The sequence below is a fragment of the Populus nigra genome, chromosome 16 (assembly GCF_951802175.1).
Source record: "Populus nigra chromosome 16, ddPopNigr1.1, whole genome shotgun sequence".
Classification (NCBI taxonomy): Eukaryota; Viridiplantae; Streptophyta; class Magnoliopsida; order Malpighiales; family Salicaceae; genus Populus; species Populus nigra.
In genome coordinates, this window is record NC_084867.1 from 846617 (window position 1) to 916045 (window position 69429).

The following is a 69429-nucleotide window of genomic DNA, read 5'->3' on the forward strand; positions in this document are numbered from 1 at the left end:
TGATCATGCTTTATCAAAATAAGGATAATAATCAACATATATATTATCAAGAAGCATGATCCAATTCATATTAACAAATCAAATATTTATAATATTTTTCATGCATATGGAAAATTATACACTCACCTGACTCGAAAGCAACAAAACTCAAAGCTGATATCGAAGAAAATCCTACTGACGTCCCGCCGATTGAATATCAGGATTATCTAAATATAAATCAAAAATTTATTTTTTACATTAATCTGTTAAAATAATTTAAAAATAAAAATGAAAAAAAAATCCTCACCATCTTGTGACCTCCGTTGGATTTCATCTGTCTGGACTGAAGAAGATGATCAGGAATGGAAGCGAAAAGCAGCCAGACAGCTACACGTCATTTTCTTGCTGGAAATTAATGATTGCCGGAACCCCATTCTTTGTCCCCCCCCCCCCCCCCCCCATACGGTCCATGCCCATGGCTACAGATTCTATACATGGGGTTGACTCCATGATCATAGCCATACATGCCTATGGGTAATTAAGGGCAAAAGAATCTTGATTATTATATTTTCGTGCTCAATCATGAAGTATCCGATGATCAAAACTTACACCAAATATCATTTCATTTTATTATTATTGAATTCTTTAATGTTAATTTGGTTAGGTTTGAATAAGCTAACTAGATTATAATTAATTTATAAGACGACAAGCCATTTAAATTGAAATAAAATCTAAATTTAATTAAAAATTATAAGTTTCTCGTATCAATTCATTTGGTTTTTATTATTGATTGAGTGTAATGTTTTTTATATGAATTTTTTTTAGTCAATTCTAAAGTCTTTATCATCAACCAAATCGTGTCAACCATTTACATAATTTATTCATAGTCATGCTTTCCCACTCTCATAGTCTATTTATTTATCTTTAGGGTGGAATGAAAAAAAAATATAGAAATAATATAAATATATTTGACAGAAATAAAAATATAAAAATAAATTTAGTTGTATAACAATTTGAAATCAATTTATATTATTTTAAAATAAAAAAAATAAAAGAATATATCTTCTTTTTTTCTTTTTCTTTTTATCTCGAGTATCTCTCTCTTTTTTTATTATAAAATTGTGATGCCCTAGATTATGCTATTACCATGAATAATAAATGAGCAACAAGACAAGATCGTACATGGTGGGTCCAATATTATAGAAACGAACCCAGAATCAAGCATTAAAAGATGGGACCTGGCAACCCTTCATTGGCCAATTCAAGATATACTCACCACACATCGAGGGATTTGATTGAGGATTTAACATCAATGGAGGTCCTAATCTACACCATCAGGCAACAAAAAGAGCTCCATGGCTTTTAAGAAAAATACACGTGGAGCGTGGACAGTGAACCAGCGCTTTTCACTTTGGTTGTAGACTTGTAGGAATCTGTCGTGTCTTTATTTCTTTTCCTTTTATAAACCTTAATTTTGGTCCGTAAGTTATTGCCCAGCTCCCAATTTCGTCCTAATACAAGAACTTTTCTCAAATCGATCCTTCTCTATCCATACCCGTTAATACAGGACAGCCTTCGAGGGATTTTAATGAAAAATATTGACGTGTATGGACAAAAGTAGGACTCCGTCTATAAAATATCTCAAAAATAAGGAATTCAATTGATATATTATATTTTAGAAGAAAATGGAAAAAAATTAATATATTATGAATTCGCTCGAAAATATATTAAAAAGTAAAAAAAATAAAATTAATTAATAGTTTTTGAAGAATTTTTGAAAAAGAGGTGAACGGAAAATGTTTTCTAATTAAAAGAAAGTGTTTTTATTTCTTAAAATTGTGGAAATATTTCACATTTCCAGTAAATAAATAGAAATTATTTATTTAGGGTTACATTTTTTTTTCTTTTTCGTCACCTGTGAGCATCTTTTAGAATAAAACTCTTTTTGCCCAAATTACCTCAATTCTGTCGTATTTGGTTTCACGCGCATGTATCTCGTGTGAGAAAACTCACGGACATTCATTATTGGCTTTTGTTTAATTCTCTGCAGCTAGAACACCGTACCTGGATGTTCTCCCTGGCCAGAGACAGGCAAGGTGTTCAACTTAAATTATTTTTTTTATATGTTTTTTTTAACTGTTTTTTAAATGAAAAACAATTATGAATAATATTGTATTTTTATTTTATACACAAAATTTTTTAGAAATGCAAAACATTAAAACTATTTTTTATATATGTTTATATTTGATTAGTGTCATAAACTCATTTGTCTTGTTAAAAATCCAATATAAAATATTTTTCTGGATTTATAAATGTTTAGTGTCATTGATTTATTTGTTTTATTAGTAATATATAATTTTAATTTTTAATTGATAAAATTTTCAAGATAATTTTTATACTTAGAATGAAATAAAATTAATATTTTATACTTAGATTATCACAATGCAAATGATTGTTGAAAATTACGGTTTCAATTTCTTATGAAAAATCATTGTAATCTTGACATATTTTTTTTATTTTTTGGGTGGAAAAATTATTCTTCATTTTCTATAAATAAACATATTTTTTTATTTTTTATTCAAACAGAAAAATAATTTTATATTACTGAATAAACCATAATTTTATCCCTTTTTTTCAATAACTTTAATTTAATTACAAATCCAACTTTAAATCACATGTTTTATTTATAATCAAGTGGATATTGGTTAGCTATTTCGCTCATAGTTAAGCTAGAGGTTTCTTTTTTTTTTTTTTATCAGTTCATAAGTTTTTTAGACTAATACTAGTTTACATGTATGTCCTACACTGTATGTTGAGTTTTTTTTTTAATATAATAAAAAATATCAAGGTCTTAGAAAATTATTTAATATTTTTATTAAATCTGATCTAATGAATTAATCTTGAAATTTTTTGATTTGATCATTTATCTAGTTTAGATTTAAAATTACTCAGTGGTGATATTATCCATACAGGACCTAACTACTTAATCGGATCAAAAGCATTTTTATTTATTGATAAAAAAAATACAAAGATAAGATTGAAAAAAAAAAAGATGATGAAATTGACATAAAGACTTTTAGACTCAACTTCTTATCTAGCCAAGTTTTAAAATTAAATCGTATGAAAGTTATTCTGACATGATCAAATTGATTTGACCGGTTTAAAAACAACCTAGTTAACTGTAAAAAAAAATCTAGAAAAAAATTTGAGAAAAAAAAGTCAAAATTAGTAGGAAAAAAACCTTTTACTTAACTTTGATTTGAAATTAAATCGTGTGAGAGTTGTATTGATATGATTCGGTTGATTTGGCTAATCCAAAAATAACTTGAGAGTTTTTTAATTAAAAAAGAAACAAAGTTAAAATAAAAGAAGAAATTAAAAAAAAAGATATAATTAAAAAATAAAAAAAGGAGTTCATGTAAAACTCTCTCTACCCCTATTTTTTTCCACCTTGTTTCCTAACAATGGATTGTGTGAATTCATCTGAATTTTTATTTTACCCTAGTTCCTTTGTAGTCAATTCATCTTTTTAAAGAGTGTGTTGATAAAATTCATGAATTTACCTTCCCATGAGATTAATATGGCAAATCATGTTTTATTCATCATTCAAAACATTATTACAATCATTTCCATGCACAAGATCTAACAATTTCCCCCACCTCCATTGTGATTCATTGAAATATAAGTTATAAATCGCAATCTCATCTCGATTTAATGAATTGATTAAATAACTAAAATATATTTGATTTGAACTTATTTTTATTTTAAATTATTTTAAATATAATTCTAATTAAAATTAGATGATTCAATAAACTGATTAATAATTCAGTTGATCCGATCAAACTCAAATATAACTCGATTATGTAAATTTTAAGAAATTTAAGAAATAAAAAAATATTATTATAAATAAAAATAATTGATTCAAGTTGACCCAATAATCTAATAACTCAGATTATTAAAAAAAATGAGGAATTTTATAATGTCAAGGTAGTACATAATAACATTTCATTAATTGTTTTTGAGATTTATTTTTAAAAAATAGATAAAATTATGTGAAAAAAACTCTTAATAAAAAAACTCTTATTATTTTGTTTTCTCGGAACACTCATGCTTTGATCACTCACTAAACACAACGCGCTTTCATTAACGCGTGTAATAAACAAAAAATTTAAAACCATGTTTCACCATAATTTATATCCATATAGAGAATTCAACTGAATGGATTTCAGGTTCCAAATTTCCTCAAGAAAAAAAAAAGAAGGAATTTCCCTTTTTAATAGATCTCTTCTTCTCTGTAACTTAAAAAGAGAGAATCCAATTCCGCTAGGAATTCAAGATTCACAATCTAAGTAGCACTTTGATGTTTCCCAGGAATCAGAATCTTTAAAATCTCTCTTTTGGGTTCACTTTCATGGCTGATGAAATCATTTCTCTTTTGAGGTAAATATTATAATTCGATTCCTCTTTTTGAAAAGTTTTTCTTAGCTGAAAAGTTTTTATTTTGATGATGGTGATCGAGGCAGTTTAGTAGCATGTGATTGGATCCACTTGATTGTTGCTCTTGATAGTGAAGTAATCAGTGAAGTTTCTTAGCAGGTAATTGTCATTTGGATTAATGATTTTTATTTGTCTTTTAATTATTTTTGTTTTTTTTTCTCTGTTTGTGGCTGCTGAGAAATTCAAGAAAAAATAAGTGGGAAATGAGAAAAAAAATTGGAACTTTGACTAATGCTGATTAATTCTAAACTGGGTTTTGCTTTATTTTTCACTTTGATTAGTGAGAAAATGAGGGTAAAGATTAAGAGGTGATGAAGTTTGCTACTTTACAGTTGATGCTGTTTTGTTTGAATAAAAAAGTTTCACCTTTTAATCTCAGTTAATTTGTTTCAGAAACTTGATTGATGTTAGCCAGTTCATTTTTTTTCTTTTAAATTTTGAAGTAACAAAAAAAATATTTAATTGGTTTTTTGAATTTTTTTTGGGTGGTTTAGGTTCATGCTGCCTTGCCATTTAGTAGATAGAAGTGGAGTTCGTTTGTAATGCAATCAGTTGATGAGAACGAGAGCGAGAACAAGAAATTGAAGCGTTTGAGATCATTAAGTAACAATATGCCTTTGACTGACAACACCACCCCACAAAATGTTGAGGACAGCATTCTTTTTCCTATTGAAGAGATAGTGCAATCACCGTTGCCTGGATATGTGGCGCCGACTTCGATAGGTTTTAGTGCTGATGATAGTTTAGTTACTTGCTTATTTAGTCCTGATCACACCTTGAGTAGGAAGGTTTTTGCTTTTGATCTCAAGAATGGCAAGCAAGAATTGTTTTTTGGTCCCCCTGATGGTGGACTCGATGAGAGTAATATATCAGCGGAAGAGAAGCTGCGGAGGGAGAGGTTGAGAGAACGTGGGCTGGGAGTGACACGGTATGAATGGGTGAAGACAGGCTTGAAGAAGAAAGCAATTATGGTGCCATTGCCTGCAGGGGTTTGTTCGCTCACTTCTTTTACTTATCACTGTATATGATTCCCAGTAATTATTTTTTATAGTTTAAACAGTTAATGTCACTGTCCGCTTTCTAATCCTTGCAGTTTGGTAGCTGGGTACCTTTTATTTTAATCTGTTTACTGTAAAGTACATTGTACATAGATTTTCCTTTAGGTTTGAATTTTGAAGTAATGGAGAAGTGTTCTAATTGAACTTGTGGAGTTGATAAATTGCTCTATGATTTTTGAATTCAAGAAAAATAATTTCTTTTATGGGGTCCCACTTTAAATCCCTGGGATCACATAACACTGCAATTTCTTATTTGATTGGGAAACCTCGTATGATCATATTACTCTCATACTATCAGAATTCTCTTGTTTCTACTTCAAACACATTTGTGCTTTTTGCTAGGTTGTCTAATTCATGTTTATATAGTTGCCAGAAGTATCTCTTATGTTACTTTTGCAATATGGTGGAATCGAATGCAGTTAAGTCAGTTCAATTAACTTGATTTTTTAAACTGCATGATAATTTTTAGTGCTTTGTACATATGGATCAGGAGCAATTTGTAAATATAATAGCCTAATAAATTTACATGCAAAGCCACAAGTTGAAATCAGTCAGCTCTGCTGATGATATTACCTTTTCTGTATTTACAGATTTATTTACAGGAACTCTACTCTCCCAAACCCGAGCTCAAGCTTCCTAGCTCCTCATTATCACCTATTATCGATCCGCATATCTCTCCTGACGGTACCATGCTTTCTTATGTACGGGACAATGAGCTGCATGTTCTAAATTTCTTGTTCAATGAGTCCAAACAATTAACACATGGTGCTCAGGGAAATACAGTGGTAAGTTTCAAATTATTGGTATCTGCTGGAGGTTGGATAATTTATGATTTTATCGATGACGTGCGTTAAATATTGGAACTATGGATCCTGTCCATAGAGTAATATCTGATGTTATGAGCTATCAATATCATTATGATTACATATATCCATCAGTCTTTATTTACTGAATCATCGATCTATCTAAATCCTATTGATTAACTTCTCTTCAACTGTGTGGCATATATTTGATACTAATTACACAATAATTATCACTCATTGTACCCTATGAATTTGAATTTCCAACATGTAGGATCTGCTCCATGCATTTTCCCCTACATCACTATCCAGTGCTGTATCCGCCACTAAACCATTGTTAATTCCTTTGTTTCCAATTTGACCCATCAGATATTTGGACAGAATAGAAACTGTCAGTTTTCTCAGTATTGGTTTGCTTGACTTTCATTCTACAGCAGAATTAAAAATGCACAGGAATTGAGAGAGTTTTAATTGTACTCTTTTTACCTGGCTTTGTTCATAGATTTTCACTTACCCAAAATCGTCTATTTTAAATGCTACATTTATGGTGTATTATTTTGACAGCTTTTATCAAACTCAAAACAAGGCCACCATCATAAGCTAGAAATGTTGATAAGTTAACCTGTGAAATAATACAATAATATTTGGTTTTGGTAATCGATAATTATTTGATTGTTTTATTTTCATTTGTTCTGCATCATTTTTCTGAACTGAATATGACATTGTTTTTTTTTTTTTTTACTTCACAGACTCATGGCGTTGCTGAATATATAGCTCAGGTGAGAACTTCATCCTTACTCTTGGCTTGTCATCTCCACACATATGTTAACTTAGACAATGCTGGTTTGCAAATACTTTTACTTTTCAGCAGAACTTAAATTACTTATTTTCAGCTGCTAGGTTGATTTTACAATGGTATTGGATTCTGTGGGTTCTATTTCTAAGTGAGTACACTTGAACTTTTTACCTGAGGTTTTTAATTTATTGATTGCAGGAGGAAATGGACCGAAAGAATGGTTACTGGTGGTCACTTGACAGCCAATTTATTGCATTTACACAAGTTGATTCATCTGAGATACCTCTTTTTAGAATTATGCACCAAGGCAAAAGCTCTGTTGGTTCAGAAGCACAGGAAGACCATCCTTATCCCTTTGCAGGAGCTTCAAATGTCAAAGTTCACCTCGGGGTAGTTTCTGTTCATGGTGGTTCTGTAACTTGGTTGGATCTTCTCTGTGGAGGAACAGAAAAACCAGATAACGAGGATGAATATTTGGCCAGAATCAATTGGATGCATGGAAATATTCTCATAGCTCAAGTTTTGAACAGGTCTCATTCAAAATTAAAACTTATTAAGTTTGATATCAAGGCGGGGAAAAAAGAAGTCATATATGTGGAAGAACAATTCCCATGGATTAATTTACATGACTGCTTCACTCCTCTGGACAAAGGAATCACTAAATATTCTGAAGGATTCATTTGGGCGAGTGAAAAGACAGGATTTAGACATTTGTATCTGCATGATGCAAATGGGACATGCTTGGGACCAATTACTGAAGGTGACTGGATGGTTGAGCAAATTGCTGGTGTAAATGAGGCTGCTGGAATGATATATTTTACTGCAACTCGAGATGGGCCATTGGAATCGCATCTTTATCGTGCTAAACTGTTCCCAGATGAAAAAAACGCCTTGCAGGCTCCAGTGAGATTAACAAATGGTAAGGGGAAACACTCGGTTGTGCTTGATCACCACTTGCAGAATTTTGTTGATATCCACGATTCCCTCGATTGTCCCCCTAGAGTTTCGCTCTGCTCCTTGATCGATGGAAGAGAAATTATGCCTCTGTTTGAACAGGCTTTCACCATTCCAAGATTTAAAAGGCTGGAACTTGAGCCTCCAAAGATAGTTCAGATACAGGCAAACGATGGGACCATATTGTATGGGGCTTTATATGAGCCTGACCCAACTAGATTTGGACCGCCACCATACAAAACCTTGATCAGTGTGTATGGTGGCCCCAGTGTACAGTATGTATGTGATTCTTGGATAAGTACAGTTGACATGAGAGCACAATATCTTCGGAGCAAAGGCATCTTAGTGTGGAAGGTTAGTGTTTTAAACATAGATGTATTGGTTGTGTACTTGATTTGATTTTGATTTTATTGTTTTTGACTCCTCATCTAGTCAGACTAATTAGAATATTTGTTACTTTCTTACCTAAAATCACATAAATGGTTCAATTCTGCTGTTTGTATCCATAGATAGTTGCCTGTTCGAATCCCCAGCTTAAGCATGCTCCCAATTTGTAATATTTGCTGCTCGTTTTGCTGAATGGAAGCTCACATTTTTGTAATGCATGTGCTTAAGATAGATGCTAGTTAGATGTTGAATTCATTCAGTCACCAAAATTTAGGAGATGGAATGTTGTCAAATCTGAAACTGTTGGTGGTTAATGTTTCAATATCCATGCACAGAAACTTAACTAGTCTGGAAGTTGAGCTTGAAAAAGACTGGGAACTGTCATTTTATTGGTGTGGATACTTGTTAACTTGGAGACATCTCGTAGGTCAACATTTTACACCCACTAGCTTATAGATTAGTTGCTTAATGGGTGATAACAAAAACAAAAAAAGTTTATGCCTCACATTAACATCTTAAATATTTCTTAAGTGAAGAAAGTTTGTTACCTGAATCGTCTCTTTCTTTCACCCTTGACAGTTGGATAACAGAGGAAGTGCTCGTCGTGGGCTAAAGTTTGAAGGTGCTCTGAAAGGAAATCCTGGCCGCTTTGATGCTGAGGATCAGCTTACTGGAGCTGAATGGCTCATTAAACAAGGACTGGCAAAAGCTGGTCATATTGGGTTGTATGGATGGAGTTATGGGGGATATATGTCAGCTATGATCTTGGCAAGGTTCCCTGATGTCTTCTGTTGTGCAGTCTCTGGTGCACCTGTAACCTCCTGGGATGGATATGACACATTTTATACTGAGAAATACATGGGATTGCCTTATGAGAATCCAACAGGCTATGAGTACGGCTCTGTGATGCATCATGTGCACAAGTTAAAAGGGAGGTTGTTACTGGTGCATGGGATGATTGATGAAAATGTGCATTTTAGACACACTGCAAGGCTTGTCAATGCACTCGTGGCAGCTGGAAAACCCTATGAACTATTAATTTTTCCGGACGAACGACACATGCCCCGTCGGCATACGGACCGAATTTACATGGAAGAGAGAATTTGGGAGTTCTTCGAGAGAAATCTGTGAAGTAATTTTTGTTTATAGATTCATGTTGCCGCAGAGAAAATTCTGCATCTTTTTTCTTCAATATTTCTTGCATATCATAAAATCAAGGAATCCTTCCCTTCTCAACGTCAACTCTCATTGCATAATGTTTTGATATTGCCTTCTGTACTGTGCATTTTCTTTTTATTCAATTACCCTCGTTTCAAATTGATTACTATCTGCATATTCAGCTGACTTGAAGTCATGGATAGCAATATCTGCTTCCCTAGCTGTTTACACTAAAATTCGAGCCCTTTGTTCTCCTTCGTGCCAAGATGCAACACATTAGCTCCATTGATGCAAGGAGACCGAATAATCTCTTAACCTTGAATTTTCTTAGCTTGTACAAAAATCGAAGGAGTAATTAAGTTCTTATTGTATGAAAAATGGATGGCTCGGCCTTTCTTCACTGCGGCAGCCTCTGAAACAACGGATTTTCAACAACAGATTAAATCTAAAAATTAAGGTGACACATCCAAAGTCGAACAGGCAAGCCCAGATGCTATCCTTTGTCTACCAGGCAGATAGTGAAATAGCAAAAATCAAGTTTTCACAGCATTGTCCCGGGATAGTGTATTTTAAGCATCTTCATGGAGATCCATGCAATTGCTCGCCCAATTCCATAAATCCCCCGAAAGCCCTTCTCTCATCTCTACTGATTCCAACCGTTGGTCCAACACCATATCGTTGCTCCAACAGACAGAAGCAGCAACGTTTCCCCTTCGTTGTGCAAACATGCCACGATCCATCAAGGATTCTGCTCCTGCATTTCAAAGAAATTTGATGAGGAATCCATTTCGATTGGGACATGTAATCAATTCCACTATAGGTTCTCGCGGCGGTTTGCATTGCATTAAACTTGATCGTCTCTGCTGTGACAGAGTATGTTTTGTGGATCCTGCTACTAGAGAGTTCAACTACGTCAGCTGGCTATGGACATTCATTCTGAACCGTTTCGATATAACAGTACGATAAAGGCTTCTTTTCCTTGCAATTGATACAGGATCCAAGTGATTAATTGTTTTCTATTTTTTATTATCTTTATTTTTTATTATTATTAACAAATCACGTATAATTAAATGTAAGATACTACAACATCATCGACAGTTCAAAGACGAATCCATTTTTAGAAATCATTAAATCCCATCATTATTGTTATTATGATATATTATAATTTTCTTGAAATATAAAAATTAATAACTCTTTGTGGTATCTCTCATTCCTCCTCAAATAAATTCTTCGTTTTGGTTCTTGATAAAGGAAGGATCTTATGTTGCCTTGAGTGGCACGCTAATCCTTTGAATCCCACCAGTGATCAGATATGGCGAATGATATAGGTTTGTACTCTCCTAATGATCAGTGTTTCGATGTTACAGGGATTAAGGACTTCGTGCTTGTTTTGTATCACGGTTAAAACTATTTGAGAGTATTTGATTTGAAATATATTAAATTAATATTTTTTTGGGGTTTTTAATAAATTTAATATGTTAATATCAAAAATAAAAAAATTATTTTAATATATTTTAAAACAAGAGATATATTTAAAAAAAATATTAAAAATCATGATAAAAAACACAAATTACTTATTCCGATTTATCCTTTTTTGATTTGTGGGCTATTAATGAGGATGGAAGCACATCATTTGTTTAAGAGTGTGGTTGTGATTACTTTTCAAAATATTTTTTATTTAGAAATGTATTAAAATAATATTGATTTATTTTTTAAAAATTATTTTTAATATCAACACATCAAAATAATCTGAAAACACCAAAAAATATATATATTGATTTGAAATAAAGACAAAAATAAAAAAAAATTAAATTTTTTTAAAAATACTTTTGAAACACAAAAACAAATAAAAAGAATATACAAAACTGTTTACTATGCTACAAATGATGAAGATTAGAAGGTTGGTTTTATGGGTTTTTTGATGCATGAATCGGTTTACAAATTGCTTAGAATATTTTCTAAATATTTTGAATTAAAAATTAGTTAAAAAATCGGTTTTCAAGTCAAAGAAACTTCTACCTCTCGATTTGTTATTTTTTAATTCTTAATACCTAGCATAGAATGATAGTAGGACGACTAGCTTACATAAAAATATCAACTGATAAACTCAATAAATAGCTTGGAGGAAAAAAGAAATATTATTTTTGAGATTCATTTAAGGAGAAAATAAATGCATGAACAAGGCGGTTATAAATCTTAAAGGGTTAGGTCTGGCGATTAAAATTTTTTTTTGAGAGTGTATTTGTTTTTGAGTTTTAATTTATTTTTTAAAGTATTTTTTATTTAAAAATATTAAATTAATGTTTTTATATATTTTTAATATGCTGATATTAACAATAAAAAAATCTAAAAAATATTATTTTTATTTTTCTTTCTTGATAAATAAAACCCACATTCTCTTCTAAATATGGATTTTCCGTGTTTCCAATGACCGGAAAAAAGGAAAAATATTAGAGTAGAATTTGTTTTTTATTTTTTAAAAAAAAGATAGCTCCAAATCCCGAAGATTTGTCAACAAAATCATTAAAATATAATAAAATCCTGCTTTTAATCCTGCTTCTCTATTATAAAACCCTAGGCCTCTTGCCCTCCCTATATTTTTCCCTTGAGCGATTGTTCCCACCGGCTCTAACTCCAAAACCATGGCGGCTAGCATCTGCTCCTCCTTCAACAATGACATGGTCATAGATATTCTTGCCAGACTACCGGTCAAAACCCTCCTTCGTTTCAAATCTGTTTCTAAACCCATGCTCTCCGTCATCACCAACCCTAGATTTATCACCTCCCATCTACACCAATCCACCAAAAACTCCTCCCTCGTATTTCATTTTTCTCACGATGAGTTCCCCATATCAATGCTCTACTACACTGAACCTACCACTCTCCGTGTCGTGCATATACCACCATCTATGAAGGATCATTCTCTCAAACCACGTATACGTATTAAGGGTTCCTGTGGCGGTTTGCTATTCATGGAAATCTACTTTGGTTGCTGTATGTTTCATTATGGTTTTTGGAATCCTGCTACCAGACAGTTCAAGAAAGTTACAGGGCCCCAGCAGTGTATAAATCTTCTTGCTGAAGGGTTTGGCTATGGCAGCAAGATTAATGACTATAAGTTAGTCAGAATTGGGTATTTCTTGCACCCTCGCACTCTAATAACTCGTTACGATAGAAGGCGAGTGGATTCTGTTGTTCGAGCTTTGGTGTTCTCTTGGAAAACAGATTCTTGGAGAACAGTTGAAGACGGTGCGCTGCTTGGCGGTCGCTTTAGCGATGCTGTTGCTGTGAAGGGTGAATTGTGTTGGAAGGTAAGTGGAGTAGAAAATTTGGCCAACGAAGTAGTCCTTGCATTTGATTCTGACACTGATACGTTTAGAAGGATAGAGCTGCCGGGTTTGAATCAATCGAGTCCGAACTATTCGATGACTATCACTGGATTCAAGGATTCTCTCGGACTCTTTGTATTTCTCGAAGGTAGTTCAAACTCAAGTTTTGATCTATGGGTGCTGAATGAGAGTAGAATGGGTGGTAATAACAAGAGCTGGAGTAAGTTGCTTACTGTTGGGCCAATGTCAAGAATTGGATGGCCAATATCGGCATGGAGAGGCAAAATAATCCTGAAGAGCCCGAATGAAAAAGATGGTTTTTTCTTGTATGATCCAATTAGCCAAGAAGTCATTGATGTTCCAATATCAAGTTCTGGAGCTTATGATTATGCGGAGACTCTAGCTTCAGTTGATGGAACATCCAATCTTATGCTGGAGGATGCCCCTCTCTGAGTTTGTGATGCAGATTACGATATTTTGTGATGCAGCTAGCCTTCCTATAAGGGGAAGGTAGGTCAAGGGCCTAGCCTTGCATGCATCAACGCTAAGGTATCTCTCTTTTTCTATATTTTCCCTCGATTTTTCCTAGAAAGAAAAACCCTCCATCTGTAGAGATTAATTCTGCTGATATCTGTGATCAGTGGAAATTGATAATTCCACTTGGAATTCGTAGCCAATATGATGGATTCTGCACTATTTTCTTGGTTAGCTAAAGTACTTTTAAATCTTAAATTTCAACTACAATGTTTTTCTCTCAATAAAAGTCATTTTTGAATGAGTTTATATATGTGTGAATTGAGACACCGTCCTCTATCAAGATTAACTCTTGACACGCAAGCAATTCTTTTGAGATTTTACCTAATGATATCATGCATGGCATGCCTATAAAGAAAGAACTTTAATATTTTTCCAAAAATAAGATAACTAAATATGAAATAAATGATTATAACAATATTATTTCATTTAGAAACATAATTAAGATTAATTAAACAAATTTAAATAGCTAATAACGGAATTAGGGGAAATTTTTTACCTTAAGCCTCTTCTTTTCCTTTCGAACTACAAGGAAAAAATAAAAACAAAATCATCTTAATCAACCCTTTAATCTTTATATATATATATATAAAGAAACTTGAAGTCGGTTCCTGATCATTAGCTAGGTCGGCAAATATAGCATTTAGAAAATCTTAGTTGAGCCCTAGGGTACATAAATTCTGGCCCTTCAATCCTACATCTATTGCCTTCTCTTTCCCACGAAATCCTCTGGAAATAATCCTAGCAAACGCCATGGAAAAAGGAAAAAAGTAATGGTTGTTCATCATCTCTTGCCTTAAGATACGTAAATTTATATATGTACGATCGCATTCTCTCAAGATTGCCTGTCAAGTCCTTATCGGATTCGAGTCTGTATCCAGACACTGGCTTTCTCTCATCACGAAACCTAAATTTATAATCGCCCATCAAGACCTTTCCACCAAACGCCCCTCTCTTTTATATTCACTGATTCCCATAAGAATTTATCCCCTCGAATATCGTTTCTCCGCCGTACACAGAAACCATAACTTCCCATCCTGTTCGAATTCCACGATGCATGAAGGACAGTGCTGCATTCAGAGAAAGAATTACTTAACAAATCCATAGCAGGTTCTTGTGGCGGTTTGATTTGTATAAAACTTTTATGCTACAAGGACTTGGAGTATGTGCTGTGGAATCCTGCTACCAGACGGATCAAGCGAATCAAATTGCCCCAACAGGCGCGTGCGTATTTTGTCAGAAGGGTTTGGGTGTAGTAGTGAGATAAATGATTATAAGATGGTGAGAATTGGTCTTTTCTATCGTTTTCCGAGTTCTGATTCTGATGATGATTCTGGTGATAGGAGGGAACGAAGGAGGCTGGATCCTGTTATTTGAACTCTACTGTTCTATTGGAGAACATATAATTCCTGGAGAGTAGTTGAGGATTGGGGGATGGGTTAGTAATGTAGTCTTAAAATCTAAGATATATAAATATTATGTTATTTAGTGTTTGAAATAATGATTAATTACTATATTCATATACTTAGATTTCTTCTTTTTAGATTAAGGAAACACAGGTTTATGGTAAAAATTTGAATACTTGTTAAAACATTTTCAATGTGGAAGATTTAAAAACCCTATAATGATAAAATTAATATATTTATGAGAAAAACAATAAATGATTTAAAAAAACTTTAAATTTAAGAAAAAAAGATTTGTTCTTAAGTTTTAAGATGATTAATGTACTAAAATCTATATAAGTTTATTTTAAGAGATAAAAAAATTCTGAACTCTTACCTAAATAATTCAGGGGTATCGACGACATCAATGAAAGGCAAATATCTTATACATATCATTAATGAAATAATAAATATGGTAGGTCTCTTAATAAATTTTATATATACTTATGAGTATTGAAAAATCATTATATCAATTATGAATAACTCATATAATTATCTTAGATTGAGAGGCATGATGGTTTATCATGTCTTCAATATTTTTAATTTAAAGCATCGTCTAGGATCAAGTATATAATATTAAAATTTGGTGATGGTTGAATCCAAATGCTTTGGGTTAGTTATATTTGACTGATTGCTATGTCTAACTAGATTCTTTAGGTGTAACAAGTTTGCAAGATCTATTTTACCCTAATCTTGGCAGATTGTCAAGCCTAAATTATTTGGGCTTGAAATAAATCTACACTACTTTTTGGATCTAAAATGTTTATCAAACTTGTTTTGTTTTTAAAATTTTTTGTATTTATAAAAAATCTATAACAAAAAATATTACTCATCAATACGCAATGTTCTTTTAGCAATCAAGTGTCTTTAAAGAGTGATATTTATTAGATGTCTAGGCACAAGATTGATAAGAAGTTTATCCTTGTGTTTAACTTATAAACCAAACAAAATCATATTATTATTATTATTATTATTATTATTATAATAGATGTTTATATTGGAAAAAAAAAAGAGAAGAGTAAAAGCTTGCCTCTTATGTTAATTGCTTAACATGCTAGTTAATTCACCATCTTCCCTTTTCTTATAAAGTAATCATTAATGGTTACCAAGTAATCTAAAATTCCCCACCTTCGAGCAAACCATTTAATCTCTAATGCCCCATTAATTTCTTAGCAGTTATAATTAGTGCATCCCAAATGTTTTGACACCAAAGTTTTATGAATTATATAATTTCACAAACTATATCATATACATTGCAAGAGAAGAAGTGTATCAATCACATCTTAAATATATATAATTAATTTGATTCCATATTTTTTTTCCGCTTAATTATGAAAAAAATAATTTAAACTCAAGATATTTTTAAAATTTTCATGATTGATATGTTCTTTAATTATGAAAAAAAAATCTAAACTCGAGAGATATTTTAATGCCTGTTTAATATTATAATAATTTTTATTTTTCAAATTATTTTTGGTATGAAATATAAAAGGCAACAAGTTTTATCCTAAATAGCACCGCCCTTAATCATTCTTGGTAATGTAATTATGATATTACGATAACAAAAAGTCCGTTGACCAAAACAAATGACCTCTCCGAAGATAGCTAATAGAGTCATAACTCTGAGGTGGCAAGTTTTCATTGGGTAATCGACGTGTAAGCCGTATAATTTATACACTAGATGATGACTGTTTGTGTCAATCCGCTAAAAAAATCTTGGACACCAGGTTGGATTCAAAGACACGCCGTTTCCCGTCAAGTTTAACGGTGTGGGTCCTTACCTTCAATATCAGCCAGGCACCAACGTTTACCTAGTTAATTACCATAATAGCCTTCGTTACTGAGTAGAAAATTCAAAATTGTGCTCTTGAACCGTGTAGGGACGAGTACTTAAATACTCTACTCAATGGTTTGGTTTTGAAGTCCACTAGCTTTGAATTACCTGTAAATTTCTTATAAGAAAAAAAATTGGAGATGGGTTTAGTATAATTATAATATCCAATTTAAAGCTTGAGTTAAAATTATTTAAGGAAAAATAAAATAATATCAATTTAAAATTTTCTTTTAAATAATATTGTTTTCTTAAAAAACAGGTTTAAAGTAAAATATTTCCCAAACTAAGATGGTTTATTGAAGTATGATATCAATATATTAAAATGATTTGAAAAAATAAAAAAATTAATTTTAAATAATATTTTTTTAAATTTTTTTTAAGCGTGTTTGGAAGTGTAGTTGTGGTTGTTTTTTAAAGTGATTTTCACTCGGAAATGTATCAAAATAATCTATATTTTTTATTTTTTAAAAATTATTTTTGATATTAGCATATCAAAATGATTTGAAAATACTAAAAAAAAATATTAATTTGAAGCCAAGAAAAAAATAAAATAAATTTAAATTTTTTCAAAAATATTTTTAGAACGTAAAAATAAATATGCAACAAATAAAAAATTTAAAATCTTATTTAATTTTTTTTATATTAGAAGAGATTTAACGATTAAGTGTTTATCTAGAACGTAAGAATTTAATTAATCCTTAATATCAATATTAATTAACTAATATGCAAACTAACTAAGATTTTTATAAATTTAAAATTTATTTATTTATATAATAAGTTTCTTATGATAGCAAAAACAAATCTTAAATTAATTAATTTATAAATTCATTTCACGGATTAGTTTCTTATAATAAGTATTTTATTGGCCGATTCATTTTCTTATTATCACGACTCCTAACTTCTTCTTTTTTTAAGTTGGAATTAATCTCTTCAATCAAATCCTTTTTACCGACCATAATCCAAAATTAAAACCATCATGAATTCTAGGGGACAAATTCCAGCTAATCAAATTTAAAAAATAAAGTACAAATTAAGTACATTTAATTTAAAACGTTAACTCCGTTAACTTCCTTAAACTTTCGTCACAAGCCAACGTCTTCACTATAAATAACTTACACAGCTCCAAACATTGGTCACCTCTCTCTCTCTCTAGAAAGTTTCTGAAGAACGAAAGCACAGAGAGCAAATTAATTAAAAGGAAAAAAGGAGGATTTAATTTTCAAAATCAAGAGACGAGAAAATGACGCGAAAAAAATTCAAAAAAATTAAATTTCTCCTTTTCTCCTTCCTCTGATCCTCGTCATTTCACCTTCGATTTCAGCTTCTTCAGGTAATAATTTTTTGAATTTCTTATTTGATTTTTGGAATTTTTTTTATGAATTTCGATTCGATTTTTGTATGTTTATTAGGTTTTTTTTTGGTTACTGAGAAAGTGTGAAGAAAATGAACGAATTAGGAATGGAAAATGAGTTCTGAACTGATCTTGTTATGTTATGATCGTGTTTTGAATTATCTGTTTGGTTACTGAGAAAATGCAAGTGAAAGAAATTAAAGAAACTCGAATATCAAGATTTGAGAAATTTAACTACTACACCGCATTTGACTTTTTAGGTTATTAGGAAATTGAGAAAAGAAAGATTTTTTTTTGTTCTTTTGTTTAATATTTTATTTTGATTGCAAAGGTTATTCTTTGATTCATGATTCAAAAATTAGGAAATTGAGAAACTAAAGATTCATTTTATATATATAGGATTTGATATTGCTATTTGAATGGAGCTAAGTAGTTAGGGTTTTTAGGATTTGATGAGGATATAAGATTTTTTAGTTTCTGATTGGAGATATTGTTGTTTCTTGCAGAGATACATTGGAGCGATTGGTGAAAGTTTTCATCTTTCATAGGAAAAGAATCCTGTGATAGGACCACCCTATCAAAACCTTTAGCGTGAATGCTTTTGGAGTGTTTCTTTGGGTTTTGATGCGTCTCTGCCCAGATTTTAGTGGAAGCATGGGGGTTTTGGTTCTTGGATTTGCACTTGGTTTGGACGTTTTGAATGAATTTGGGGTTTCTTATAGAATTTAGGATTTTGGTGCTTTATATTAGTGTAAGAAGCCAGGATTTAGATTGGTAAGATTAACAATGTCGATGGCTAGTGTAGCTCTTAGTCCTGTGCATGATGAGTCTTTAGATTCTCATCGCAATTTCCCTTGGCTGTGTGGTCTGCACTCTAGCGACTCTATTGTAATTTTTCTTGCTGTTGGGAGATCAATCATTCCATTGCAAGTTATGGAGTCAGATTCGATTGCTTCGGTGAAGCTGAGGATTCAAGCTTCCAAAGGTTTTTTTGTGAAGAAGCAAAAATTAGTTTTTGAGGGGAGGGAACTAGCACGGGGCAATTCTCAAGTGAGAGATTATGGTGTTGCAGATGGAAAAGTACTGCATTTGGTGGTCAGGCTTCCGAATCTCCAAGCTATAACGGTTGGGACTGTTTGTGGGAAAGTGTACAAGTTTCATGTTGATAGGGGTAGAAGTGTGGGCTATGTTAAGAAGCAGTTAGCTAAGAGAGGGGAAGGTTTAGTTCTTGTTGATCAAGAACTGGTATGTGATGGTGAGGAGCTTGAAGACCAGAGGCTCATTACTGATATTTGCAAAAGTAATGATGCTGTGATTCACCTGCTCATCCGCAAATCAGCCAGAGTAAGGGGAAATCCTGTTGAGAACGATTTTGAATTGTCTATTGAGGCATTGGATTTGAATGAGAAGAAAGCTGACTGTGTAGGAGAGCACCAACAGGGTGCTTTTTCTATGGGATGTAGGGTTATAGAGAGGAAACCACTATTACGAGAATTCCTCCTGGAACCTCTAATTGTCAATTCCAAAATCCAACTGCCATTAGTTATCAGAGAGCTATTAAAGTCTACTTTCAATGGGTTGGAGAGGGGCAATGAACCAATTCGATCTTCTGAGGGATCTGGGGGAGCTTATTTCATGCAAGATTCATCTGGTCAGAAATATGTTTCTATCTTTAAACCAATTGATGAGGAGCCAATGGCTGTAAATAATCCTCAGGGGCTACCCTTGTCAATTGATGGTGAGGGATTGAAGAGAGGCACAAGAGTAGGAGAAGGTGCACTGCGGGAAGTTGCAGCTTACATCTTGGATCATCCAAAGAGTGGACCACGCTCATTTTCTGGTGAGGAGAGAGGCTTTGCTGGGGTTCCACCCACAGCAATGGTCAAGTGCCTCCACAGAGGATTCAATCATCCCGATGGTTATGAATTTGATTCCAAGAATATCAAAATTGGTTCATTGCAGATGTTCATGGAGAATAATGGAAGTTGTGAAGATAGGGGCCCTAGTTCTTTCCCTGTTGCTGAGGTGCACAAAATCTCTGTGTTGGACATTAGATTGGCCAATGCAGATAGGCATGCTGGGAACATATTGGTCAGTAAAGATAGTGAACATGGCCAGATTGTGCTTATTCCAATTGATCATGGCTACTGCTTTCCTACAAATGTAAGTTTTACCTTTCTGCCTGTCTTGTTGTTTTTAACTGTTTCATTCTGTTTTGCCACTTTATGTTCTGTTGATGTGCGTTGGTGTTAATTCTGCTTCTCTTGATTTCTCTTGTGCACTGTGCATTTTTAACAGCCTTCAGCTCTCGTTGATTTTTAGGGAACATATGCTTGTGATACTTTTCATGCTTTTTTCTCATAAATTGTCTTCTCATGTAAATTCCTGCAGTTTCCATTTAACAATTTACTTGCACATCTACCATTTTTTATCTTGTAACTCTTGTCTTCTTTAGGGCTTCTGACTGTTGAGGAATGAACTAGTTGCAAACTACATTAATTTATCACTATTGTTCCTCTATGACTGGCTTTTCACATTTGGGCATCGCTTGGCCAAAAGTTTATTGATCAGATTTTCTTTTTAAGAAAGATAAACTGCTTAGTTTGTCAGATGTACTGCCTGGCATGCTTTCCGCACTCTAATATCTCAAACTTAATTGTTAGTGCTTTCAAGTTCATTTTAATTACTTCTGAAATTTGCTTCATTTCACTGCAGTTTGAGGATTGCACATTTGACTGGCTTTACTGGCCTCAGGCTCAAAAACCGTACTCTCATGACACTGTTGAGTACATCAAAGCTCTGGATGCTGAGCAGGATATTGCACTTCTCAGGTTTCATGGGTGGGATATGCCACCCGAGTGTGCTCGCACCCTCTGTATCTCCACAATGCTCCTGAAGAAGGGAGCAGAGAGAGGTCTTACTCCCTTTGCCATTGGAAGCATCATGTGCAGGGAAACAATGAGGAAGGAATCTGTGATTGAGCAGATTGTGCAAGAAGCTCAGGATGCTGTTCTCCCAGGAAGCGGTGAGGCTACCTTCCTTGAAGCAGTATCACTAATCATGGATCGTCATCTTGATAAGCTGTCCTCGTGAGTCCAGAATATAACTTGTAGATATGTTACTTATGTGCATTAGCTATCATGCCCATGCATGGAGTATGAATGATGGGACTTTATCCATATTTTACTGGTCTTTGGTTCTGCGCAAACCGCGACTGGTTGCCGGAACTTGCGGGCCCCATCATGTTGTTCATGCACCTGATCTTGTGCAGCAACCCTCTTCTCTTGTGCTTGTCCTTTACCCTCTCCATTGATTGGAAATAGCTCTCAACAACAATTCACCTTTAAAATGTGTGTTTATTTTTTTTTAATTTCATTTCACCTTTAAAATGCGTCGTATTGGGTTATTATCACTTCAGGCACGGACTCTTTCAGTAAATGGGTGGGTAGCACAAAAATGGGTAGATTGTTCAAGGATAGTGGGCAACTTGACAGGATAAGACCATCCAATCACAGCTGGCCTGGCACAGCGTGCAGGTTTGTTGACTCAAAACAACATAAAGCCAAAAACCTACTCGGCGCTCTTGACGTGAATGCTATCTGTCCAGTTTAACATAACATTATTTGCATCGTTGTCTACCTTTTTCAGAAGGTAGATATGAAGGCGGTATAGGAAAATCTCACTTCGATCGATTACATATAGGAGCAAAATCCAGAGATGAGTTAGGTTTCAAGGATTGAACCAAAAAAGAGAGGAGAGAAGGTGAGAAGAGTTCAAAGACTTGGGAGGTCTTATGTTCTTTTGTACGTGAAGCAAGATAACACGGCGGGTCATTGCAAGAACTCATGAGAGGGGAAAGTCTGAAGACTTGGAAAGTTATTGAATGACTTGATATGGTACACAAGGAGTAGGTCATGGGTTGGGTAAGTAATTAATTTGAATAAATCAAAATGTGATGTCATTTTAGTTTTTTATATATATACAAGTTAAAGTGATTTTTGTTTTATTTTTTCTCAATTCATGCGTGGATTAACTTGTTTAATCGTGTGAGTTTGATTGAATTAATTCTCTCTCATTTTTTTAAAAGAGTTAAATTAATGTTTTTAAACACACTTAAAGATGAGATGGGACTAAACTAGTCTATAAGAGGTATGCATAAATCTAATCATGGAATTGAACTTGATATAGTTTTATTTTTCTGACTTGTGCACGCTAAACACCAATATAAGAGAAGTTGTGTTAGTTCATGGTCATAGTTGTTAAATTTGGGTTGAGATTTTATTTGGTTTAATTACGGGGTCCAACTTGAATTAATAACATTTTTTTTAAGTTCTTTCTTGAAGTTGTCCGGGTGGAATTTCAGTCGAGTTTGACTAGACTTGCATAAACATCACATATAACCGAGTCAACCTATTGGACTGAGTCCGAACCGGTTCGAATGACCCATTGGATTGAAAAGTAGATAGTACTTTGATTTAATTTGCATGTTGTTTGTAGTTTGTACAGTCTGAGGGTTTAAGAATTCCTCAAGCTGTGAGTATATCAGAACAGCTTCATAGTTGTTCTATGCCTGTAGACTTTTCTGCTATTTAGTGCGTCAGTCGGGTCACAAAATCCAAATAGTGTCATAAAGAAAAGCAAGAACAACAGGATGGTATCTCTCTTGAGAGCTAAGACAGGAAAGGCAAACAAAAGAATTAAAAAACAGAGGAAGTGGGCCATCTCGCAAGCTCAACTTGTCAAGGACAGTGTTAATGAGTCACCTGATTTTTGAACCCACCAGGATGATGATCATGCACCAGTCCACCACCCAGACCCCAGTGGTGTCGGTGGTAGGGCAGGTTTTGGGTTGGAACCTTTGTGCCTCGTCGTACTTGGGCTTAGTCTTGATGACCAGAAGACCACAATAATGTGAGTAGGTTTGCGCATTCATATTTGTCACCGCCACGGCGCCACCAGTAGATTCAATATATAGATCCGTAGCCTCACGTCCTCCCAAGTGTTGAAAAGAGTAAAGGCACTGCCACCAACTCACCAGGCACAAGAAACCATTGTCGAAGGGTCAAATAATAAATCATTCATTATCTTGTCCACGTATTTCCATTCATGCCTTCAGAAATCATGCCCTGCCCCCGCCATGGTTAAAACTTAGGGTTCTTACTTGGAAACACGAGTTTACAATTATGAACATGTTGTCAGATTTAGAAAAAAAGCAAAAGATTTACCTAGAAGAGAGAAAATAAAGGCCTGTAGAAAACTCCATGATCTTGAAAGGCTAGAAGAGAGAGAGCATTTAATCATTGACTTTCTATATAGCACTTATAATAACGAGTTACAACTGTAAAGGAAGGAACAATATAGGCTGTTGAAAATGGTTATTACACTACGAGAAAAAAAAAAGAAAAAATCGAACAGAGAAACTAACACTTGCAGGCGTACAATTGCAATTAATTAGAGTAGAAAAGCCTATACCCATTTTATGGCAATTCAAAAACACTTGCATATATGATACAGAAATGTCATTTAAAGTGAGAGGCCAGCTAAAAATGACACCCCGGTAGAAGGCAACCAAGATGATCCATAAATGAACTGTGCCACGGTGAATTTACTTGCTTCGATGGTCGATGTAACGACCCGGTAGCCAGGCCATTTAACCCTTTGCCCGACTGCCCCACCGGGTCCGTAGTTCATGTATTCACCATAGTATAATGTGTCGAGTGCAAATGTTGTGTTCCATTCTAGCCACCCTCTTGGATGAACATGATCGCCTATGTATGATAACATGTACACAGTTCTAGAGTACAGCTTCCATGGACGGCCGAGAAATGTCGGGAAGCTGCCTTTCAACGGTGTGAGGTCTGAAGTGGCAAGGATCCTGCAAGCGTGGATTGATATGCCTGTATTTTGATTAGGGTCCTTACGATTTTGGGCAGTGATGGTGTTTTTTTGGAAGGCCATCGGTTTCCTGGCGTATATGCTGCAGTTCTGAAACACAACTGCAGCATTGCCAAATATGAAATCTACAGTTCCATAGATGTCACATTCCCTGAAGAATTGGCGATTTGAATGCACATAAAGGGTGTCTTGGTAGCCAATGATGTTGCACCTGTAGACCACAGCATGGTCTGCACCGACTCGAAGAGCCACTGCTTGGTGCTTGGCTGGACCCGCCCAATTCTCAAATGTCATGTCTCGAGCAATAAAACCAGCTCCTGTTGCAGCTGTAGAGTTGAAACAGACAAGGAATAATAAGATAAACAAGCCAGCATATCTTAAAGAAAGATGTGTAGAGAAGAAAATGGCGAAACCACTGTGTGATTAATCGTTGCTTTCATTATCTAATGATCAAAGATTGATACATTCAATGCCACTGCCAAGAGCATACCTATTAATCATGTGATGCTCATGACCCACCACCAATAATATGACACTACTCTTGCCTTTAAATTGTATCCATCAGTTGAATTTGGTCAATATTATGCATGAGGAGCTATTAATATTTAAAATAAACAGAGAGCCGTGTCCATGATTTTGCAGCTGGAATGAACCGTCTAGTTCTATTTTTTTCTTTTTTTTAAAAAAAAAATATTGAACTATTAGTCTGCTAAAAATCAACTTTCGAAGTGAAAAGGCTCTAGCTCAATATCACAGGTAAAACTTCCAATCAAATTAAAGCTTCTTTGTCCATTCATCTGTACTTCTATTAATCCATGTAAATTCCACTAATTTCATCTATAGTATAAAATTAATGGTCCACACATGCTAATGGACCCACTGAAAGGCAAGTGCTAGACAAAATTATTAAACTCGGTCCGATCCGACAGGTTAATATATTGTTTGAGGATCTATCCCACATTGGATTTCATGTTGAGTCAAGTGGGAGTTCAGAACAAATGAGACCCGGTTTGATTTAAAAAAAAAACTTAGATTATTCTAAATCAACCCGGTTTGGCCGGAATCTAAAACCAAGTTAAAAACCAGACCAAGTTTAACAACACTAGTTGCAAGGGATGTGTATAGCCGAGGCAATTGCAAAAGGTGAACCTAATAGTAGAAGATCAAAGCTTATTTCTCCAAGGTAAATATTCTGGCTAGAAAGATCACATCGGATGCTCTAGCAGTCAAAGAAACTAGAATTAACAAATAAAAAAAGATGGATGAACTTTTATCCTATCTTTTTTTTATTCGGCAAAAGAACTTACTACTGGTGTTAATGTCACAAAAGTTTAAAAAAGGCCACTTTATCATCTGATAAAAAATGGAATAAAAAGGACTCTGATCTGCAAGCATTGTCAAGAGTATAAAAAAAAACAGAGGGCTTTCACGTGCCACTTGGACAACTAGTTTATGACCCACAGCCATTCTTTTCAGCTAAAAGCCTAGAGGTAAATGCAAGCCCTAAGTAAACACAAAAAGCTTGCGCTGTCCAAACTGTGTTTCACATGAAAAAACGCGTTTCAACATAATACTTGGTGCAAACTATTTCACGTGAACGCGGTTTGCACCGCAGGGGCTAATTTAAAACAATACCAGATTAAAAGAGAAGGTGATTAAAAAGAGGATTTACCAAAGGATGCTGTATGGAATGTGGTAAGGTTGTTAAAAACACTCTTGCCTCCTGAGATTATAGTCTTTCCCTTCCCATCTCCGATGAACATTAAATTCCATTTCTTCCTCCCAACTTTCAAGTTATTCTCTTCGTACCTGAGAAAAAAAAAAAAAAAAAACTTTTCACATCTTACTCAGTAGATTAAGGTTTCAATTATCAGATCATTTCTCTAACATCATGAAACAATGCATGATGAACTCATTTCTCTGAAAAAGAAAAATCATGAAAAGGGCAAACACTCATCAATGGTATTTTTTCACATAATCATAGCTTCATGCATGATTGCGGATTTGTTTTTTTAAAAAAAACAAAAAGTCAGTTCCTCCAAAATTGTAGGGGTATTTATGTCCTTCACTCGTAAAAAAGCAACGGTAAAAAATAAGAATACGAACCAAAAGCCCAGGAACTTTCAAAAAGTGGTTAATTTTTTTACCGAACTTTACCTTCCTGCCCTCACGTAAATTACAGTTCGCCGAGTACTATACTCAGGCGCCTTTTTTATCGCCTCGGATATTGTCTTGCACGTTCCATTCCCATCTCCCGACACGATAATATCGGCATGTATCGCCGGTACTGGCACATCCAGTAATTTCCTGTCTCTCCTCCCTAACCATCTCGGGAAATTCTCCTCATACGATATGTCTTCATTCTCCGTCAGTAGTCTCCTCTTATTCTGTACCGGCACTCCTGAGAAGTCGTCTCCATTTGCCGATGAGAATATTGCCAAACAATTACTGACCAGCTCCGTCAAATCCTTCAACCTCCCCGTCATCTGATTCTTGACAGCTCCGTTAACTCCATCGAATCCCTCCGAGCACGTGTCCTGGTTCGTCAACGCCGCGCTCAGCCACGTGACTACATCAGCCGGCGATCCGCCGCCAGTTCCCCCGCCGTGGGATGGTGCGACGGTGGAAAGAGAGCGAGAGAGAGCGTCTATGGAGTCATCCAGTAGCTCGAGGCAATCATCAAATGCTGACCGTACACGTGTCTCCATATTGACATAGGAGATTGCCGAGGATAGGTACAGAGCTTTGCTGAAGTGTTGCAGAGTCATGTTGAAGGAAATGTGAACCAAGTCTGACTCGGACGCACTGACTGAGCCGGGGAAGTCGAGGAGCGAGCTGACACAGAGATTAGGGAAGCGAGTTTTGCTGCAGGTCTTGGAGATGGCCTGGGTCGGTTTCCGGTGAGTAAGACTGCTCGGGCCGGGCTGACCCGATGCCTTGGTCCGAATCCCGAGGAGGAGCGCGGCCGTGGCCGAAGCAGCGATCAATGCGATGGAGAAGATGGCAAGGAAGATGATTCTCTTTTTTCTCGTTGGGGAAACCCGTGACGTGGCAAGTTGTGGCTCGTTGATGTTAAATGAAGTACCGGATCCTTCTCCCGGATCGGATTCTGTTGGCCCGAGCCTCCCAAAATCCATTTTAGCTTCCTAAAATCTATATAGCAAGGCAAAGCGAGAGCGCCTAGCTAGAAACACGAGAGAGAATGTGAGTCTCTTTTAATGAACAAAGATACACCAAGGACCCTTTTGCAAGAACTGAAAATTCGAGGTCTAATCTAGGCACAAACACAAGATTACATGTATCTATTATACGGAGAAACGCGGGGTTTTCTTAAGAAGAAGAGAAGTGGGGTTTGCTTACAAGGAAAAATGGAGGTCAAATATGGAGGAATGTGTGTGTTTTTTGCATAGGAAGATGGGTTCCGTGCGTACATAAATATAGTGGTAAGGAGGTGGGGATGCGAGGGAGGGAGGGAGGGAGAGAGGTTGGTGTGGAGTCTATGTCTAAGGAATTAGCTGGCTTCTACTTCCCACTTCTCACTTCATGCCCATTGTTTGTGTTCTAGAGAGTGTGTTTGTGCTTTTTTTGTATGTCATGCAAGGCTACTTTTTTTGCTTGTTGTTTCCATTTTTTTCTATTTTGTTTGCTTGCTATCTTTTCATTTTGTTTATTCATGAGGATTAGGGAGATGGGAGGAGAGAAGGGGCGATCCAAGGTGGGTTTGGATCGTTGATGCCATTAGAGAGGAGATTAGATCCTTAACCTTTAAGATTGAGAGATCCCTTCTCTACAATTGTATACTATTTTTCCTGTTTTTTTAAGAATCTGTAATGTATTTATTACAAGGAACAAAAGACACGTACACTGAGCTTTCTTACATGCGTGGAATCCATGTAGTGAACAGGACAATTTGGGTGATTATGTGTCTTCTTGGGAATTTTGCAATATTTAACGGTAAAGCTTGAATTATGCTTCTCTTGAGTCCAATCCCATGACGCTCACCTTCTTTAATGTCCAAAAGAAAAATCATTTGTAGTCCCTCTAGTTATTAGATTTGGTTGGATCCAACCTCTGCTTTAAATTAGGTTAGACCACCCTCTTTGTTTCGTCCAAAATTCAATACAAATTGAGCACTTGGACCGATTCCATAGATGATAACATAATCAAATGAAGAGATTCAGACCAACATCTCGAGAATAGTTTTATATTAATGTTCTAAGATGCAAGTCATTTCAATTTAAAATTTATGTAAGTCCACAATTATATTGTTTTAAATTGTTAATTTAATTATAAAAAGTATATAATAGGATTCAAATTCATGATCACTTGATCAAAGAGGCTTCATGATACAAACGGAAACTAAAAGCAACAACAAACAAAGAATACGGGATTTTTATGAGAGAAAGAAGCTACAAATACAAGTTCTAAATTCACATATTATTCTCCTTATAAATAATAATACCAAAGTATACCTCCATCTGAGGTTTACAAAGCCTTGAATAAAATAAAACCTTAAATAGGATATAAATCCTACTTCAACTAAAAAACAAAAACAAAAATCCAAAATTACAAAGGAAAAAAGCATAAAGTCCGGAAAAAAAAAAAGAAATCCGGGAATAACAAGGAAAATTACAAAAATCAAGGGCTTGGGTGGATTTTTGATATCTAAATATCTGACGGTTTGTGTAGCGATGTTGTGACTATTATAGGAAAAATATCATCTGGAAATTCCTGCAAAAATTTTAGTGTGATCCAAAAGTCAGATAAAAAATTATGATCCTGTCGAGCTATTATTTTGGCCTAGCAGCGACCAGATCTCTTCTTGAATCTGGACATGTCTTACCGATCTATAAATGTATATGCTAGGTCATTCATGTAATTTGCCTGAGAAATATTTTATCTAGTTATGACAGACTCACACGTAACTGTAAAAAAACACTTGTTATTGCAAACCCGACTTTTTTACTTCAAAACTACTTTAAAAAATTATCTCGACTGAAGACTTAAGTTGTCAGGAAGGTTTTATACTAGCCAACTGACACCTTTGATTAGAAATGAAGGGGTTGGCTTGATGTTATTTAAAATAGAGAGGTTTTATGACAAAGTAAGTAAATTAGAGGGACCATAAATGTTTTCTATACTTTCATGGATGCTTTAGCTTTGGCCAGTCTGAGTTCAGTGGATGCGAGACTAAAAAACAGAGAAGTGTTATGACGAACATGCAAGCGTTACATATAGTGCGAAATATATGATCACTTCATAGAATTAATTAACAATCTAATCTAATGTTAATAAAATTAAGGTAAAGCAGCCTACTAATCTTCTTTTTTAAGTTATAATTAAGAACTTATATTATCTTTTAGATGGTGCTTATTGTTATAGTTTAGGTGAAAAGGCATATTTCCAACTAACAATAAGGTGGGAACAATTTATTTTTTTAATATTCATCATGGTATTACGTCATATGTACATCATAACATAAGGTTTTTTTAATTAAAAATATAAATTATTTTCGAATATATTTCTTTTTTCAATTATGGGGTCTTTTTTTTCCACTGTCACATGTACTGTTTGTACTGTCAAGTAACAACTGGAATTTTTGGACGTTGACTGACAGCTTCCCATTTTGAAAAATACAGTGATTTAGAATTATCATAAGATTTTCCTTTTTTTTTATTTTAATTCCAGATTTCCCTTTTATTTTGTTGTGTATTAATTTCGTGATTTGATTTCGTGTATTAATTCTTCAGTCGTGAAGAATTGAGAAAAAGCTTATCCAGGTTCGTGCCTTAGTTATCCTGACAGGGAATTTTCTGCTTCTGCACTCTAGATTTGAATTTTAGTGTGCATGTATGTTATTTTCGCGGTATCTTATCTATTTACTAGGCTTGCATGATGTTTAATGAATTCAGGAATTAATCGTGGTACGTGTAAACTGGTCCGGACATCCTGGATTATAAAAAAAAATTAAGAAAAAGCTGCATGGTGACAAAAAATTGTGTGGTATCACCAGCTATCATGCTGCCTAGCTAGACCTATATATCTTCGTCCAAAATTGAAAGCCCTTTTTTTCTTCTGCATTCAGTGCAACTCGATAATACTATATGTTCATGAAATGGATTTTAACCTTACGTACGAACTCTATGAATTTTTGCGAGTAAAGACTATAGCAGAATTGCCAACTCATGAGATTATTTGCATTCAACATCATTAATAATATATATGGAATAGCATTTTATCGTTACCATTATGTTATATGCACAACTTTTGGAGTATGTGGCAGAAATTTTGTTTTTGTTTATGTTTTTAAGTGTTTTTAATTTGAAAATATATTAAATTAATATTTTTTTAGTATTTTTTAATGATTTTGATGTGTTGATATTAAAAATAAAAAAAATCTCTAAAAAAATATGAATTTAATTTAGTTTTAAACAAAAAGCTAAACACTAAAAATATCTCTTTAGTGAAAATTATGATGGAATGATATTTTAAATAATTATCTTTATAATTAAATAAATATTGCTAAACATGTATAAAAATAATTGCTCATAATCTCATTATAATATATAATTTGTAATTGCATTCTATTTAAGATGATGATGCAACTCTTAAGCAATCGGAGGACATCTCATGTTATATGTTTGATATTATGATATAATGTATTTTTTAAAAAAAATACATTAAAATAATTTATTTTAAATTTTATTTTTTGATATTGGTGTATAAAATTTATTAAAAAAACACTAAAAACATATTAAATAAATTATATATTTTTTAAAAATAAAATGTACTTTTAAAAAAAAAAAACCGAGGAGAACACTATCAAATCATGGGCATGCAATTAGTCAAAACAATCAATCAATTCTTCAGTACTGCCACTTAATTGACTTGCAAGATATTTTAATGACTGTAGATTAATTGCAGTCATAGTACAATCATTTTCACAATATTAGCTTCAATGATATGATATTAAATTAATGCCCTCTATTTTGGTTTATAATTCAATACTGGGAGCGTTAATTAATTAAAAAATGGAAGCACCAAACCAGCAACAAAACTGGCTTCAGGAATTTAATCATATGGTATTTATTCGTGCAGGGGCCGGGACCAGGAGCTGCATTCTGTGTGCCTTAGCCCTTAGCTAGCTTCTGTCATGAAGGGCAACGAAGCTAAGGACAATTATTGCATGCCCGAAAACATATCAAAGAGCATTGATTCGTTTCTGGAATTAAAAAATTATACCAATATATAATCAGCAAATATATATATATATATATATATTAAAAAAAGGCTTACAAGAACGTAACTGGCAACATAACTAGTGTTAACTAATTATAGAAACGTAAGTCTTTTTCGCTTCGTAAAAAAGAAACTATAATGACCCAACTAATTAGCAAATAACCATAAAAAAAAATTATATAATTGGGAGCTAATTAAGAGGGTGCTTAGCAGTGTAGTAGGAATTGTTTTTTAAATAATTTTTCGTGCTGAAATGCATGCTAATAATATTTTTTTATTTTTTAAAAATTATTTTTAACATCAGCATATCAAAACGATCCAAAGTATACAAATCATATTAAATTTTAATAAAAAATAATAAATAATCGTGTTTTTTTAACTATGAACAATGTGCGGTGAGTCTTGCTAGCCATGCATGTTTCTCAATTTGTTATCTTGAGTTTTTTTTTTTAACCGTTATACCCGAACTAGTTTATATATATTTTAACCAATTACTTACTCTCTCTTTCTTCACCAATGAGTAGCTTTCTTCCATTCTCGTCTCTTTTTGCCCTGTAGAGTGGTATGTTAGAAAGAAGAGATCTCCTTGTGGATGGCAGCACTAATTAATTCTCACAGAAGACACTGATTTTATTACCATAATCTTTTGGTCTGATCGAAGTGGACTGCCTAAATGAGAAGGGCATCCACAGTCACACCTCTTCTTTTAAGGTATAAAGCATGTCTTCGTAGCCCCCAAAAACAAAGAAAAACCTTGGGGGTGCAAGAATTTATTAATATACCAAACAGAAATCTCACACGCATGTGTTGGGTTTTTGACGTTACAGACATTAATATCACAAATTTAAAATAATCTAAAAATATAAAAAATTTATTAAAAAAATATTCAAAAATTTTAAAAATACATGGCCAACTGCGATCCCAAACAAGCTCTATTATCATTAGAAAATGAGATTTTCATGAGGAAAAAAACTAATTAATGGTTAATTTCAGGAAATATCTTAAAAAATGTTCATAGAAAAATATGAGCAATAAAAACCGTAATGATAGCAACAATTACCTTACATTGTTGCCGTTTGTCACTAATATTTTCACTTCTAACATGGAATTCGTTGAGTTACACTTCTTTGTCATTAATTATATTATGCAGTGAAGCGACTTTTCAAGAGCAACAGGTGGACATATATAATTGGCTTAAATAATTTTCAACAGATAATTAAGGTGGGTCCCCTGAAATCCACCGACAAAATCCGATGTCGATTCTTAAAGACAAGAAACTATTTCAGCATGTAGTTGACGAAAGGTGTAAATTTGATGACATTGAATGTGTAATGTTTCTCGCTGCTGCAATATTCAATGTTGGATTTTTTAATTGAGAATCAAATTATAATTTATTGACTTTAATATATTTTCTTTATCAGTTTATCGATCTGGGGATTGAAGGGAATATTATATATTGTTTTTTAAAATTTTGTAAGGAACATCTATATTTAATAAATGAGAATAAAAGATGTTATTTATTCAAACTTAAGGAGCAGGTTTGGTGGTTAAAAAAAGATTTATTATCTTCCCAAGCTTGAGTTTAAAAATTAGTATATCTAGGAGAGTTTAATCTCATATAAAAATAAAAATAAAAATAAAATTATGATTTTCAGAGAATAACTAGTGATATTTTATTATTTTATAGATAATTATTATAGAAAAATAACTTTTTTACAATAAGATCTACGCAAAATCAAAATATAATTATAAATATAAGGTTTATTTATCAAAATACAATTACAATTATATAAAATCATTTTTTTTGTTCTCTATATTTGTAGCAAATCGTCATCTTGGCTATTGTGCTTTAAATTTGTCTAAATTAAAGTAAAAAAAATCAAATCTCCGTTAATTTACTCCAATCAATAATTATGCTGTTAGAAAAGGTCCAAATTGAACTTTTTAGAAAAACCGAGACTAAATTGTACTTTTTTGAAAAACTGCCCAGCAGTCTCAATACGAAGGAGCCTCTCTGTCCAAACTACCGTTGAGGTGATTGGGACGATAAATTATTGTGAGACGGCGGTTAACAGCAACAACAAATGGAGGACGAAATTTTACAAAAATGTTCTATTAAGTATTCATTTTCTTAAAGGTGCAATTTAGTCCTTTTAAAATGGCCTCTTTGACATCAGTAATTGATTGGGGCCAATTGATCAATAATTTATCGACTTTAGCTTCAATCGACCAAGCCAGAACTGCAGGAGGAAAGGCCACTTTTAACCGCAATCATAGGGAGAAAAGGGTCATTTTACAAATTAAGATCATGCAAGAGTTTGAGCACCTTGATCATATATATATTTTAATTTTAAGAATAAAACATTTTTAATCTAATTTCTATAAACTCTAGCTGATCTGGTTTTCCACACTAAAATTCATACATTCTCAAAATATTTCTTTCATTTCAAAATCTTATGACCCTCAATCTCAAATTTAAAACTGAGAGTAAAATCATGTTAAAAACTTGAATTTGCAATTTCAAAATAATGTTATTTTAATTTATTTTTTAAAAAGAAAAAATATTACTTTTAATTAAAAAAAATTAAAATTTTCTAAAATTAAACTCATCAAATCTTGGGTCGAGTTTGACCGGTTATTTGATTAAGTAAATCTTTTAAATAATTAAAAATAAAACTTAACGAGGATCGAATTCTATGAATCATCTAGTAAAGTTGTTAAATAATGTTTAATAACTACACATTCATGACATTTTAAATTTGTCATGAATGTGTAGTTAATGTAATGTTACTTTTAGGCCACATAAATTTGTGGGAGAAAGCAATATAACTTAGTGTACTCCTCGTAATATAGGATATATATACTAGAACGAACAATCAATTAAATTATGTACCCAACATAAATTTGTGTGTTTTTAAAATGCATTCAAGTGTAATTTGAAACTAAAAAACAAGTGGTCTTTAATTAATTTTTATTTTAAAGAGTAATTTACAGAAAATATTATTATTTCATGATCGGTTGTCAAGATCATCTAGTTGGATTTCTACATTAATGTTCATGTTGAAGCTAACACAGCACAATCTTGTAATGTTACAACGAATCTTCTTCAAGCTACTTGAACCAATTATTTTGAAAGACTGTTGCATTAATTTCCCATGATAGAGCAGAAAATAGACAAATAATGGTGTGGAAAACAACAATATTCAGCATGCAGGAGGCAGCCATCGGTTTCTCTTCTTGCACAGGAACTGCTACGAAGCTGTGCTTGTAGAGGTTTTTCTGCACACGAGAACGAAGACAACAAGTTGACGAGCGAGTGATAAAAAGAATAAAAGAGACAGGGCACATGGACACAAATGGATGGCAACGACAGCAACTCATATAATTTAATAAGCATGTGCCATTGCGCCTCCTCCCATGGTGGTGGGGAACACGAAGCAAATATGCAGAACTCATCACATGATTTGTTACTTGATTTGCTTCGATCGTCCATGAATATCACTATCTTGTTTCCGAATGATCAAGACACAATGATTTTTAAGGTAAAACACATCCAATTTAGAGTACTGAAAGTTATATCCATGGAAGTTGACGACGATATCAGTATCCCATATCCGGTCTTCCAAAATGGAGGGCCTGGAGAATTTAAAGAATTTATAAATCTTTTATATATATATATATATATATATATATATATATATATATATATATTTAAATTCATGAATAATTTATAATATTCACCATTTATTATGAGGTCAAAGTCATCAATAATTGGGCTGAATCAGATCCATAGTACAGCAACAGGCTAGCTACATAGACATGACCTCCTTGACGATGGTCCCCGAAGTTGATTTTTATTATATATTAACGATTTAGATATTAGTTTAACAATTTGGTGAAATTATTTGTTATGGATACTCAGAAATTAGATTTTACTTGCATTTGGAACAAAATACGTACATATCCTTTTATATAAGGCTGATATTTGACGGGATTTCTTTAAATATAACTCAATCATCACATGAAAAACTATTAAAATCTTATCAAAACTTGTTAATTTTTTAAAATTTCTTTTAAAATGATACCACTTTTAATTTTTTATAAAATAAAAGAATTGAGCTCATCCAGATCAACTCACTTATTCATTACTTGTCTTGAATCGACCCAAATCAGGTTAAAAATACCTATGGGTATTTAGATGACTATGGCAATTGCAATGCCAATCTTTTTTAATGCAATTTTCCAAGTCCCAGATTGTCATTTGACCATTGATAGATAGATATTGTAGGTCCAAAAGCGAGCATCATCAGCACTGTTCTGAGGATAATTAATTCAATTAATAACCACTCAAATCAATTTAGTAGCGGCCAATTCTTTCATTGCAAGCCTTTAAGTTTTCAAATTATCATTGTCATCCACAGAGAAGGAAAGAAAGAAATAATTACCCTAAATTATTAGGATGGTTTTTGTATTGTATTACAAAGTGTTTTTTTAAAAAAAATATTAAAATAATTTTTTTATATTTTTTATATAATTATATCAAAATCATCTAAAAATACTAAAAAAATACTAATTTAATATTTTTTTCATATGAAATACAATTTTAAAATATATAGAAACACAATTTCATAGGAAAAAACAAGTACGCTTTGTTGATCATATAAAGTGTTCATTGATTGAACTTGCCGACACTATATTTAATTTCCATATTATCCTTGGAGAATTAGTCCATAAAGGCAAATTACATTTAATCTTTACACATCAATGTTTTAAAATTCGATCTAACTCAACAAGATATATGATTTAAGTGATTTGAAACTTAGATCAAGTTTGATTTCACCAAAAATAAAAGAAGAATTAATTTAGTGTGACTTCGTAAAAAATACAAGTTTATCAACAGCTAGATCATCCCCGTAAAAATCCGGTCAAAAATAATTGATTTTTTTTTTGTTTCTTTAAAAATAATATTATTTTTATTTTTTATATATAAAATAAAGATAGTTAAATTGATCCGGGTAAACTTGTCAGACCCACAATTCAAAACTTATTCTGAATCATTGATTAAAAACCATGTTTAAAGTATATGAGAGTGGTTTAAAAACCATGGTTAAAGTACATCATATATATTGAAAGTGGATCCCTAAGGAAGGAAAAAAAATAGAGAAATAAAAGGATAGGAGTTATAGTCATGAGCAAGTGGCATGCACCAAGAACCAAATTTTGAGCAAGTGGTGGCTCGTGCACCCGTATAAAATATTTACCAACCTACTCGTCTAAAGCAGCCTAAGTTACTTGCTTTTTTAAAAAAAAAACTTTATATTTCAAAATATATATATATATATATATATATATATATATATATATATATATATATTTTGACATTTCAAACCATCAAAAACACAAAAAGCGAAAAACACAGCACTGCCAACCACACCGACAAAGACAGACCTTTTTCCATTATAGACAAGTCAATGTTTCCAGGACGTGATGATCATTCAAGTCTTAAACATAAAATGTTTATGGAAAGAGAGGCAGTGATTAGAGGGCCCTTGAGAATTGGTTAGACTGTCACGTACACAGTTCATCTGTGAACACAAGTGTGTTATCCAATTTGAAGATAATTATAGCAATCTCTGAGACTCTTGGAGATTAAGCAGAAGACGTATGAGGCTCACATACAGTTAAGAAGCAAGAGCTTAAATCAATGGAGGGGATGGAGGTTAAGACTTCTTCTAGTGTTGTTGGTTTAACAGACACGAATGTATGTGAAAATTATTGATTGGACTGCTTTCTCTGACTCAAAGATTACGACTTTTTATCTCTGGTAGAATTTTCTCTTCTAGGGTTCATTTGTAGTGATGCCTTGAAAGGAAATGATTTCATTACATTTTCAGATGTAATTTTTATTATAATTAATGTACAGATTAAACTACTTGAAGTGAATTTAATTAGTTACGTAGTAGTTATTAATTCATGTTCAGTTTAGCTAGTTAATTTGATAATTCACTAATTTAAAAAAGTGTTTGAGACCATGATAGAAATTAAATATACTTTAAAAGAAATAAAAAATCAAAGTTTTATAAAATCATGATTGAACAATTATTCCAAACATACATTATAACCTAACTAACTAGTTTTATATTAAATCAAGTAAAATTGACCATGCATTTCGACTCCAGATATTAGTTCATGATCCGATCAAAAATCTTGAGACAATTACTTGTTTGCATTAACCGAGACAATGGTCATTGGACCATAGTTTTAAAACCCGGCTCAGCTAGTCAGATCAACCCGGGGCTAGAACCGGGCTAGATTTGTGAAAAAACAAGGAAAGTTTGAAATCCGGCTGACCCGACAAGACTCGGTCAAAACTCAGTTGCTTTTTTTTACTAAAACAACATCTTTTTTATTTGTAGAGAAAAATAAAATTAACCTGGATGACCTAGTCAACCTGAAACTTGAGCCGGGTGGACTACCACACCGGATTTAAAAACATTGCATTGGATCCACAAAATTGATAAGGGCCTTGAGAAGTAGTGCAGAGAGACGAAAGCTTGATAACTTAAAACTCGTTTGAAGCAGATCATCGAGTGATTTTGGTAGGGCATCCTTCTTTTCCAGTCGTGTATGGCCTTCCAAATCATTGAAGTGAAGATTTACATCTCGTTGGCCCATCATGGCGGGAGTCTAGCTATCAGAGGCGACCAATCTCAATATCGCTGATCAGAATTTCCAGACCTGATGATTTAACGAAGGGGATGGTGCTACTTTCTACCGTGAGTTCCATTCCTTGACATAATTATTAACGAAGCAAACTAAGTGATCTGTGCCGCTGTCCCCTTTGTCTTCGTAGTAGGGCAGCTCAAGATTCTTAGTCATCTGGGTTCGGGCGGCAATCATCTATAAAGTGAGAAGAAAAAAGAAGGGAAATTGCCAAGATACAACATATTTATGTACTAACATATATAGGAAAAAGAAGGGAAATTAATTAAAATGCAATCCCTGGAAATTGCCGGGGAAATTATGCTGGATGACTAAGACACGGGTCAAGATTAGCCCTTGGGGCGCCATTAGGGTCCACAGTTGCAGCTGTTTATCGTCGTTTTCTGGATTAGTTGTCAGTTCCTACTTGACTTCAGCATGGGAATGTATTTCAAGAGAGATCGAATACGGACCTCGACATTTTATCTTGTTTGGAAGGGAATGAAACTGGATGGAAAGCTCCTGTAAGTAAAAGATACGTGCTCCAATGTTGTTATATCAGCGTATTAATCTGAAGAAAACCCGTAATTTAAAACCTAATCGATGAAATCCAGCTGATTTGATGTAATTTTTATATGAATTGCACACCAAAAAACTAAAAAAAAAAAACTATCTGTGTGTAAAACGAAGAGTGTCATTATCAAAATCATAATTTAATCAACAATGCAAGCTGGCAAATGAAGCTTTATTTCAAGATGAAAACGATGGTCAGACGTTAACAATTCCTTCTTATCGTCACCTGGCCTTGCTTCCTCTTCTTAAACAAGGATGGATAAGGATGTTCAACGTATATTTTAAACAAGGATGGTCAGGAGGGGAATGATGCCATTGGTTCTTGCTAGAGAGACCTGCAATTTTCAGTTGAAAAGTGCTAGGAAACAAACTTCATCAAATCTTTTTTTCTTTTTTGGAATCAATCACGATATATTCAAGCAATAGGTCCATTGTTTTTTTCGTAATTTATCTTTGATGTGAGTCCTTTTCACCACTCCTCGCATTAGATATTGTTTTGGCTTCACTGTAGTTTAATCGAATGCAACAATCCTTCATTTCTTGTTATCGTATTGTTGTATTCGCAAAAAACTTTCTTCCTAATACCCTTTCTTTGATTTGAAATAAAGATAATAATTTAAAGAATAAACTTAATTACCACTTACTGCCCTTTCTTCCTAAGCCGGGAGGGACCTACAGCAAGCTTTGAGGGAGCTTGGCACCTCCAAGCTTTCTAGTTTTCTTGACTGCAAATCCTGGTTAGAATTTTCTAGTCCCACCCTGGCCGGCGAGTCAATCCAAAACATAGTGGACTCGAAACCCAACTCAGGTAGGTTTCACAAGAAATAAAAGGAATTGATTCCATGTTATTCAATCAAAAACTCAGATTAACTTGTAATTCAGTTGTACTAGTTAAAAACTCGTTGAATTTAAAAAATATTATTTTAATTTTTTAAAAAATAAATTGCTTAACTTGTATCTATATGTTAAGAGAGTGTTTAAGAGTGTGGTAATGGTTGTTTTTCAAAGTGCTTTTCACTCAAATATACATTAAAATAATTTTTTTTATTTTTTCAAAATCATTTTTGACATTAGCATATCATAGTTTTGAAACCCGGCCCAGTGGGTCGACCCGGAGTTGGAACTGGGCCGGGTTGAAAAAAAATAGGGAAAGGAAAAACCCGGTGTGACCCGGTTGACCCGGCAAGACCCGGTCAAAAACCTGGTTGCAATTCGTTGACTTTTGTATTTTTTTTTTACTAAAATGACGTCGTTTTAATTTTTTTGAATGATTTTGAAAACTATGATTAGCGTATCAAAATGATGTGAAAACACAAAAAATTATTATTTTGAATCAAAAAAATTAAAAAAAAATTAAAGTAATTTTGAAAAAAAAAAACAAGATATTAGATAATAAGTTAAAGGGTGTAGGAAATTTATTGTTCATCCACACCCAATGCAATGTGAATTAAAGTAATCCACGGTGCATTTAATTTATTTTTTCACTTTTTCGGTTTTGTTTTTCCCTTCTTTTCCTCTTTTTTCTTTTTTTTTGTCACTTTTGTTTTTTTTTACTTTTGTTTTTGCACCTTTTCTTTCCCCCCTTTTTTCTTTTTCTTTTTCATTTTTTTCTCAAAATTCTCTTTGTCAATTTTATTTTTTTAATATTGAGCTAGTTAAAAATTTCGCTTTGTAATTTTTTCTTTAAAATACTGTGGATTGCTACGGTGTTTTCCCACATGATTTTTCTATATTATTTTTTTACTTTTCAAAATTATATTTGTCGATTTTATTTTTTTAATATTGAGCTGATTAAAATTTAGTTTTGTAATTTTTTTCTTTAAAACATTGTTGATTGCTACAGTGTTTCCCCACCTAGTTTTTTTTTGTTTTTTATTATTTTCTTCAAAATTATCTTTTTCAATTTTATGTTTTAATATTGAGCTGGTTAAATATTACAGTTACAATATGTGAGGGAACTGTAGCTTTCCTTGCAAATTATTGTGAATTGCTACTGTGTTTTTTCCCACATAGTTTTTTTCTAAAATTATCTTTGTTAATTTTATTTTTTTTAATATTAAGCTGGTTAAAAATTACAATTACAAGTAAATATAAGTAAGGCTAAATCATATGAGGAAAACATTGTAACTTTCTTCACAAAACACTATGGATTGATACAGTTTTTCCTCACGTGGTTTTTTTTCCAATTTCTTTTGTGTTTTTTTCATAATTTTTTTTTCCAAAATTATCTTTGTCGATGTTATTTTTTTAATATTAAGCTGGTTAGAATTTATCTTTGTAATAAAGTTTAATCATGGAGGAAAGCATTGTAGCTTTCCTAACAAAACATCGTGGATTGCTACAGTGTCTCTGCACATAGTTTTTTTTTCTTATGATTGTTTCAAAATTATCTTTATCAATTTTATTTTTTTAATATTGAGCTAGTTGAGAATTACAATTGTAAGTCATTACAAATAAGGTTAAATCATGTGGGGAAGCAATGTAGCTTTCATCACAAAACACTATGAATTGATATAGTGTTTCCAACATGGTTTTTTTGTCCCTGTTTTTTTGTGTTTTATTTTATTTTATTTTTTCAAAAATTATCTTTGTCGATGTTATTTTTTTAATATTGAGCTGATTGAGAATTTAGTTTTGTAATTATTTTTCTTTAAAACACTGTGAATTGCTGCAGTGTTTTCCCACATGATTTTTTTATGATTTTTTTCTAAAATTATCTTTGTCGCTTTTTTTTTTAATATTGAGTTGGTTAAAAATTATAATTACAATAAAATTAAATCATATGGGGAAAACGTTGTTGTTTTCCTCGTAAAACACTATAGATTGCTACAATATTTCTCTAAAAGGTTTTGTTTATGATTCTTCTTAAAATTATTTTTGTCGATTGTATTGAGAAAAATACTATAGTTTTCCTCACAAAATATTGTCAATTGCTACAATATTTTTTCTCATGGATTTTTTTCTTTCCAAAATTAACTTTGTTGATTTTTTTTTTAATACTAGTTGGTAGAGAATTTAGCTTCGTATTTTTTTTGCTTTTTATTAAAAGAAAAGTTATATCATGTTGCAAAAATACTGTATCTTTCCTCACAAAACACTTTGGATTGTTACATATCATTTTGTTCGGTCTCTAAATTTTTTATCACTAATATAATTTTTTTTTCTATCATAAAATATTAATTTTATTATATTTTAAGTTTTTATTACTTATGTAGCGAAAGCAGTATCTGGTTAATTATATAACCGGTGTCTTGCACCTTGTTGACTTTTGGATTCAACAATAATGGAAAGGTGAAAATGTAACAACACACACCAATTATTGTTGCCTATACTGTGAGCCTTTGTCTTGATTATTGATAGGATCTGCATGCTCTCAAATCAATAATAATAACACAATTAGTGGCATGCAAATGCCTCGTAAGAACATAATTATTTTTCAATGCAACACGGAAGAAAAAAGAAGCAGAAAACAATTAAATTAAATACTCCATTAAATTATCCATCAAGAACACTGTTCAGCGTGCTGAAATGAACCTAAATTTACTGTATTGAAAATGTTGATTTGAAGCCTGAATTGAGGCTCCATATATCCTCACAAAAATGGTGTTGTGTCGCAGTCCCCGCCCTATCACTTGTTTTGATGGGCAATCTCCATGGCACACAAGCATGTTTATTTCATTTCTTAAATTTAATTTGCATAAGAAACATATAATTTAATTTGATTGATAAAATTAATTAAACTATTTGCATGCCCTAATAACCAGTTTACAGATGTGAAAACAAATGAATTTGCTTAAGAAATATTTTGTATTTCGTGTGTATATAATAAATTGTCTATAAACCCTACTTGATCCGTCTCCAGCAACTCTTATACTCCTTGAAAAAACTCCAACTTGAACACAAGATTTATGATCACCACGAGCTGCAACTCTGACAACCTTGTAGTCTTCTTCTCTGGAATCAAAGCCAAATCCTACGCCGAAGCTGAGCTTGAGACGTCCATTTGATCTTCACACTAACGGGGTGGTGGAAGAATCCTGAATTGCCTTGTTGCAGGGCTCCATAAGACATATTCATCATATAATATTTCAGCACAGACCAAACCACGACGAGCACCAGTAAAATCCATGGTGTGATCTCTTGGCTTATAACACCTCACGCATATAACTCCTGCCAACACTGCCTGTCTCTCTAGACGAATGAAACCAAGCTCTCTGTATGAATAGAGGCCTGACAGAGAGAGAATTGTCGCTGGAGTTGAAGCATTCTAAGACTTGATTGATTCAAATCAAAGAAGAACATCTTATCATAAACATTAGCTTCTTGAAATATAACTTCGCTGTCGCTGCATTTACCAAGTGGCCTTCCCAATGAGGCAGGAAATGCACAAGAAGGAATCGTAGACGCTTCTGACCAACACCTATCTTCACCGCTGCCATTGAGGATCCACTTAATCTGCCTCCAAAAACCCTTACATCTTGTAAACATGATGAGAATCGAGTTTGCAAAGTTATGGCAGAGTCCAATTGAAAGTAAACAGAATAGGATTACTTAAGGAGTTATGAGTTCTATTTAAAATCAACAATATTATATTTATCTTAGATTAGGATTATTATTAGTAATTGCAATTTCTTTTTATTAGAACTCTTCATTTAATATCAAACAAGAAACTTTTCTAAAACTCTCTCTTCCTTCTTGAATTTTCATCAGAACACCTCGATGGAATATGAGAATCAAGACAAGAATTTGCTCGGACCTTTACTATCTTATAATCTTTTCCTTCAGGGCCAAACCCAAAACCGTGAATTGTGCAGTTGCCCTTAACATCCACTGAGTTGTGATTTGTTTTGTCTCGGCTTTGCCATCTGCTGGTTTGTTTGGTGAGTCTTTAGTTCTTGTCCTGTTGTCTTCTGCTGCAGTTCGTATTTCTCTGCAGCTATCTCTTGTATTTTGTATTCTCCCACCAAGTTGGCTTCATGTACACTTTGCTGCTTATCTATTCTGATATTGGCTTATAAATAAAACAAAACAGTTCGAAACCTAGTAAGACTTACAGGGCCATAATTGTAATCATTTGGTGCATAAGAGATTCGAGAAGGCATGGAAATTCTCCTTGATGTCATGGTCGTCCAGGGCCTGTATGCCTCCTTACAAAGTTGAAATATTGATAGGTGAACATTAAATATTTGAAAATTGGTAGCCAAACATTAAATAAGATTGGAATGTGAGCTGGTGTGGGCAGTGGACATCTTTGTCTTGTTACACTTGTACCCCATTAATAAACAAGTATAAGCTTTTGATTTCATAACATATCCAGCAACCTTTTAGGATTTCTTGCGGCGGTTCAACCCAAACATATATCAACTGTATAAGCCAGGGCATGCTGGAGAATTCTTTCCTAGAGTCACAATAGGCCCACCGAACACTGCCTGGGTGGACCAAGCTGGGTTTGATTCAATACTGTATTGTCTCTATGTCCAAAAAAGTGACACAAGTCCATGATGATAGGAACATTGGAGAATCTGGAGATTTGAAGTCTTGCAGTGGATGCCAAATTAAGAAACACAGAGCAAACAAAAGATGGGGTAAAACAAGTTTCTTAGTACAAGAGAAGCCACAAGAAATCAAGCATGGTGGAAGATTCCTATGGCTCCCTTGAGGCTCAATTTCAAAGACGATTCACAATCCAACATTGCACTATCACAGACAACATTAGAGGAGCCAATAGAGCAAAACCAACAAGACTATTTTATAAGGCATCAAAGCAGCCAAAATGAGAAGAAGGGCAAACACACTCCATGATGAAAAAAGCATGTGCTAGTAAGCTCATTTTGGTTCACTTCACTTCAGTTATCACTGTAAGCAAGTCAAAATTAAAGCACTAGTCCCTAAAAAACACAAAAAAAAAGCTGAGTTATTATTATCAAACTACATTACTTCATAGTAGTTGATGATAAAATCCTACCCCAAACATATATTTATATACCCTTGGAGTCAGACTCCAGATTCCAGACTCCAATTAGACCTCACTAAGCACCTCCTCTTCTATAACCCGATGATCATGTCCTGCACTCACTGGAACTAAACTTTCCACATAACTGTGAATGTCACATGAGTAGGTAGCTTCACAAATATGCAGCCTTCTGTAATTTTGATTACTTGGATCACACAAGAAAAATTGAGTAAACTGTCCATCCAATTTCCTCATTATCAATCCAGTCTCATTTGTAACACCAACAGGGTATCCAAGAGCATTTAATTGAAGAGAATTCAGTTTAGTCCAATACTTACCATCAGCACCACCATAATCATCCCATACACATATCTCAACTCGATCGGTCGCAGCAGGTCTTCCAACCAGACCCTTTGAAGGATAATATGCCAGTGCAAGTAACCCTTTAAACCCCATAATTTTAACACAAACTCCGGCGGAAAACTCAGGTGTTGGTATCTTCCTAAACTCTTCAGTATTCAAATCGAATGACAGTATAAACTTCTGAATACCACCTGATTTTCCAGCACTGTTACCCAACCAATGCAATCCTCCATTAATAACCACGCCGTTTTGTCCTTCATGAATAACACAAGCCCCAATCGCTCTCCCATCAATCACTTTCCAGCAACCAGTCCGCCACGAAAAAACCTCAACCATTACAACAGGTGATTCACCCTTTTCGCAGGCGAAACCCACAATCCTCACAACTTTGTAATCACTCTTTTCCCGATCAAATCCAAACCCAGTTGAGACCATCCAAAAGGGCCCACGAGAATCACTGATTATTGGGCTAGGAAGACACGAATACTGCTTCCTAGCAATATTCCACAAAACAAACCCCCTCGCATAACAAGAAGAGATATCAAGACAAACAAGACCATTGCTAGAACCAACAATTTTTGGGAACCTAATTAAGGAGCCCAAAAGAGGAATCTCAACATCAAAGGGTTGGTTATTGGTCAGTGAAAAAGAGAAGTTAGACCCGGATGGGTTATGAAAGTGGCGAATAAAAAAGGTGAAATGTCGAGAAGAACGGCGGAGATGGGCGGAGATGAAATCAGGGGAGTTGATCAGAGCAGAAAAGGGTTTAGAAACGGATTCGAAACGGGTTAAAGATTTGATGGGGAGCCTCGATAGGATATCAGTTAGGGTTTCCTGGGGTAAAGTGGTTTTTTTATCCATTGATCTTCGCTTGCTTCTCATGGGAAGAGAGAAATCTGAGGTGAGAAAAATTGAGGGAAATGGGTTTCCATGCGTCCATACATATACACACACTCACACACACACACACGTGTGTGTGTGTGTGTGTGTAGATGATTAATGGATAGGTTTCATCTAAACACATTTTTTATTTTCAGGTTAGATTTTCTTTTCATTTCTTTTTATGTAATTAGCAAAGTGTTCTTGGGGATGGCAATGAGATTTTTTTTTGCATATATATAGAAATGTTAATGAGAGTTCAAAGGAGACTTATTGAATTAAGTATTTATTAGAAATGGTATTTAATTTATTTTTCTTTGGAGTTGAGAAAATCGTATTTAATGTTTGTATTTTTTTGGTATTTTTCATGGTAATAAATTATTTTTGTATTGATTATCACTTTTTCTTTCTGTTTTTCGCTTATAAATATTTTAGTTATATGGCTGTGGATATTGATAAATTATTATATTTAATGTAGATAAATTATTATTTTTTTCAAATCATATGTCATAAAAATATTCTTAAAAAATTATTATATTGGTATTTCGTTTATCTACATTAAATTTTAAATTAATAATATATGGTTGCAACATATATATTTATAGAAAGACACTTCTTTCGGAGTCAATTCATTTAAGTTATCTAGACAATTTGATTAGTCTTGGCTACTAACAAATTTGTAAAAAAAAGAAATTAACATGACACGGAATATATAATATAAATTTATATTATAAAAGTGTAAATAAATTTTTTCTTCATGTATGGTTTATAAAAACAATAATCAATTTTATTAATAAAAATATGGTGTATTTGTTCTTGTATAATAAAATCTTATCATACAAGATTCAAAAAAAAAATAAAAATAATTGGTAAGACTTTTGCATAGAAAAAAAAATTATTAAAAACAATTATGTCTTCACAACTATATTTTTTTATTGGCTAACACTGTAAATCTAAATGCATAACCATCTATAATATTTTAACCTAACCTATGATTTTAGTTAAATTATATAGATATTGACCTAGCAAAACCTATTCAGCCTAACTTTATTTTTAGTTAGTCGGTTGATCTAGTAAGATTAAAAAAAAATTAAAAGCGTTGTTTTTTTTTTTTTTGAATAAAAACGAGTGCTGAGCCACTAACTAGAAAACTTTTCCGAGTCGTTAAGGTTGGGTTTGTGCTGAAACGATGCGTTTTACTTATAGGCCAATTACGTAGAAGGAATTAGTAAGCATCAAGAAAGAGGCTGGGTCAAAAACCTAAAAGGTGGAGGTGCGGGGAATCGAACCCCGTGCCTCTCGCATGCGAAGCGAGCGCTCTACCATATGAGCTACACCCCCGCACATGTTGTGATACCAAATCTTAACCTAATTCTCTTAGCCTTCCTTCTAATTTTACAACCTTATCATAAAAATCATGTTATTGTTTTGGAAAGATACTGGTTATTTAAAGATGACATGATTTTCGAAATTTATTTTCATTTAATTTCTTTTTACAATGAAAATAAATATTTACGTGAAAAATACAATATATATATATTTGACTATATCCATTATATTATTGCTAGCAGACACCACTCTATTTTTTTTAATCTTCCAAATCATTCCCGTTGAAAATTCATATGCAGTTTTTTCTAATCCTTTAATAATAATAATAAAAAAATCTCTGAACTAAAAAAAAAAGGTAGAATCAATAAAGATTTCCTTTTCATCCCTGGAGTTGAATATAAAATTTATTTTTATTTATTTTTTTATAATTAAAATAAATATTTATAAAAATATTACAATTTAATACGCGCCCGCGGGTGTATATATATAAACAAGTTATTCTTTGGCAAAATTATTTGCTAGTCTTGTGAAAATATTAATCTGGTAAAAAATTAAGTAAAATCCAATTTGATTTTTTTTCAAAATATAATTGTCTCAGTGTTTTTTCTTAAAAAAAAATCTTATAATAACATTGATTTATATTTACCATTTAAAACATAACTCGAATTATTCATCAAATTGAATTTTACAAATACATGGTGGTGGGTTAGGCTTTTAGGCATTTGTGTACCATTGGCTAGTGTGGCAGGCACAAGGTTGAGCCGAAGGGTTCAACACATTGGAATGTTAGGTTAAAATTAGGTTTCTGTTCCTTGAAATTCATGTAATGATTTAGATCACGGGTATTTATTACTTAGAGTTCAATTTAGTTTTCGAGTAAAAAACTAAATCATTTAAGAAAATTATTGTGCATCAAGATATAAATTATTATTTATTATAACAGTATAATTAAGATTTTATTCTTGAGAAAAAAAGGCAATGTACTAAGTGTGAGCACCTCGTCAAAAATGTAAATCCCTGAATAAATTCATAAAAATAACAATAAAAAAACATTATATTAAATGAGAAAAGTGATAATTAAATTATGAAAATAATGACAATTTTGAGAATTTAAAGTAAAATGTTATATACTAACAAGTGTTAAAAAATACAAAACAAATACCCAAAAAAATAAAAAAACATATAAACACAATGAAATTTTAATGGAAACAAATTTTTCAGAATTGAAAATATTAATATATAACTTGATGAAATTAAAAGTATCGCTTATAAAGTTTAGTTTGTTTGGTTTTTTTTCTAGTTTATCTTTTTTATTTTTAATTTTTGTTTGGGTTTTGTTTTTTTATTTTTTGGGTTTGATTTTATTGGTTTAATCCTCTATAATTTTTTTTTTTAATTTCATTCTTTGTGATTTTTAATCTTTTAAATTCGATACTCATTCTTTTAATTGCTATTTATTTTGTTTGGGATTATTTTTTTTTCAAATTTCATTCTATTTAGTTGTTTTCTCTTAAATTTTATCTTCATTATTTATGTTGCGGTTTTTTTTTGTTTTCTGCAACTTTTTTTATTAATATTTTTTTTTATCGATTTCATCATTCAAAATTAAATAATTGATTGACAATTAAGTTTTTTAATTGAACTCAAGTCCATGATTCAACGAGTTACTAGTTTTTAAGCTGACGTTTTCTTTTTTTTTTTGAAGTTTTATTTTATTTTATTTTAATTTTTGTGATTTTTTTTTCTATTAGGTTAATATTAGGTTATTTGATAATCTAAATAAGCTAAAGTATGATTTTGTTTTTAATATATTTTTTCATTGGTTTTCTGTCACTTTTGTTTTTCATACTATTTAAACTAATTGCTCGAGACTTTGGTTTTTTATTAGCCTCTTTTTTTTATTCTCGGGCACAACACACACATATACATATACATGTATATACATGTACATGTGTATATATATAACAACTTCTCTGTTAAGGAAGTGGTTTCTTTCTTATGAAGGAGAAGAAAAGAAAAAGGATAAAAGTTAGAAAGACGACGTTAATTGCAGTCCTCCTATTGAAAAGCATATTCATAAAAGCAAATATAAATTACAGCTATGGATCTTGAAGGAGAAGACTCCTTATTTATCAGTCGACTTTAAAGTGTGTTTGACTCGTCATTTATCATTCGACTTTATTGTCGTGCATGTCTCGCTGCAAAACCATAATTATTAAACTCGGTTTAGGGTTGACCCGGCCAAGAGACCGGGTCTCGAGTTTCATGGATCAAACCAGGTCAACTCGAATCAACCCGAAAAAATTAAAAAAAAATTAAATTTTTAATATTTCATATGAAAGAATTCATATAAATATAGATTATATATATTATTAAGTTTAAAAGAATATTTTAAAAAGTTTTTTATTCCACATTAAAAAGATATTATGTTAAGCTTTTAAGTTAAAGTATTTAAACTAAAAATATTTTTTATCCCACATTGAAAAAACATAACTTTTTTCATGGGAACATAGAGTATATATATAAAAGGACTTCAAATCCTACATTGAAAAGATACTATGTTGTCCTTTTAAGTTGAAATATTTAAACCAAAAGGTTTTTTATCCCATATTGAAAAAACATGATTTTTTTCTTGGGAACATAGAGTATGTATACTAATGAGTTTCAAATCCCACATCGAAAAAACATAACTTTTTTCATGGGAACATGGAGTATATATATAAAAGGGTTTCAAATCCCACATTGAAAAGATACCATGTTATCCTTTTAAGTTGAAGTATTTAAACCAAAAGGTTTTTTTTACCCCACATTGAAAAAACATAACTTTTTTCATGGGAACATAGAGTATATATATCAATGGGTTTCAAATCTCACATTTGAAAAAAAAAAAACCGAGTCTCATCCGAGTTCGCCCGGGTCGACCTGCCGGGTCACTCGGGTTTGGCCGGGCTATTGCCACAGCCGGTCTTTTATTAAACCCGGACCGGTCCAGCCACCGGGTCGACAAGGTCCCAGGTCGACCTGCCAGACCGGGTTTAATAACAGTGTGCGGAACATGAAATTGCATAATAAAAAATAAAGAAAATGATAAATTATAATAATTTTTTAATTTTTTTTATTTGCTCAAAATGTCAATATCTTAAGAAAGCGTTTGGGAACGCGGTGTGCAAACCGCGTTCCCAAAAAAAATCAATTTTTTTTTGTTAAAATTTAATATGATTTGTATGTTTTGAATCGTTTTGATGTGTTGATGTCAAAAATGATTTTTAAAAAATAAAAAAAATCATTGGTATACATTTCGGCAGGAAAAATTATTTGAAAAGCAACCGCTACCACACCGCCAAACATAATCTAAAAGTTTTTGTACTATTGAAGGCATTTCATGTATAAAAAGGATTGTTGTAATATTTTTTTTAAAAAAATAAATTGAATAGAGTTTTTAAAATTTCAAACTTTTAAATTGTGATAATGTAACTTTAGAATTCTTTGATAAAGATAAAAAAGAAGAAGAAGAAGAAGAAGATAAAGACGGAGGGGAATATTAAACAGTCAGGTTTTAGTATTAAAGTTAAAAATTAATAATAATAATAATATAATATCGATAACTAAACTAAATTTATAATATCACCACATGGTCCCTTGATTTATTACATTTGATCAAATAAAACACTCTACTTTGAATTGAATTACTGGTTCTCTCTCAATCAAGGATTTTCTGACCCTCTTCATCTAATTCCATGGAAAATCAAATGGTCGAAAACTAGAAATAGTCTAACAGAGATGCTGATTTGACTTAATTTAAATAAAGTTATTGATGTCATCAAATGTACAAAGTTTAGGGACCTAATTGGAGTTTTAGCATGGCGAAGTAATAATAAAATGTTCTAGAACTCTCTATAAAACTCCTCGCAGGTCTCCCCGTCTTCACTCCTTTAAAACATCCTCGAGCAAGAACCCAAGGACACCTCAACTCACGCCCACCGAGCCAGCTCAGTTCAAGAAAGAGACGAAAACAACCCAAAAATGGCGATAATCTCTGATTACGAAGAAGACCAAACAGACACAAAACCATCATCATCATCCCGTACCCCTCCCAAAACGTCGACGTTTACTGCAACATTTGATCCACAAAACCCCATGAGGATTGTGGAGGGAGTTCTTGATTTCCTGGGGAAAGAGAGTGATTTTCTCGAGAAGGAGACGGCGGAGAAGGAGATCTTTGCGGTGGTGAAGAAGGCAGTGGAGGAGGCGAAGAGGAAGAAGGCGGAGGAGGAGGCGAAGGTGAAGGCGGCGGAGGAGGCGAAGGTGAAGGCGCAGAGTAAGAGGTTGAAGGTGGAGAAGGAGAAGGAGAAGAAGGAGAAAATGGACGAAAACGAGAACAAAGAGGAGAGTGCAAAGGGTAAATGAGAAAAGTGTTTTGTTTAATTTTGTGTTTCCTGTTTTTTTTTTGAGCTGTTCTGATTTTTTGGTTGGTTTTATGTGTTTGAAGTTTGGAAATTTTTGATTTTCTGGTTTGTGTGAATTAGTAGAAGATTGAAGGTGATTGAAATTTAGGAGAACATTTTGGCTTGGAGGGTAAAGTCTGAAATGTTTTTGTGATTTTTCAAATGGGGTTTAACATTTTGAAGGTTTTTTTATACCCTTCTCTTAGAGGGGTTGTTTGTGTTATGACTGTAATGTCTTTTGGTGTTCTTGATTGTTTAGGAAGTTGAGAATTGAAGAGCAAAAGACTAGTTTCTGAACCATTTGTATCTTCAAGTGTCTCTGGTTGCTGGAAAAGAGGAGTGGACATTTACTGCAATCTAACTTAATTGAAGTAGTGAATTGTTCAATTCTGTTGTCTGTGGATCATTTTGGTGGTGTTGGTTGTGAAATTGTTCTGTGGATACTTAGTAGTTTGGCTTGTGATGCTTTATTTGTGATTAGATGATATTTTGTTGAACATGCAAGGGTTAAGGTACCAATTTTTGTTTTTGCTCTAGATTTTGGATAAAGATTTAAACATTATGCATTGAGAGCCGTATAGGATGATGAAAGTGACCGTTTATAATGGATGGGTTGTAGTTGGTGAAAATGTTTGATAGATATTGTAATACGAGTTTGTTGATAAATCAACATGACTGCAGATTTTCTTGCAACCCAACTGTATGTTTCATGCAATACTTGATGAAAATCTACACATACGTGTAGTCTGTAGCTTTGAGTTTATTCTGTAGTTCTATGTAGCTTTTGCATGAATGACAGGATGCATGCTGCAATCAGATTCGTAAGTTAGTATGTGCACCCAATTGGAGATGAGGCATTTAATTAGTTGCTTAGAATATCTATGACTTCCATTCTAAATGCAGATGGCATATTCATTACTTATATCTTTGAAGTTTGAAGGAAAGGTGTTCGTTGCATGCTTTACTTACTTTTCCATTGCTGCTTGTTGTTTCTAATGGGCAGTTCCAAATAATGGCAACGGGCTTGATCTGGAGAAATATTCCTGGACACAGACCTTGCAAGAGGTTAATGTACAAATTCCAGTTCCTTCTGGAACTAAATCAAGATTTGTCATATGTGACATCAAGAAAAACCATCTAAAAGTTGGACTCAAGGGCCAGCCTCCAATAGTTGAGGTAAGTTTGCTCACAAATGTGTGTTCTTTTATGAAATTTACCGTAGTGAGCTATCTTCAGTTTGCTCAGGTGGTTTTCTCTTCTAAATTTTTGCTCTCAAATACTTGTAGGGAGAGCTCTATAAGCCCATCAAGGTTGATGATTGCTATTGGAGCATAGGTATGGTAACTACAACCAGTCATTGAATTTCAAATGGAATTATTTGGAAATTCTTAGCAAATACTGGAATGTGTAAATAATTGAGCATTTTCTTTCATTGCATTATTTGCTCTTTGTTTCCTCGTCAAGAGCCATTTGTTAAATGTTAGTTATTCTTCATATATTTCTTCAGAGGACCAGAATACCATCTCAATCCTTTTGACAAAGCATGACCAAATGGATTGGTGGAAGTCTTTGGTGAAAGGAGATCCTGAAATTGATACTCAGAAAGTGGAGCCTGAAAACAGCAAACTATCTGACCTTGATTCTGAAACACGGCAGACTGTTGAAAAGATGATGGTAAATTTTTGTGCCATTTCCCCTTCTTGATCATGTTGAGTTTGCCCACCTTGATTAACTGAGTTAGGTCCTTATAGCTGCTTAATTTGGCATGGCATCTGGTTGTGTTTGTCCATAATTCTACGTTTTACTTGGTTATTGTGATGTCTGATTTCCTTTTTCCTCTGTTCAGTTTGATCAGAGACAGAAGTCTATGGGGCTTCCAACCAGTGATGAGATGCAGAAACAGGAGATTCTGAAGAAGTTCATGTCTGAGGTGAAACCACAACCCTCTTGAACAGTCTTCCCTCTCTTCAAAACATTTGCATCCCTGGTTTTTTACTTCACCTCTCGCATCATCACTTCATTAGCTAATCTGTCATTTGTTTTCGATTTGTTGCAGCATCCCGAGATGGATTTCTCAAGGGCAAAGATAGCATAAAATAAAATGGGAATGTTTGATTTCGTGGCTGATGTTTAGAAAACTGGCCAAGGTGTCTATTTTGATCTAGATTTTCTTCTTGGTGAGCTTGAATGGTTGGACCATGTTAAATAGTTTAACATTTCCCTTTTCATGGGATTGGAGTGGTTGATTGGAATATATTTATAGTTGGTTTTGAAGTTTTCGTTGAAGCTTAAAAATCTTGATAGACAAGCTTTTTGCAAAACCAGATGTGTGAACGCATCCCCCTTTGCACAAGCATGCATGACTAACAGGACGTTCTGGACTCTTGTTCCTCCTGTCTTGCATGACATGGGTTTGGAATCTGGAGTGTTGCTCTATTTCCCGTTAACCCACCACCTTTATGGTAGCTGCATGGTCAACAAAAACATTTGACAATGAATGGGCTTTTAGGGTATTTTCGCTTATTTCAAAAATAAAATGGCAAAATAGTAATAGATTGGCATAAATTTTTAGAAATAGATAAGAAAGGGTAGAGAATAGAGATAAAAAAGAAAGAAAAAGGATATTTGAAGCATACCGAGATTTTGATTGAATGTTTTCAAGGAAGGTTATTAATGAACAGAGTAAGTTATATTTTCTGCACAAAGTCAAGTGAGTTGTTTACCATTTGTGACCGCTACGCTTAATGCTGATGATTTCATTAGGCTCGTTAGATTCATATTTTTTGAGATTTTTTTATGGTATATGTTATATTTTAGTGGATGTTGCAACACGTGTCATATATATACAATGAAAAATTAGAGTCGTCGCTATTTAGGTACGAAAAGAAACTAGAAAATCTAAAATTAAATATTAATTTTAGATATTTAGATAAGAGATTAATTATACTTAAAGAAAAAATAATGATATTTTTTTAAAAAATTATTTCTTACAAAAAATTATTTGTGTTTTTTTAATTTTAAACATTTTAGAAAATGATATCAATTTTTTAAAATAAAAGACTTGTCGAAGATGCTAACCTTAAGTCTTAAAAAAGATTTTTCGTTGAAATTGCTAAAAGTGAACATAATTTGTATTTGATTTTAAAATCTAGCTTAAAAAATATCACATGTAAGTTGTTAAAAATAGGCATTAAACCCGTATCAATGATGATAATTGAGCTTTATACCTGTATCTATGATGGAAATTGGGTTTTGGACCCGATGAGTGATGAAAATGGGTTTTGACCTTTTTATTTTTTATTTATTTTGTAAATTGTGGATTTTTATCTTTTTTAAAAAAACAACATGATGTTTTAAAAAATTTTCTGGTATGTAGGCCCAATGGCCAATTTATTTGGACAAACTTGTTATTAAATCTAAATATGTTTGAAAAATATATATATATTTTTATTTTTTATGAAAATGCTAAAATGTAAAATGTATTTTTGGTTTTTTTTTCTTCTAAAGGAACACACTAATTTTTTTTTTTACAACGATAGAATATGCAAAAATTGATTTATTTTCTGGAAAGAATCGGCCGTGATGCACACAAAGTATTGGATCATATAAACTTTATGTTATTTTATTTTTCTATTATTTATTTTATTAGACATGAGTATGCTTATCTCAAACCCTCGAGTACAACCCATAAAACAAGGTTAGCCGAAAACCCATAAAAACCAACAGCCCGAAGCCGAAGCCTATGAGCACCAGTCTAGACAGACCAAAAAAAGAAAAAGAAAAACAGAGAGAGGCCTTGCTTAAACAAATAAAAACATTGGCCCATGCTTCTTTCTGGGACAAAAATGGATCAAAGGATTATACTTTGCAGCCATAAAAACCTTTGCCGACGCTCCATGCCATGCAACCAGCAGTGACATTTTTGCTATTTCTCTCAAAATCATATTTCAACTTTCAATTTCTTGAAAAACAGAGAGAGGACTCTCAATTAAATTAAATTATGCCATGCAACCACCAGTGACATTTTTTTCAATTTCCTCTTTAATTGAAACCTCAATTACGGCCCAAGAATTTTCAAACTCAATTTTTGATCCTATCTTCAACCCTAGCTATATATATATATATATTGTATTTTTTTTCATTTTTATGATTTTCAAGCCTTTTTTTATAAAACAAGAAACTAACAAAATGATTAAAATTAACTAAAATTACTGAAAAAATATATTTTTAAAATTTTTCTAATTATACAATATGTAGGGTTGTCAAAATTTGATTATGATAGTACTAATAATATTGTAATTAGAGCTTTTGTGTGCTTTTAAGATGTTATTTTTTTTCTTATTGTAATTGCTCATTTGTTTTTCAATAAAGAATAAAGAATATGACCCGCTCTGGTCATTGTTTATGAGTTTTTTTACTTATTATAAAATATTATTAAAATATCTCATTGCATGTATTAATTTTTTATTGATCAATTAAGAAATATATAAAGACTCATTTATTTTAAATTTATTTTATTTTTTTATGTAAAAATAAAATAAAAATAACATATGATAAAATTTGAACAACTATTTCCTTGGTACGAAGCCCTGCCCGTATCAGACAGCTGAGGAATACCATCAATATTGCCATTAGAATTGAAACTCATCTCTGGTAAGGAATTTGAACTATTGAATATGTAAGTATTCTTCTACGTTGTTCATCAGCATGAATGTGATGTCATCACGGTTGCCAATGGAGATACATGCATCTTGTTGTTCTTGGTGCTGAAAATCTAAAATCTTCAACCTGCTTGTAGAGGGGACAGGATAATCGTCTTCTTGCTCAAGGAGGAGTGTTGACGAGACCATATATGATTCTCCTTAGACCTCACTTGGTGGCGCTGCCATTGTTCGAAGGCGATCAGGGCTGGTTTTGTTTTCTTGACTTCTCCATAGGCTGTTTTTGTAACCAAACATCAACTGAATGAGAAGATGAAACAGTGTAGCCTCTTCTTTCTTTACAAACAGCGAATGTCAACATCCTGCCCTAGCAGGTACGCATGGATCCTCTTTTTCGTTTTTTTTTACATCAATAATACGGTTCGAGTTATTCTCTTTCTAGAGAGTTCATAATGCATTAGCTACATATTGAAGAAAGTGAAGTTCCGAGGATGTGCTTGGAATTACACAGGGAACATGGAAACAACAATTGTCGATCTAAGGGTTAAATTATATCCTTGATTCTTTAATAGTAGAGTCCTTCCCAAACGCATTAGAGAGGGCCAAGACCCCATATAGCAAAAGCAATGATACCATCTGTCATGATCAATTTAAGCACCAGAGTAGCTCCACAAAGAGCATCATCAAGGCCATATGGCTGCATATTTCAGAACAGGAAAAAAAAAATTAACCTCCCCATGTACCCGTTTCAGAGGAGGAAAAGAAGTTTGTGCAGGTGGTTGATCTTGCTCTCACAAAATAGGAATTGTCATATTTTTTTTCCTTTGACTCAGGAAATGATCCCTAGGGTGGCTATATATAAAAGAAAACCATGTTACCATCTTTTGTTCTCTCTCCCTTTTGTTTTACTAACAACGCCGTCGTCTACCCCAGGCAGTCCCTCGTCCAGTAAAGCGATCCTGCCAGCAGCTCCCCGTATTTCCCTTGCGTCGTCTGCAGACGGTCCTAGCAGGTACTTGATTTCTCATTCAACTTGAGCATAGTTTTTTTTTTCCCTGATAGAAAGCTTTACTGTATCAATAACTGAGTCAAAATTCACCACCTAAATTCACAGCAGACGGGATTTTGTATTTCCTCAAAGGTAGGCAATAGAATCAATTTTTCTTTGAATTTCCTTAGAGATTTAAGCACAGTTTTGTAACCAAGGGTGTACCTTTCACTCTCCATCACTGAAGCCAATCTATTATCAATGCTCTTACTTGTCTTCTTAGTTTTCTTGATTGCAACTATTTATTGATAAACTTTAGCAGCTTTGGCGGTGGTGTACAGAGCACTGCAATGACAGGATGATTTGTAAATTGTTACATATTTTATCTTGGCAAATAACTCAGCAAGATCATTGTTAAAGTCTTGATTAGATAATTTACCTATGCGTCTTTATTCAAGTAAATTTCAACCATACTTTAAACCAACCTCATCTTCCTAGGATTTTTTTTTTAATTTCAACCACTCAGGTCTTTATCAATGATATATTATTTTATTAGTTGATATTTATTTATAATATCTTGTATTTTACAATAAAATATTTTTAAATATCTCATATTGTGTGTCAATTTTTTATTATGAATAAATATACCGAAATATATTTATTTTTATATTATTTATTTCAAATTTATTTTATTTTTTTATATAAAAACAAAATAAAAATAATTAATACATGCACAAATTTTAATTGGCTATTTTTTTTTCTACGGGGTGGATAGATGGAGGGGGCATGAGATGCTTCTTTCATTTGGTTGAGTGGACAGAAAAATATTTGCGTTAGCTTCTTATTAATTATCCCGTTTGGGAACGCGACTGCGGCTGCATTCTTAAAAAATTTGAATTTTTTTTTTGTTAAAATTTAATATAATTTATATGTTTTGGATCATTTTGATGTGCTGATGTCAAAAATAATTTTTAAAAAATAAAAAAACATTGTAAGCATGTATTTTGGCACGAAAAGTTATTTGAAAAGCATCCGCAATTATACTGTCAAACACGCTATCGCGTTTTTACACACATATAAATATATATATATATATATATATATATATATATATATATATATATATATATATATATATGCTAGACTGCTAGTGCATATAGCTAGATTTAACCAGTCAGAAATCACAACTCACCACACCTTTCTCAGAAAATTTACTGTGGGATCTTTCGTTTTCATCCCATCTTTTTATTCACCCTCTCCTCTTTTCTTTCTTCCTTATGGACGATAGGGCCAGTATTTGGTCATCTAGCCAAAAAAACAACTTTCTAATTAATGCGAAAGAAGAATTCTGGCTGTTTATATATATATATAGACAGACACACACACATACATAGAGAGAGAGAGAGAGAGGAACTCCAGTGTGCATGGTGTCACCATTTTGTAGATTACATTTTACAGATGTTCCTTCTTTTATATTGGAGAATTTGGTAAAGGACTGGGCACTATTCATGCTATTCTTTTAAAAGTAAATATTGGCAAGCATGGTAAATTTTACACTGTTTTCTGTAGTTATCATTGGATTTACAAATGTCATGGTCATTTTTATTCCCTCAATTTTGGAATACAAAGGCTTTCACTACATTAATTTCTTTTTTTAAAAAATATTTTTAAGATGAAAACTGTTTGCTGGGTTTTTAAACTAAGCAATGGAGCATGTATACATGAAGACAGATGATGTAGAAGCTGATGTCATTAAGGCAAAAGTAGTTGTCTTGCAAGACAATGAAGAACTCTTTTGGTTGACCGTGGAGGAAGAGGGTGCTGTCTCCTTGGTGGGAAGCCCACCGGTGTAATAATGAAGGAAAAGAGCGACAAATTTGAAAGTTTAAACGAAGCAAACACTTCGCTTTCAAAACTATAACATGATGGTATAAACCCAACCCAAGTCCTTCGCAACATGCCCCTTTCCATACAAAGGTTATGGACCATATATAATGTTGTCCCATCTAGGTTTTCTTAGCCTAGGGTTGGTAGGTCTTTAAGGCCTTGTTCATATCAGAAGAAGGCGCTTTCTTGAGAGAGAGATTTTTGTAGTTTTGTGCAACAGTATGAGTATGACATAGTGTTCATCTGTGAACAATCTCTCTGTATAAGATTCTGTATTCCTTGATAATGAAACCCTACATCTATTTTAGCTGTGTAACCATGCTCCGAAATCGATCTTCACATACTTTATGGGATTGTGGTGCGCACCAATGTGAAGGCTCTCCAAGAGTGCAGATGGAGTATAAGCTCAAGATGAGCAACAATGGTAGAAAAGTTAGTGAGGAGAGAGAGAGAGAGAGAGAGAGAGAGAGAGAGAGAGAGAGTACGGTTCCCTGAACTTCAGGCTCATCTCTAACGCATCATTTCAAACTATGTTACAATGCATATATAGCCAACAACAATCCTATCCTTCTGGACCACTCTAGTTGTGTATAGACAACGATCATTTAGTCAAGAGTATGATATTTTTTTAAAATTTTTTTATTTTTAATATCAATATATTAAAAAACACAAAAAAATAATTTGAAGTAAAAAAAATAAAAAATTTAATTTTTTTAAAATATTTTTGAAATGAAAAAACAAATGAACTGTATCTCCGAACTCATAACATATTGATGTTATAGATATCTTTCCTCAATATTTGTGAAAATGACAGGTTAGAACTGCACCATGTTCGATACCCTTCCACGATAAATCTTATATTTTTAGTAACATTTGATGTGATTTTCTCTTTTATTTTATTTTTTATCAATAGGACTCTTCGAATAGACTCATTATATAAATATTAATAATTATTAAGTTTTTCCTTCTTTCACTTATAGACTTTTGCGATCCACTTGTCATGGTGGATTTTATTAATGTGTTTGAAATATTGTAAGAAGCATCGATGGTGCCAAGAATTTAGAGCGGCAATGGAGGCTGATCTAAACGTTGGAGTCATCTTCGAAGCAAGAAGGTCCTCTGTTTTTTGAGATCGCAAAGTAATTGGGATCCTTACTAGCAGGCTTAAGGGTGGGTTATATTATATTATACACCAAAACCCATAGTAAAGAGACTGAAAGTATTGACATTATCGAATCTGATTAACCTGTTTAAACTCAATTCAAATTTGATTTAGTAAGCATTAAAAGATAAAACACTTTTGTTTCAATAAAAAGATTGGCTTGTGTTGATCTAGTGACTCAAGAGCTAATCCAATACTCTTGATTTTTTCTGGTTCAATTCTTAAAATGAATGGTCTTTTATCATCGACCCGACTACTCGAACCATGCATTACCCTGGGAACTAACAAGAGAAATAGAAAATGAGCACATGCAAGCAATGGTGGCTCATTGAAAACATAGAATCGGCTATGTATAGCAAGTGCATGATTAGTTTAATATGGAGTTAATCCGGATGAAATTAACAAAATATAACATTTAATTTTGTATCACAAGTTATCTAATGGATACCATGATCAAAATATAGCAAAAAGGAGCTCTCACGCAAACAAGAGATTAATACCCAGTTTGAAATTAAAGTTAGATTATTAGATTTAGCTACTGGGATTCTGAAGACAAGGATGGACTTTGTTCTTGAATTTAGTCTGGTAGAAGATATAAATCACGAATTAGGTAGATTAATAATTTAGATATTAATCCGAGTTAATGTTAAATAATATTATTTGAAAATTATTTGAAAAAGCTAACATGATATCCATTTAAAAAAAAAAAATTCACAAGATCAAATCAATTCTTATTCAAATTTTAAACCCAATCCATATCAAATCTTGGATAGATCAGATTATTCAAATCTAATCAAGTTTAATAACGCTATCATATTCCTTCCTCTAGTGAGTGGCGTAATTTCCCTTACGAAAACTACAGGTACCTATCAAAGCTTTTAGATTATTTTTTTTCAAAGCAGTCCATAAAAAACATCATTGTCGAACAATTTTTTTTTTTTTTTGCTATCAGAGTCTGTTGTGAGCTGTGATATATTGCAAAAACAGGAGTTTTACAATATTTTGATCCACTATAATTAATAATTGGTGATGTTTGGGGTGTGATAAGCTTTTTCTCTTATTAAACTTGGATTAGCATTTGTAAATCATATCAAGTTTGACCAGTCAATGGCTTAGCTATTATAATCTACTATATATTGCACCGCAATTTGCTGCGGGTCTAATTAAAAAAAAAATGAATATAATAAAAAAAATTTAGAGAATAGAAAATTATTCAATATTATTATTAAAATTAACTTAATAGATGAATCTTAAAATCTATAAATCTTACTCTTTAAGTAAACTGTGTGTAAGTTACTTCAATGTAATTTAGTCTATTTAATTAATCTAAATGCAACTCGACGAGCTTGTATAAAAAATCTTAGAATAAAATTAAAAAAATAAATTTAAATTGGAAAAAAAATTCTCAACCTAAATCTTTATTTAATCTGGATTTAAAACTATATCGTGTGAAATTTTTCTAAATGATTCAATTAATTTGACTTGTATAAAAGTAAATAAGTTAATAGATAAAAAATTTTGAGTATGAAATTGACACGACAAAAACTTTTCTAACCCGACTTCTTATTTATCCCATATTTAATTTTAAATCATTCAGAAATTGATTCGATATTATGCAAACAATTTAGTCAATCCAAACAAATCCGGAACAATCATTGAAATTTTTTGAAAAATAAACTAAAAGAAAAGAAAAGAAAAGAAAGGATAAGAATACTTTATTCTAGTCAAGTATTGACGCTACTACCGAGTAAGTTGAGGTAATTATCTCGAACCATTTTTTTCAGTAAGATATTTTTCTAAGTCAGTTTCATGGGCGACACATGGCTGATGGCATGCACTTCAATGCCCTTTAACCAAGCAAGTTGATGTATAATTAAGACCTAACAATGGTAAAAGATAAGGAATATAATTTATCATTTATGGGCCTTAATTATGCCTATAATGTGATTTTATATTTCCATAAATGTGTGTTAATGTGATATTATCATTGCAAACACCACATTAAATGGTTAATTAACCCAAGAAACCATAATTCTTTCTCCTTTTTTTTATTTGTTTGTTTAAGGATTTCCTCATCTTGTAGAGTATTTAATGTATATAGAACAGGAGATACTTTTATGGAAAGTACTTTAATATATAGTCTAGAAGTGATCAGATATCCTTACAATTGGACTCATTATCTATATATCTAATCTCTTGGAAGATAGCTACATGTCACGAACAATGTTATGATTCTTTTTGGGATATGATAATTCTACACTTTGAATTCGTTCAAGTTGTTTATCTATATAGCGATAAACAAGATCAACTTATCGCTGGTTTGATAATTTTTAAAAATAATTTTTTATATTTATATATTAAAATTATAAAAAGAAACACTTAAAAAATCAATTTAATATTTTTTATTAAAAAATATTTTAAAAAACAAAAACTATGATGTATTCGAGTGCATACACACATCAGTAAAGAAATCATGCGTGTGCTTTCTATCCAAGTAGCAAAGCTACGAGTTACTCCTTAGTAGCTAGCTAGGGTTTCCATGAAAGACGAAATGATATTTTATTTATTTATGCAAAGCAAAACTGGGGTACTATCAACTTTTGAAATAATATAGAATTTAACAAGTGGCAACAAAAGGATAATTGTTGTCACCTGGAATAGAAACTCAAACGGCTTTATCGCTCGATGATGGCATGAAAAAAAAGGTATTTATCACCAAAATAGAGCCACATCGAGTTTTATTTACAAATAAAAATGAATTTATAATTAAAATATGATATTTATTATATTTATTTTTATTTCATAGAATTATTGGCATAAAACTCAGATTAATTAATTTACAAGTCAGTCTGATAACTCGAATTGATCCGGTTAAATTAACTTGGTCAATTTAATAGAGTAGTTTGTCACATAGATGAATAATTTTAATTTAAAAAAAGAACTATGCTGTTTTATTTTTTAAAAATCAAAGCAATATTATTTTGTTTTTTTATAATAATATGATATAAGCCAAGTAAGAAACTCGTTATTTTATCCCGACAAACATGGAGTGATTGGATATGATATGCCATATCTTGTTGCTTATAGTAATTAAGTAGAGAGAGAAGCCATGTCGCAGTTCATCACGCACCAATTATTAGACAATTCCAATGTGAAACGGCAAGCAACTTGCTCCCTCAATAAAATTAATCCCTCCTTTTTTTTATTTTTTTTTATTATCGTCGGGTGTCCGGATCAGCTTGCACATATCACGACTATTCTCCATAGCTCACTGAGCATCCTGCAAGCCCAGTGAACAAGTAAAGCACCGCGAGGGTGACAGACGTGCACATAGAGGATCGAACTCGGGACGGGGACATAACAAGTCACACGATTGACCACTGAGCCAGACCCTCAAGTGCTGCTCCCTCCTTTCTTAAAAGTCCAAGTGGATCCCAACTAGCTACACTGGTGACTGAACAATTTCTTCGTCTAAATGAAACCTCCAAAACCTGAATTTTAACTTATTAGCAGGAGGGCTGAAAACGAGAGGCACATATCCACACATTCTAGCAGGATTGGATTCCAAGCCAGCAAGAAATAAATTGTAGTTCGGTTCGGGTCTGGCGTTGTGATTTAATCGTGTTTTTGAATTATTATTTTTATTATTTTAAAATCGTTTTAATGTCAGTGGCTAATCATGTAAAGTTAAATTAGGCGTGATTTGATTGACTCGTGACTAAGCTTGGAAATAATAGTTAACCCTAAGCCATGTTACCTAGCTAGCCGTAAAAGCCAAAAGAAGAAGAAGACGGCTATGATATTAAAGAATTAATTTCTTTATTCATGATAAGAATCTCGAAGATATTTTTCTGACCACATAATATTAAAACAATAAGTCTTTTTATATGTTTAATTCTAAAATTCGAACTTAATAACGAAAGCAAAGTATCTTGACCAACTGATCTACTCGTTTTAATTTGCATGCTTGAACAACAATACAACATATATATGTCGACCCAGTCCAGCTTCAAAATGAGTTTGTAGTCTGTGAATTGCTATATAATCCTTGTACTTTTAGCAAAATAATTCATTCATTTCCTTGATTTGAAAAAACCTAAAATTGATTTCTTATATTTTCATATTTAATTGTAACTTAATTTCTTTCATTGTTTTTTCTTGACGATTTAATTATTGAGCATAGATTTTCCATGATTATATTCTGGGTTGGTACGTAGACGTCTAGTTTGTTCTTGAAAAATAATGTAAAATAAGAAAAAAATAAAAATGAATTTGTAAAGAATGCATAAAGCATGGAGTTTCGTATAGCTTAGAACTTGTATGACCTTCAATGGCTAATAAGAGTAGCTCTAGCTTTGTATTACTTCGAATAACGTTAGCTTTCTTACTTGATTTTAGATGTATTTATATACTAGATATTAAAAAAATATTATCTTAAAAAATTAAATCATCGTGAATTGTGTAATGCTTGTAATTTGATGAAGATGAAGATGACAATATTCTCCTAAAAATTAAGTAAATTGTTTGTTGGTATGCCATGCATGCAAGGGTAAACCTACAAAACGGGTTATAGGTAGCACGACAATCTAAATTTAAACTTTTCTTAAGATCTTTGGTCTAATTTTAATACCCTCAAATTTTTAGTTAGCCCTCTCGGACTCTTAAAATTCATATATCATACAAATTAGCACACCAAATCTTAATTTTCTGGTTAAAGATGTTGGTAATGGATAGTATCATTAATAATAATAATAAAAAGAGTGTCTACTATGTATAGAAACTATTATTTTCAATATTCACACATAAAAATATACAGAAAGTTTGTGTGTGTCTCATGAAAAGCAACAAATACATAGAAACATATGTCGGACCAGATTACACAGCCCAAGACAAGTTGGAGAACCGGAGACTAGGATTCTAGCGGTTCGAGACTAAACAACTATGATTTCTAGTTGTTTAGCAAGTCCAAACAGCAAAACGTTGGTTGTTTAATGCACACACTAGTTTTTCTTTTAAAAAAATATTTACCATATATATATTCATTTGTTATGGGTATATTTTATCAACACCTTCTCATTTACTTATTTTTTAAAGTTCAATAGTCAAACTATTAAAATGTTTTGGTAAACACTGTAAAGAACCAATTTAACTTAAAAACTTAAGCTGTTAGATAAAGTTTTAATATATAATTTATATTATTTTCTAATACATTTCCTCGAGTGGAAGCCTTTTGAGTTTGAAACTTGCACAAACCCACATTATATTGTACTTAATTTTTTATCAAATAAATGAGGATGATGAGATTCGAACTCGAGACCACTTGGTTATCAAAATTCTGATACCATGTCAAAGAGTCAATTCAACCTAAAAATTTAAGCTGTTAGGTGAGATCCCAATATATGATTTATATTATTTTCTAATACACATCCTCGAGTGAAAGCTCTTTAGGCTTGAAACTTGCACAGACCTACATTATCTTGTGCTTAATTTTTTATCAAATAAATGAGGATGGTGAGAATCGAACTCGAAACTACTTGGTCATCAAGACTCTGAAATCATGTCAAAGAGCTAATTCAACCTAAAAGCTTAAACTATTAGGTGAGGTCTCAATATATAATTTATATTATTTTCTAATAAACACCACTTCTATATAATCATATCCATTTTCTTTTTTAAAGAATTTATCAATTAATTACCCCATACATTCAAGATCAAGGAAAAAATAACTCTGGGGGTGTTAATTAAACCGGACGCAATTAGCCCTTGGGGTGTGTGTGAGTGTGCTTTGCTTTAAAAAAAAAAACAATTAGTGCTAGAAGACAAAGTTTAATCAATATCTCTGTACTGACAAAATAGGAAACAAACGAAACATATTACGATCACAAAACACAAAAATGTTTTGTCCAAACGTGATGGGTCCAATCTATAACTTTGGTGCTCCACTGAGGCACCCATCATTTCTCTGGACATGAAAACGATGACCAGCATTTTCATGAGATTTTCAGTTGTTAGGCATGGAGAGCTAATGAATGCGGACACAGTAAACCGATTGAAATATACTCTTCTTAATTTATACATCGACCTTCTTCTTCAAGTGTCTGTCATTATATGCTGTGATGGTTTCTGTCTCGACAGGAACTCCTTCCATGGCTGCCACCATTCGTTTGTTGAGATCGCATGAAGTCGTGAGATTTAAACATTGAATGTTTGCAATTACAGCTATATGTAGTACTAAAACTTAAAACACCTCTACCTAGTACAATTCTATGCAGTACTAAAACTTAAAACACTATCCATATAAGCATATCCATATAAGCAGGATCCAATAATAAGAGCTTGTGATTAATGAATTTGCTTTTTATATGATTTTAAGTTCGAGTCATGTGGTTGTTAATATGATGATCACTAGAGGTTTACATGGTTATTAACTTCAGGACCCGTAAAATTAGTTGAGGTACGCACAAACTGGCCCACATATCTATATTAATTAAAACAAAAACTTAAAACACCAAAAACATTTGCATGTACAATTGTATTATTATTATTATTTCCTGTACTAAAAGTTATCGTTTTTTGAATTATTATGTACTTTCTTACAATATATTGCGTACTGAAGCAGTGTATTATTTTGAAATTTTTATTTTAGTTCTTGATATTTTATTTTTTTCTAACTATATATTTTTTTAGAAAAAGGATTGAATTAAAAAATAAGGGACCGAAATACACATCTTGGTAACATAGGGTATGAGTTGAAACTCATATACGAAATGTTTGCAAGTACAATTGTATGAAGTACTAAAATTTAAACAAGAAATGTTTGCAAGTACAATTGTATGTGTCAAAACCACAAGCTTTCGTGCCATGAAAGGAGTTCCTGTGTCGGGACCGAACCTCATGGATATCTATCTTGATTATGATTTGCATATGAAAATCAACCATCAAAATCTTTCTTTTTTTTTTTTTTACATCAAAACACGCTATTGAAAGCTAAAAGTTTCATGCCAAAATTACAATTTCTCTTGTGATTCTTCTTTTTTTAAGGATTTGGCAATTAATCATCCCAAGAGATGGATATTTAACTTTTTAATGTTCAAATCTTGAATCTATATTTTAAAAATATATTAAAATAATTTTTTATTTTTAATATCAGTATATTAAAATCACTAAAAATAACTTTAAAAAATTGTTAATTTTATATTTTTTTTAAGTCAAATAAACTTTTAAAACATATTCAAACACGGTTCCAACAACAGCAAAAACAAACTGAAATGAGAGTGAGTGAATTTATTAAAGTCTAGGTTGATCTCAGGACATTTTAAGAAATGGACTCCTTTGTCAACTGAAGAATTTTAGAAATCAAACTTGAGGTGTATATATGTATTAAGTATTATAATTTCTACACCAGAAGGCAAGGGGACTTGAATTTTTGTGAAAGATGACAAATTACAAAGCCTGAATCTTGATAAAAGAAAAGGACAGCACAAGCAAAGCAAAGTTTATAATGCTTGTCACTTCTTGCTTTTGTCAATGTCAACCAGTGAGAAACCAGCTGCTCTTAAAATGAACTTCCTCTCAATCCCTCACCCATCACTTCGTGTTCACATCAAAAAGAATCCAAAAAATGCCTGGAAGAATTGGGCCATACAGAGGGGAGGGCAACAGGCATCCCCATTACCGACATCTTGATCAGAACTTGGGTGCAGAGCACCTCCTTCTATTTTTTTAATATTAATTGCCTTGGTTTTATCCATTTATCCACATTCGGTGGTGGTTGAATCATGGTTATCAAACAAACCTGACTTGAGAGTTGACTCGACTAAAGAGCTGAGTCCTAGATTTTAATCCGGGTAACTCTTCGAATTTCATTACATCATGTGATCTCAACGAACGAATGGTGGCGGCCATGAAAGGAGTTCCTGTCGAGACAGAAACCATCACAGCATGAAATGACACTTGAAGAAGAAGGGTATATTTCAGTCGATTTACTGGGCGCACATCCATGTATTAGCTCTCCATGCCCAGCTCCTGAAAATCTCATGAAATTGCTGGTCATCGCTTTCATGTCCCAGAGAAATGTAAAATTGCTGGCCATCGTTTTCATGTCCAGAGAAATGATGGGTGGGTTAGTGGAGCACCATAGTTATAGCTAGATTGGACCCCTCACGCATGGACACAACATTTTTGTGTTTGGTTTGTTTCCTATTTTGTCAATACAGAGATATTGATCAAACTTTGTCTTCTAGCACTAAAATTAACCAAGTCCTTTTTTTTACCGACATCTTGGAAAACTTGGGTGCACCGCACCTGCTTCACTGCATATAAATAGTGAAGGAGGTGATCTCTTTCTTTTCTTTTCTTTTTTTAATTTTCATTCTTTTTAATATTTACTTAGTTTTAAATTTGTTTTCAAAAATTATTTTAGTTTGTTTTTTATAAAATTATTACAGTCTCAAATAAATATCTTAATATTTAGTTTGCGCTCGATTTTACGAGCTTTTATTTTTGTTATCGTATAATTAATTAAGTGAAAGATAGCTTTAAAAAACAAAGTTCTTAAATCTAGTGGGATCCATAACTAAATTGTGAATTTGACGAGTTAAGCCACAAAACTTGAGTTGATTTAATATGTTGTTGTTTTAATATTTTTTAAAAAATTATTTTGATTTTTTTAAAAAGCCGAACCACACTTTTTAGAGGTCGTTTAGGCTATCTTTAAACTTGCAAAGTAAAATGTGTCAAATCATGACAACTTTCATATGGTTTATTTTTAAATTCGGACTAGACAATAAGTTGGGTCAAAAGATCTTAAAGTTAACATGTTGGACCCAATTTAATAACAATGCCATATAATTCTTGTGATTTGGATTTTTTTTTTACATTTGATTTTTTTATTCAAATATCAGCGTAGCTTAACACTATAAACTAGTTATATCTAAGTTATTATTTTCTCTCTTCCTTTGATAGTATTCTTTTGAATTTGAGTAAATGTGAATATGTCATCTAAGTTTTTATTTATCTTCTTTTAATCTTTTATTTAGATGTCTTTGAAAAAAAAACTTATTTATCACCTCAAGAGTAAAATCAAACGAGTGTACTGTTTGTTTTTTTTGATAACTGTGGGTGTTTGGGTTAGCTTACATGTACCTTAACTAATCCTTCAAGACCCTGAAATTCATGACCATGTAAACCTCCAATGGCCCTGAGGTTTATAGCACTTGAATTGGTGATCTTTGA

At 32.6% G+C, this 69429-nt stretch overlaps 6 protein-coding genes and 1 non-coding gene across 8 annotated transcripts; 4 read left to right on the top strand and 3 right to left on the bottom strand.

The window, feature by feature from the left end:
- Positions 1 to 4174: 4174 nt before the first annotated feature.
- Positions 4175 to 9707, top strand: LOC133675789 (uncharacterized). 2 transcript variants are annotated; one of them, XM_062097269.1, is made up of 7 exons: positions 4175 to 4419; positions 4499 to 4575; positions 4971 to 5465; positions 6125 to 6319; positions 7084 to 7113; positions 7329 to 8438; positions 9051 to 9707. In XM_062097269.1, exons 3-7 carry the CDS (start codon positions 5019 to 5021, stop codon positions 9600 to 9602), a joined length of 2334 nt encoding a protein of 777 aa, XP_061953253.1. In that variant the 5' UTR covers positions 4175 to 4419; positions 4499 to 4575; positions 4971 to 5018; the 3' UTR covers positions 9603 to 9707. The 2 variants fall into 2 exon arrangements, with proteins under 2 accessions (XP_061953253.1, XP_061953252.1); XM_062097268.1 differs by having other exon boundaries at positions 4503 to 4575.
- A 2550-nt stretch (positions 9708 to 12257) lies between these two features.
- LOC133675270 (F-box/kelch-repeat protein At3g23880-like) lies at positions 12258 to 13644 on the top strand. The gene has a single exon (XM_062096595.1). It carries the CDS (start codon positions 12272 to 12274, stop codon positions 13409 to 13411), a length of 1140 nt encoding a protein of 379 aa, XP_061952579.1. The 5' UTR covers positions 12258 to 12271; the 3' UTR covers positions 13412 to 13644.
- Positions 13645 to 17889: 4245 nt separating this feature from the next.
- Positions 17890 to 21468, top strand: LOC133675735 (phosphatidylinositol 4-kinase gamma 3-like). Its single transcript, XM_062097200.1, has 3 exons — positions 17890 to 18098; positions 18626 to 20282; positions 20835 to 21468. The coding sequence occupies exons 2-3, from the start codon at positions 18906 to 18908 to the stop codon at positions 21210 to 21212; spliced, it is 1755 nt and encodes a 584-aa protein (XP_061953184.1). The 5' UTR covers positions 17890 to 18098; positions 18626 to 18905; the 3' UTR covers positions 21213 to 21468.
- Positions 21469 to 23406: 1938 nt separating this feature from the next.
- Positions 23407 to 27699, bottom strand: LOC133675734 (probable pectinesterase/pectinesterase inhibitor 34). The gene is made up of 3 exons (XM_062097199.1): positions 26172 to 27699; positions 25687 to 25823; positions 23407 to 24340 (listed from the first exon to the last, which is right to left on the bottom strand). Exons 1-3 carry the CDS (start codon positions 27149 to 27151, stop codon positions 23643 to 23645), a joined length of 1815 nt encoding a protein of 604 aa, XP_061953183.1. The 5' UTR covers positions 27152 to 27699; the 3' UTR covers positions 23407 to 23642.
- A 16848-nt stretch (positions 27700 to 44547) lies between these two features.
- LOC133675986 (F-box/kelch-repeat protein At3g23880-like) lies at positions 44548 to 45705 on the bottom strand. Its single transcript, XM_062097563.1, has one exon. The coding sequence runs from the start codon at positions 45703 to 45705 to the stop codon at positions 44548 to 44550; it is 1158 nt and encodes a 385-aa protein (XP_061953547.1).
- Positions 45706 to 46991: 1286 nt separating this feature from the next.
- On the bottom strand, positions 46992 to 47064 carry TRNAA-CGC (transfer RNA alanine (anticodon CGC)). The gene has a single exon. It is a non-coding gene; the product is annotated as a tRNA-Ala (tRNA).
- A 3902-nt stretch (positions 47065 to 50966) lies between these two features.
- Positions 50967 to 53771, top strand: LOC133675185 (protein BOBBER 1-like). The gene is made up of 6 exons (XM_062096473.1): positions 50967 to 51451; positions 52501 to 52673; positions 52784 to 52832; positions 53005 to 53171; positions 53344 to 53427; positions 53554 to 53771. Exons 1-6 carry the CDS (start codon positions 51076 to 51078, stop codon positions 53590 to 53592), a joined length of 888 nt encoding a protein of 295 aa, XP_061952457.1. The 5' UTR covers positions 50967 to 51075; the 3' UTR covers positions 53593 to 53771.
- Positions 53772 to 69429: the final 15658 nt, after the last annotated feature.

Coding starts and splice junctions, on each gene's coding strand:
- LOC133675270 (XM_062096595.1), top strand. CDS start 12,272: ATGGCGGCTAGCATCTGCTCCTCCTTCAACAATGACATGGTCATAGAT.
- LOC133675735 (XM_062097200.1), top strand. CDS start 18,906: ATGTCGATGGCTAGTGTAGCTCTTAGTCCTGTGCATGATGAGTCTTTA. Junction 20,283..20,834: donor GCTACTGCTTTCCTACAAAT/GTAAGTTTTACC, acceptor ATTTCACTGCAG/TTTGAGGATTGCACATTTGA.
- LOC133675734 (XM_062097199.1), bottom strand. CDS start 27,151: ATGGATTTTGGGAGGCTCGGGCCAACAGAATCCGATCCGGGAGAAGGA. Junction 25,824..26,171: donor ATTTACGTGAGGGCAGGAAG/GTAAAGTTCGGT, acceptor TTTTTTTCTCAG/GTACGAAGAGAATAACTTGA. Junction 24,341..25,686: donor ATTCCATACAGCATCCTTTG/GTAAATCCTCTT, acceptor TCAACTCTACAG/CTGCAACAGGAGCTGGTTTT.
- LOC133675986 (XM_062097563.1), bottom strand. CDS start 45,705: ATGGATAAAAAAACCACTTTACCCCAGGAAACCCTAACTGATATCCTA.
- LOC133675185 (XM_062096473.1), top strand. CDS start 51,076: ATGGCGATAATCTCTGATTACGAAGAAGACCAAACAGACACAAAACCA. Junction 52,674..52,783: donor GCCAGCCTCCAATAGTTGAG/GTAAGTTTGCTC, acceptor AAATACTTGTAG/GGAGAGCTCTATAAGCCCAT. Junction 53,428..53,553: donor TGAAGAAGTTCATGTCTGAG/GTGAAACCACAA, acceptor GATTTGTTGCAG/CATCCCGAGATGGATTTCTC.
- LOC133675789 (XM_062097269.1), top strand. CDS start 5,019: ATGCAATCAGTTGATGAGAACGAGAGCGAGAACAAGAAATTGAAGCGT. Junction 5,466..6,124: donor TGGTGCCATTGCCTGCAGGG/GTTTGTTCGCTC, acceptor CTGTATTTACAG/ATTTATTTACAGGAACTCTA. Junction 8,439..9,050: donor AAGGCATCTTAGTGTGGAAG/GTTAGTGTTTTA, acceptor CACCCTTGACAG/TTGGATAACAGAGGAAGTGC.